At 37.6% G+C, this 72,089-nt stretch overlaps 1 protein-coding gene and 3 long non-coding RNA genes across 4 annotated transcripts; 3 read left to right on the top strand and 1 right to left on the bottom strand.

Annotated features, from left to right (window-relative positions):
- The first annotated feature begins 39,686 nt into the window (after positions 1 to 39,686).
- LOC139144511 (uncharacterized) lies at positions 39,687 to 42,800 on the top strand. The gene is made up of 3 exons (XM_070715209.1): positions 39,687 to 40,401; positions 42,315 to 42,464; positions 42,673 to 42,800. The coding sequence occupies exons 1-3, from the start codon at positions 39,783 to 39,785 to the stop codon at positions 42,798 to 42,800; spliced, it is 897 nt and encodes a 298-aa protein (XP_070571310.1). The 5' UTR covers positions 39,687 to 39,782.
- A 769-nt stretch (positions 42,801 to 43,569) lies between these two features.
- LOC139144156 (uncharacterized) lies at positions 43,570 to 44,858 on the top strand. The gene is made up of 3 exons (XR_011554768.1): positions 43,570 to 43,621; positions 43,987 to 44,250; positions 44,803 to 44,858. It is a non-coding gene; the product is annotated as an uncharacterized lncRNA (long non-coding RNA).
- Positions 44,859 to 44,867: 9 nt separating this feature from the next.
- LOC139144155 (uncharacterized) lies at positions 44,868 to 46,071 on the top strand. The gene is made up of 3 exons (XR_011554767.1): positions 44,868 to 45,073; positions 45,518 to 45,732; positions 45,939 to 46,071. It is a non-coding gene; the product is annotated as an uncharacterized lncRNA (long non-coding RNA).
- Positions 46,072 to 51,879: 5,808 nt separating this feature from the next.
- On the bottom strand, positions 51,880 to 52,744 carry LOC139143133 (uncharacterized). Its single transcript, XR_011554540.1, has 3 exons — positions 52,609 to 52,744; positions 52,245 to 52,364; positions 51,880 to 52,004 (listed from the first exon to the last, which is right to left on the bottom strand). It is a non-coding gene; the product is annotated as an uncharacterized lncRNA (long non-coding RNA).
- Between the last annotated feature and the right edge of the window lie 19,345 nt (positions 52,745 to 72,089).

The raw sequence follows: 72,089 nt of genomic DNA, 5'->3' as shown, positions 1-72,089 counted from the left end.
TTCTTTACCTTGCTGAAGAAATACAATGTTCTACTATGATAAAACGCCCAGCGTCAGCCCGGTTGATGTTGAGGACTTTCCTCGAGATGTAGATCCGACACTCGAAAAATATGCCAGTGAGTTTTATCTGAGTTGTATTTCCCAAATCAAAGTACACAAATAGCTGAAAGAAAAGTTTGATGATGTACTATAGCTATATAGTGCGGCGTCAAGCTTGTTGTGCATGAGTGGCATGCTGAAACGACTGTCATGATTGTAGACTAGACAGTGTATGGGAAACGTTTGCAGCGCGCTGTATAATCTAACATCAAAGACTCAATTTGTTGCCAATGTTTACTTTTCTAATGATAAACAACATGTAGACTTGTCGAGCTCTGCAAGGCAAAACGGACACTCGATCAAATTCCACTGTATGTATTTCTCCTGAACAACAAGTTGTTTTGACAATGCCAGCACTGTAATGTTGTCACTACTAGTTATTTCACCACAGTTGAACTTTCTAGTGATTTCAGCTCTTGGTTGAAAGTCATCTACTAGTCTTTGACTTCCATTTTCATTTTCATTACTGGTGTTGAACGCATCTTTGTAGTGCATTAATCTGGCACTGGCTGTGGTATATGTTTCATCTGAGGACCAACCCAATCATGGCTCTGGCAGAATGTGCATTCAGAACCAGTTTTAGTTAAGCAGCTCTCCATGTACAGCTCACCAATGTGGTAGTGTTGACTGATGAATTGGAAGATTTTCTCAATGTATGCTGAACCAGGTATTTTACCTCTAGCTACTCCCTTGACTTTCTTATATTGATGTACCGGTATGTCTTCTCTGTTGTCACTAAGAAAATCTCTTCTGGTGGATAGCTGACAAAGGACTTTATATTAGTCACTTAAAACAGGGGCATATCTTCAATTCTTTCAGTGATAATATTTGCAACGTGCCATGCATTTTTGGCCATTCTCTTCTCCTCATATTCTTCAAAGTCTCTCACTGTCATATTATCTATTTCATCTTGAGTAAGATCACTGAACTTCTTAAAGTGCTCCCATTTAATGGTTGAACCATCTACCACAGCATCACCAATTGCAGAATTTGTGCGCTCTGCTTCCCCCTGACCACTGTCCCCGCGGGATCTGTGACATCGAATGCGGTAGTCAGAATTGTACATTCGAGCCAACTCTGCAGCCCTGGCTTGTTCAGACACAGCCTTTCTTTCCAAGGAAAGAACTTTGTGAAGGAGAGATACACGCGCATCAAAATGGACATGTTTTAACATCCAGTTCATCAACATCATCTGTATTTTCCTGAGCACAGAATATCTTTAGATCAAGTTTCATTTGATCTGAAATCGCTCGTCCCATTGCCTTGAAACTAGGTATTTCATGTTGATAGGGTTGGCCTCTGTCAGATTTGTTAAAGTTATGGTAAAATTTTCATATTTGTATATCTTTGGGACAATTGTCCCATTTTTGTTTGCATTTTGTTTCATGAAGCTTACATGGAAATTGACAAATCCCAAGGAAGATAGAAAATTACAGGCATGATGGTACATGTTGACGTGATGTTCAGTACAATGACAAATAGTGTCTGCACAGCAAATTAAAGTGGCTCAAATGCAAGGACATCAATTATAGAGCCCATGCCCTCTTGATGAGAAATAACATATTAAGTATCTTCTTGAATAGAGTTGTACACTACCACTTCAGAAATGTAGTCATTAGACATATCTAAGGTTTTATTGGTGTTTTTTAGATTATGTCATTGTGATGATGACGCAATACATGGCCATCACATGAAGATGAAAGAGTCACTATTTAAATAATAACACATGAGAGCGAGGGCAATAGCACGATTTATTGCCTGCCCAAGTGATGGTGGTCATGATCGAAATATTGATGATGCCCGAGCCGTAGGCGAGGGCATCCATCAGTATTTCGATCATGACCACCAGCCCGAGGGCAGGCAAAAAATCGTGATATTGCCCAAGCTCTCGTGTGTTATTACCTCCCATTTGCCATACATATATGGCAATTGGGAGGTTATATGGTTGGAAAAAGTCTGTATGTGAGATGTCTGTCTGTATGTATGTATGTATGTATGTATGTATGGATGTCTGTCCGTCCAACGCAAAAACTCCGAAACTGCTGCACGTATTAAGCTGATTTTTGGTGTAGTGATGCCATATATGGTGTAGATGTGCCGTTGTTAAAATGAACTTTTTAGTCTCAAAGATATGCAAATGAGGTAGAAAAAATAGCGAAAATGGTCAAAAATCAATAACTCAGGAACTACTCATCTGATCATTGTCATATTTGGGTTTTAGGTACCTTAGGCCCAACTCATTTAAACATATAGATTTGATGTCAATATTTGATGCTTTCTATTTTTAATGAATATTTTTCTTTCTTTTTTTGCCATTTTAGTAAAAAATGTTTTTCTCTTAAACCAATGGTTGGATCGTTTTAAAATTTGGCGTGCAGGTGATTTGTGATAACTCAAAATAGAATGCATCAAAATAATGGCAAAATTTGCATATTTGTATTTTTGGCAATTTTTGCCATTTTTGGTTAAAAAAATCTTCTTTGAAACTGTGTATGCCATTACTTTCTAATTGGGTGTGCAGGTTCCTAGGAGTGACCTGAAGATGACTCTGTGAACTCAATCTGAAATTTGCAAATTTTGTGGTACTTTTTGTCATGCTTTCAAATTTGGTACACAGGTGAAATGTAGTAGGTCATTCATTCAAAGTCAAGTACTGCCTGTGTGAATGAGCAGATTATGATTGTGCTGTTCCAGGCTGAGGTGCTATTTATATGAATGATGCAATGTTAGATGGTAATTGATGTTTTAACTGAATTTGACTAATACATTGTATGTAACTCTTGTACTGTATAAACCCTATCAATTCACCCAGAAAAAATAAATAATATGATTTTAAATAATTAATTATTAGGAAATCAACAAAGCCAAAATAATTTTAGTGAATTATTATTAGAAAGTTCAACTATTTTGACAATTCATAGTGAAATGCTTACCATCTTGGAGGATTAAAACATGTAAAGGCAACTTTCCTGAATCCCAACTTTGACATATCCTGAACCGTCATATATTGTGTTCTGTATGTTATCTAAAAGAAATTGCTCATAATAGTTTGTCATGATAGGTTGGTCAAATAAATAGAGATAGAGAAAGTTCCAATTTCCATTTATGGTTGACTTGGTAAGGATAAAATAAAATTACTTTTTGAGGGAAAAATAGAGTGGTCAATTAAAAGAGTGGTAAAGTGATAGGGTTTTTATGGTAAAGCCGGGCTGTAAGATTCCTCATGTGCTATTTATAGCAGTTATGCAATCTATGTAAACAATGCAATGAAAGTGTTACATGATTCCTTATAATGCTTTTGATGACCTTGAACTTTTTAAGTTGCAAACATTTGTCTCTTCTGTGTGCTTTCTCTGAGTACCTACAGGCTCAACTTATTCAACAGAACTTACTTGCAATGTTAATTTGAAAGTTAAAATGTGCTTGGTTAATAGGATGAAAATACTGATAAAGATATCCAGCTGAAGATTCTTTATAACCTGACAGATATGCTGTTTTTTATGACATAAATCTTGATAAGCAAGTCTTGTTTTAGAATGTAATTAATCTTGTTTATATTGTTATAAGCAGCAGTATCAAGTTGAACAAGCTGATATTGACAAGTTGGTCGGCTGTTGGAGGTTGAAAGCTGTAAAAATAAATGTATGCATGTCTGTCTGTATGTCTGTATGTATGTATGTATGTATGTATGTATGTATGTATGTATGTATGTTAGTTAGCATGTGCGGATGTATGTCCATCCACATTAAAAACTCCTAAATCGCAGCAGCTACCATCTTAGTATTTTGTGGACAGGTTCACCCAGGGGTGGAAATGTGAATTTGTTGAAATAAACATGTCAAAGTCCAAAATATACAAATGAAGGGGAAAAAAGGAAAAATCCTGCAAATTGCTAAAACCCTGTAACCACTGGTCAGATTTGGTTGGAACTTGGTATGCAGGCTCTTTATAGTGACTTAAGTTACATTTCTTCAAATTGTGGTGAAATTTTCGAAAGTTGTATTTTTCGGGCAATTTTTCTGTTTTTTGTCAAAAAATCTTCTTTTCTGAAAGCGCTAATCCAATTGCCTCGAAAACTTGTATGTATGATCCTAGGGTTGGCCTTTGTCAGATTTGTTCAAATTGTGGTGAAATTTTCATATTTGTATTTTTGGGGTAATTTTTCCCATTTTTTGTCAAAAAATCATTTTCTCCCAAAGTATTTGTTGGATTGCTGTAAAACATGATAGTCTTGATCCTAGGGTTGTTTTCTGTCAGATGTGTAAAAGTCATTATGAGATGGAGCATTTCATATTGCCGGGGTATAAGATTAATTGGGACTTGCAATGGAATTTCTTAGTCAACCTGTAAGAATGCAATGTCATGTGTGTACTAGTACTTAGTATCTCTGTAAAATGGGAGGACAGTGTCATTGACACTATTTTTATTTTATTATACCGAACAAGCAACCATGCAAAAGAAACAAAAACACAAAGACTTCTTTGAGTACAGTTTGTCTTCTGAGTCCGGACCTCAGTGTAAAATGTTGTCAGTGCCGAGTCTAGGGTTCAAGCTGCAGCCGCTAAAGTTTGCCGATCTCCTTGGTGGCGTATCCAAATTTGTTGCTTGCATAGTCGCTGAACACAGAAATTGCATTCCTTGTTGCCATTTTCATTCGTTTGCTGTTTACTTGCATCAAAATATCGTCTTACTGTGCCGGTGACAGCTCTGCATGACGTTTCGCAGCCATAAGTTCCCAACTTCAAAGTACAACAAGCTAACGACAATTTGTTTTGCGCAGAAAGGATGCGCAGTAAGTAAAATGACGTCATCCATGTAATATCAAATGCAGAGGGCATCATCAAGTTCGCAGAGGGCATCATCACATTTGCAGAGGGCATCACGTTCTTTTACATGTCACGTGAGTCGTGTTTAACCAATGGCAGTGCACGCTGAATGAGTGAGGTGTAATAATGCTTTATATATGTATGGTTACGTTCACCTTCCTGTAATAAGATAATTACTGCACCACTGCAATTTACAATGTAATATCATACAAAGACATGAGAATTACATATAGGAAAAGTATTTGATACTGGGTTAACTGATTGACCACTTTTACCGCCCACGTACATATTCACCAAGACTAATATCATTTCATAAGATATTTAAACTTTAATGGGAAACCATCTAAAAGCAAATATACAATACCATATCATATCAAGAGATCTGCAAATCACATGAGAAGCTTTTAGATTGAGCCATTTCAGAATATTTGGCATGGTTACCTACAGTAAAAACTGTCCTTTTTATACACAAATTGGAACTAAAAAATAGGATAGTTGTTCTTTCAAAAAAGTCTGATTGGAATTAGCAATAATATTTTTTTAAATTTTCATATATTTGTGCATTTTCCCATGATTCACTCACTACTGATATTTTCCATTGTCCATGCTTTCAACCTGTACTTTACAAATTAAGTAGTCCTGTTTTACTTTTTGTTTATCATTCTTTGACAGAGTAGTTTGAGAGATGTCTCTGTCAAAAATGCACTACGGTATTTTTCCCTCTGTTTTTAGTTTCCCCATTAAAGTAAAAGAATAGGAACATTGTTAGATATACATGTACGGTAAGTTGGTCAATATATCTATGAGCAAGTAACACAAACTAATGGCCATGCCTTTGTCTGAAATTAGACGTAAATTGGCCATTAACGATAATGTTGCTACTTCTGGAAATGGATTACAGAAACTGAGAAATGATTGTAGGCATACTCTTATTAATTATTGTTAGTATTTTCTGATACAAAAGCTGAATTAGGTTTATGTTCCTACCATTTTGTTGACCTTTGAACATGTTTCCAAATTATTATTCCTGAAATGTGTAGGGCAGCTAAAATTCAATATAAATTAAAAAAAAAACAAAGTCTAATTTGGAATGAGGTGTTAAAGTTTAGATATGCACTTTCAACTTTTTGACATGATTAAGTTGACATGAAAAGAATAATTTTTTTTGCATCTTAAACTGATACTTTAGGGTACTTTTAATTAAAGTTTATTTGAAAAAACCCTTGCAATACCAGAAAAGCACTTGCAACATACACACCAAATACATTGATGATGATGCAACTTTTAAGCAGACCCTACACTAACCCTTCAATAATGATAATGCAAAAAAAACCCAATATATATAATATCTTTCCAGATTGCAACAAACTTAAATGGAAGTATGTGCCATGTTGAATGTTAACACTTCTTTGTTTGTTTCTGATAAAAAATTAAAAGTAATTTGCAGTGCTCAAAATACAATGGTACATGTCAGAAACACAGGCTTCTAGTTACCATGGTGATGTATTCCCATTGCTCTTCATGGGCAAAAAGCCAGGTCCATTGGTGCCATAGGCATTCTGTATGGGAATGCCAAGTCACAACTAATACACTGATTGGCTGATGGGTAGTCTTTATTAAATACTAATATATAATCCTGTGGTATTTTTCTCTTTTGACGTCATCGTATACGAGTCGTACAACTTCGAGCTAAAGGCGAATATATGAACCAGGCCAACAATTTTAGAGCAGATGAAGAAAATGACATTGAAATTGAGGAATAGATATGAAATCAGTGATGATTATGGAAGTCATTCTCAGCAAAAACCAATTAGATCATGCATTTCACAGGTGGATCTCTGTAAAGTTCATATTAATCTGATCAGCAGAATTTAAAGAGGCAAACTCTGCGTTTTGTAGTAATTTTTTGGTCAAAGATACCATCCAGTTTTCCCCAAATATTTTTGAAATCCCCCCATGTATACCGGTATAAAGATATTTTACCGGTAAATAGCATTGTACTATCTGGCAGAGCTTTCGTGGAGTAAAATTTTGTCCCTTATGCGTAATGATTCATATGACAGCTACATGTAAGTTCAAATGCCTGTAACATGTCAAACTGAACCCCAGAATGCGGTTTCACTCAGCGGGACAGCAGGACTTGATTTCATGTTACTGTGAAAGTATTAATCAAATTTAGATTAGGCTATTGAGAAAGTAAGAACCAGCCAGACACCAGCAGTTTAGAGATAGCCCATGTTTAAATTTCCTGATTATATAACAGCTAACGGCAGTAAATGCACTTTACGGAGGGTCAACCTACGGTGGCCCAAAAGTACGTGTTCTTCGTATGTAGTAATTTCTCCCCGACTTATGTGTCAGCATTCAATGTTAGCGTCGCCTTCAATTGTTTCTCTCCGACATATATGTTCGCAATCAATTGTTTCTCTCTGAGATATGTGTCCGCGTTCAATGTCGGCATCGCAGTCAATTGTTTCTCTCCGACATATGTGCTCATATTCAATTGTTTCTCTCCGACATATGTGTCTGCATTTAATTGTTTCTCTCCTCGATATATGTGTCTGAATTTAATTGTTAGCGTCACATTCACAACGTCCCTTATTTGGGAAAAGGTCTTTGTAAAAACAAGCAAATATATGACTAGTGGTAACATTGATCTATGTTCAAAATGGATTTTTGTAAAACTAGTGAAAACTTGCATGGTAGAAGATCTATGAACTTCATATGCACACATAGCCTCCATTTTCAGCGGGAGGGGGCATGCAAAATATTATTGCCAATAGTAAGGGGCTCTTAAATCCCCAATATCTGTACCTTTTGGCTATTATGTCAGCATTTGTCCCTTGTTCCAGCTGCAGATAATTGTTCTACTTCTTAAATCATTATGGATTTCAAAATATTTAGCTTTTGTAACACAGCTGATATATATAATCAGCACAGTTATTGTTGACAATTTAATCTAGCCCAGACTTGAATTTAGTTGTCAAATAACAACAGTCATTAATCATACACATAATTTGAGAATACCTACATTTGGCATTTCATCATTCTGTAGTGTAGGAGGTAGAAAGGGAATCTGAAGTTGATATACTGAAGAAAAATGCTGCAAAACTAGCTAAATGCCACAGTTAATAGGCCTTTAAATATTTGTATTGTGTTGATGGGGGCAGTATTAAAATACAAGTCTAAGTCTAATTTTTATATTTCTCATCATGACCAAGCTCCCCTAAAATGAATTCTGTTCTTGTTAACCTATCCAACATACCTCCCATTAATTGATTGTTAAGTACACTGTGGCACTATAGTGTAAGTGTATAAACTATATAACAGCAAATGAGAAGCATTTAGAAAGAATAGATATGGATATGTAAGACATAGGTCTATGTCCTTGTACCAACTTTGAATGAAATCAGTTGAGATATGTCTGAGTCATGAACATGGACATGAAAAAAATAATAACAAAATGGCTGCCAGGCAGCCGCATTGGATCTTTGTGAAACTAAATCAACATGCATATGAATGACACAGATCAGTGTCCTTGTACCAATTTTGAATGACATTGGTTTAGACACATCAGAGTTATGGCTCCAGACATGAAAAATCATAACTAAAATGGCCACCTGGTGGCCATATTGGATTGTATCGTGGATAAACCTCAATGTGCATATGTATGACAATAGGTCCTTGTCAGCTTGCCAACTTTGAAAGAAATCGAACCTTGCATGTTTGAGATATCTGTATGGACGGACAGCCAGCTGGCCTGAACACAATCCATTAGTCCCCCTGGAATTTGTCTATTAAGATTAAAAAGTATAGTCAGCTTTAATCACTGGCAGAAACACCTCTTAGTGGGAGAGGAGAAGTCGGTGACCTTGGTGAATACTCCTCTCCAAGATACTCCACACGGGTGCTTGGAAAGGCCCCACTACTGGCTGTTCTATTTCTGCAGGTGCCACTTAACCACCCTTTCGGTCTTCATGGTGTTCCCTGGAACTGCCATGGCAGGCCAGGGACTTCTATGATTTCTCCAACTGAAAGAGGCATATCACCTCCTGACTGGGAAAGGGGTGTTTGACCTTATATAAATACACCATTTCTGTAAAATGCAATAAACAATAAAAAAGATAAGCATACATTTAGGCAATTATGTAAAGAATAAATTGTGTAAACCTGTTCCAGGAATTACAGCCCCATGAGCTGCAACTATTGGGATATTTTCACCATTTGTTTTTTCACATAACATTATTTCATATAGATGTCCTCACTGGATTATGTACAGCTATTAATAACCACAAAATGTGACTGCATATGCCATTTGTAAGCACACACCGCTACACAGGATATGGTGTTAAAAGAATTTAATAAGCGACAGTGGACAAATACAAAGCAGTGATAACCTAACTACGGAAAAATACAAAGTCAAACAAAACTACGAAAGTAAAAATCTAGGCAAAACCATTTCAAAACTAAGCACAAAATAACTCAAAGATTGGGTGAGGGGTCTCCGCCAGTCTGCTTCCTGGGCAAAGGTTTGGGTTGCAAAGTTGTGTTTGCAGACCTTTGGAAAGCCGAAAGTAAAGTGGTTCCACCGGGCCGGTGGAGACCACCTTCTTGAGTGGGGGTACATGCAATGGACGGCCCAAGCGGAGGACAGTCAAACAGACGGACGGGAGAGACCCCCATGAAAGTGTATGTATGGGTGTATGTTTGTAGGAAGTATGGGTTGGTGACGCTCGAAACCAAGTTGACTCGCTTGGTTGGAGATGAAAGTATGGGACTCGCGGCCCAAGGGGCAACAGCACGGCTCGGGGGGAGTTGTGGGCTCACGGCCCGAGGGGCTGCAGCACGGCTCGGGGGGAGTTGTGATCTGGGGGGACAGGTGCCCCTGTGCGGCCCCAGCATGAGGGTGTAATGATGTTTGGTGCTTGTGCAATGGGGGGTGACGCTCGAGACCAAGTTGACTCGCTTGGTTCGAATTCCTTATTTTTAACAAAATGTATAATAAACTGGTGCTGGACTACAATATGGCCGCCACCTTGTGAATTACACAAAATATAATGAAAACGGTACGTTTTCCTCTTGAATCCTTATAAACAAAAATTGATCTCACCCACTAAAACACAGGGAACTGTATATACTTCACTGGGACATTGTATTTTCATTGCAACATTTCACATTTTTTAAATGGAGAGGAATTTGAAGTACACTGATTTTTCTTTATTTTTGTTACTGTCTTGTCATTAATAAGTTTTATCTTGATACAGTATCAGGCAAAATCATTTTTTTATATGTACAATAAAAAATATATCCGTGATTATTAGAGATATTTGAAGTTTTTCAATTTTTATTGAGTTTCAGCTCATGGGGCTTTAAAAGGATAAAAGCATGTAACACTTTTTATAATATCTTATATCTCAATCACGCTTTCTGTTTGCTTGTTTCATGCTAGTATTTATCCACTATACAAGCGCATTGTCATTTTTACAAGTGGATTGTAATTCAAACAGAAACTTCACTTATCAACCAACTATTGCTCTTTTCACCTGTACTGGCTATGTGAACAAGTTGAATACTGGGTACGTCAACACATTGTTTGCAGAATGATGTATAAGACCAGTAGATACATAGAAAAATAATTTTAAAAATTCATAAAGATAAACAGATTATGTATCATTGAGATATTAATTTGAGGTACCTGTCATATACTATTTAACCTGTCTAGGTAAACCTGACATCACTTCTTGTCTTCTGGCCAGAGGTCCATATATCTTTCTTTCATGAATATCACTTTTTTTGTGTGCTGTCTATTTACTGTCTGTTCTATGCTGTTTTGTGTCTATGTTTACAACTATTGTCTTACGAATTCTGACCTTATGTCATTGGATTATGGATTGGTATGATTGTGATTATTTTATTCTCATACTGGGTATACAAAGTCAAATCAATGATGAGCTAACTTTGTCATGCTGCAGTCCACAAACTGTGCATACATTAACATGTAGTGCACAATGCAAGGGGGAGTACTTGTGTTAAAAGAAAACAATATTTTAAACTGGTGTTCACGTTCCTTGATCAACAATTGGGAAGTGAAGCATTATTATTTTACTTGCTTAAAGTTAAGTTTGTATGACATCTCTCAAAGAAATTATAAATTGAGCACCTTCCAGTAACGTAAATGTCAATGGTTATGTTTTTTAGCTCACATTTGGTATACCAATGTGAGGTAATCGTATAAGCTGAGTCAGTTCATTTGCATGCCATTTGCATGTCTGTATGTATGTATGTATGTATGTATGTATGTCCGTCCACATCAAAAACAGCTGAACCACAGCACCTACTGTCTTAGTATTTGGTGTACAGGTGCACCAACGGGTGGAGATGTGAATTTGTTCAAATGAACATGTCAGTGCAAAAAATATGCAAAAATATGTTCTAAAACCCTGCAAATTGCTAAAAATCTGTAACCGTTTGTCAGATTTGGATGAAACTTAGTGTGCCAGTTCCTTTAGGCATTCTGAAGTAGGTCTTTAAATTTGGGATGAAATTTGCATGTTTCTATTTTTTGGGTGATTTTTTTCAGTTTTTTGGTCAAAAAATGTTTTCTGAAACCACTCATCTGATTGCTTTGAAAGTTGGTATACATGTTCCTCAGGCTGACCTCAGTCAAGTGTATACAAATTGAATCGAAATTTTAATATTTGTAATTTTGGGGCAATTTTTCAAATTTTTGGTCAAAACTTTTTTATTGAAAAATTACCAATCTGATAGCTTTGATATTTAGTATACAGGTTCCTAAGGTTGATCAAAATCAGTTTAATGAATATCGTGAAGATATCTTGATTTCTGTATTTTTTCTGAATTTTTGGTTACTTTTCTTCATTTTACAGCGCTTGTCTTTTTAGTGTGGAGTTTCAGGGTTTGGCACACACGGGTTTCTTGACTGTAACGTACAAGTTGTTGTACTCCGACACATAACATCAAAGCATGCGTCAATTGCCGCACGTTCTCTTATCATGCAGAATGTTACGGAGCTATAACACTGTAGCAGAACTTTTACCTAAAAGTGACAGTAATCTTTCCCGACACAGGCGTATGATTGGTTCAAACCTTCGCAGTCTCGGTCAAACACACCGGAAGACTATTCCATTTAACATCAAGGGATGTGATTTGCACTAAAGGGCGTGATTTTTACCGGGAATATTAAAATAAATGCAAAAATTGAAGCTATTGTTATGAAATTGACTAAACATTTATTTGTATTGTACCCTGAAGGGTAACAAACACTCACTCAGTGTAGCCAGGTTTGACTTCCATAACGGAAACCACCTGTGTATTTAGTGTTCATCAAAACTTGCACATGAAAACTTGTATCCGCCAACTTTGCTCTCTGAGAGCAGCGGTGCAGATAGGCAGGCACAGATTGAACTCATTGCAATACAGGGGAAACGCAGACAATTTTACACAACCCTTTTGGACTCGTACCGCGAGTCCTAATTAATAGACGTTTGCACGGATGTGGCTAAGAAGTTTGTGCACTAGCATCTCTGCTACACGAATAAAGTGCGCCGCGTACCGGAGTTCAAATCCAAACCGTGCGAGTAAATTTGACATATGTGTTTTGGTTATTTTTCATCCGGGGGGGGGGGGGGGGTCATCAAATTTTTCGTCAGACAAAGGGGGGGGGAGGTCATCTTTTTTCACGAAAAATGCAGGGGGTCTATATTTTTTTTGAACACCGGCGACAAGATTTTGCCGGCCCCCAAGGCCGTAAAAACGGAACGGTCCGGGCAGAGGGCTTCTCAGATTTGATGGCTTCTATGAACTCAACTTCAACATCCAGTAACACTCTTTGTCGACCACGGCGATAGTTTCTTGGGGATTTACTGAACCGGTCTTGCAAAAATGTACCCAAATCTTCTTTTAATACGGTTGTTGCTGCCAATCGCAATTTCTTCGCTGCACGAGGTACAAAACCAGTCGCCTGATCACCACCTATCTCCTCTATTTCATGAACTACTTATTGCCGGAGATCACTGCTGGTTGCCTTTCCACGGGTGTAGGTTCTTCCCCGTGTATTTTGCATTATTTCGATAGATTACTCCAAGGCGATAGCTATACGAAGATACGACGATCAAACGTGGGTCCTTTTCTGTTCAGACCGACAGTTGTGACCGTTAAAACAACTTGCTTAAATTTGCATGCAACAACAGTGCACTGTGCGGCATTCTCAGACGAAGACTGGTATTTCTTTGTGTCGAACTGTAAACCTTGGCTGTGCCAAACAAAAAATCCGTGAGTGCCAAACCCTGAAACTCCATACTAAAAAGACAAGCGCTGTAATTAAAATGCCTTCTTCTCTGAAACCGCTCGCCCAATTGCTCTCAAATTTGGATTCGATGTTTGCAAGGGTGTTACCCTTCTAATTGTTGAAAATATGACAAAATTTGAAATATTACTGTTTGGGGGCAATTTTGTCATTTTTTGGTCAAAAAATCTTAAAAGATATATTCTTTTTAAAGCCCTTGGACGGACAGCTTATATATTAGGTGTACAGATGTCCAGAGATGGCAATAGTTAGATATGTGGAAATTGTCCTGAAATATACAAATTTGCATTTTTAAGACAGTTTTGCCATTTTTGGTCAAGAAAACTTGTTCTCAAAATTACTTGTCTGATAGCTTTGTAATTTGGTACAAAAGTCCCGAGGGAGGTTATGAGATAAATTTCCTGCTCAAAGTGTTGGGAAACCCCCAAATTTTTATATTTTAGGTAATTTTCTTTTGTAACCTTAAATGACCTACACCAACCCAGGATATGTTGTTAGAGAGATTGAAGGCTGTGAACATAATTTTGTCATATTTAATATCAATTTGTAGTAAAATTTGATCCAGGAAACAAAGCAGAGGTAAATTTTTTTCATTGCGAACCAACTTTTGCATGTAATAGTCCATGAGCCAGACCCCCAAAATTGGTCGATTGGTACCATTTGGGTGGGCAAATTCCCCATACATTTTCTGAAAGCCCGAAATCTGAACTCTCTGAAAATCTTTGGTGGACATCTCTCAGAAGTAGCTTTCTGTCTCAAAAGTTGTTGTCATGGCAACCATACTAAAAATCTTAAAAGTTAAGAATACTATACAAAACTGACTATTTATTGAACAGCAAAAGATATTACATGATTTCACAACACATACTGGTGCCTCACATTATGGCCTTTCAGTTGACCCCATGACCTTGAACATTCTGGGTCAAGGTCAATAGGTCATGCCCATAACATCTCAGAATTTCTGTAAAATCAAGCATTTTTCACAAATACTTTTCTGCTACATTTACATAACATATAATAGAAACTCAAAAACTTGCTCAACAATAGCCACAGATGTGTGCTCTTTGAAATTAGTATGTTTGTATTAGGGATGATGTCGTTAGTGAGTAATTACCAAGGCAACCATATGTGTGTTTTCAGTTATGCATGTAGCCTATGAGCCAGACCCCAAATTTTGTCAATTTGCTTCCATTTGACTCGAGTGGGGAACAAAGCCGCCTTTTAAACCTGAAAATCTGAATTTTGAGAAAATCTTCATTGGACAGTTTGCTGAATACGCTTTCAGTGTAAATATTGTTGTCATGGAATCAGCATTCAAAAGTATTAAAATTAAGCATACTATGTAATATAGATTATCAAATACACGACAAAATATATTTGATTGATTTAAGGATGCATATCAATAGTTCGCATTGCTTCTTAATTGACCCCGTGATCTTTAGATTTGTAGGTCAAGGTCAATAGGCATTGCTTCAGCAACTTAGAAATTGTTTAAGGTGAGATTTTTTTGTAAATAGCTTTGCAACATTTTTACCAAACCAAAAAGTACAAACATGAAAACCTAGTCAGCTATAAGAGCTAATGCGATCTCTTTAAAATACTAGTGTTTTTTATCATATACCTTTTTGACAGGGCGGCAATCATCATAGCAACCATCAATGCATTTTCAGATAATGCATTTCAGAATGATTCAGAAATCGTTCAGCTGCCAGTGAATCTGATTCCGCTGGAGCTATTCACGTCATTTCCAAACCCGTCGAATATGTTCCGACGAAGATTCGCCCAAGAAGAAACTATTTCCTTCCTTCGCTATATATGTCGTTTTACGTTTCTGCCAAGTTGTTTTTTAAAAAGTACGCCAAAGTTTTCTTTTTTTGTTCTTTAAAATGTATGGACAGGCTTTATTTCTCATCTCAAAATAGTATATGTCCCAGGACAATAGTAAAAAAACAAACCCTAGCTGTCTTTATTTTTGGGCACATTACTAACGCTAGGATTTTTTTCCAGAATCTGAATAACAGAACTATTATTGTTCAGAGTTTTCCACTGACTTTTGACAGCAGGGCGTGACATCTGGCCACATTTTAGGTAACAGAAAAAATTGTGTAGCCTGTCCATTTACCACTCAGGCTTCCGTTAGGAGATGAAGTTGTTCTTAAAGTTTATTTTTAATTTACTAAACAACAGACATCAAAACAGGTCCAATAATCATTATCATTCAAGGTAACTAAGAAATTTACCGTATTGTAGCGTACCCTGCCAGCTAGTTGCCCCCATCAAAATTTACCCAAAGCGACAAATCTAATACAACGTTACCGGAAATTTGATAAATATCTGAAAAACATTACGTCGATGCGCAGTTAGTTTGTTCAAGCGTTTGGTTGACAGTTGATGTCTAGATATCGATGATATAATGCGTTGATATGCAGTCAGCAACAGGTTGCCCTGGTTACATTGTCCGCTGGTTCCGTAAAATAAGATATTAAATGTCTAAACCTTGCCAATTTCAAAAGTAAGACTTTCTTCAGCTGAGTAGCATATACACGCAGATCTAGATCGCTTAAATTTGATAATTTTCTCTTAATAAATTTCAGAAGCATTCCCTTGTCTACTTGTTCGGTGTCGATTTTCATGATGAGAGTCCATTTTTAGTAATCTGCGTTAAGTACCCAAGGAGCCCTATACATGTAATTATAGGAAATACGTCAATCCGAAAACCACTGGCGCAACTGGGGCAGCAACGGGTTGTCTGATGAATCTGATTAAAATCAGATGTAGGGTACGCCGACGTCTATACGGTATTCTGCTGCTGTTACCTCACAGCACCAGAATACCGTTTAGACGTCTGATGACCTCTTTAAGGTGGTGTGGCATGAAAAAATGTGATTTTGGGCAATTTTCACCTTTTTACATAAATCAGTACGTCATATACTACCACCTTGTGAGGATTGCCTTTACATGCATGCATGCTTGCGTGCAAACTATCAGACTGCTGTCTGGAAAGGAAGCCTTGCTTGTCATCCATATATACTAAATTTTCATGAAGGGCATGGTTGGGTTATTGAAGACCATTGTTTGTCAATCAAATCGATAAGGGGCATACCAGGGTTGTTGGAGTTTGAGGCATGTAAATGTTCAAAATAGTGCAAATTTCCGCCATGTCAATGTCTGGTAAACGGAATAAGGTATACTCCGGTATATATAATCTCCTGACATATGGAAATATTGTTGAGTTTGAAGAGCAGCTAGCTTACTGATGGTGATGATGATGATGATGATGATGGAGAAGAAATAATAATGAGGATTAATGTAAAGATTGTTACCTAGATATTACTACTTTCTTATGAAATGCTTTATAGTGTGTTAGTGGTGGTTGACTAATGTACGTAAGAATTACTGGTACTGTATTTTGATAAAACCCATGCCAGGGAAAACGTAGAGGATCATAGAAAGTCAACATAACATTGGTCGTTGGTCATTTGTAATTAGTAATTTAACGATGAACGTTAATATGTTTGTTTTATTTAGTGCTATTTACTTTTGATCAAGCGCGAAACAGTAGTTTTATTATTAGCTTTATCAGACACATTTCATTTTGTTATCTATCGTTGATATATTTACGGCTGATGTCCAGCAGCATTAAAAACTTATTTCTGACTGGTCTATTTCTTTGTTAGATCAGGTGCGGGCCACGCATATAAAGGTATAAGTACTGGGGCTCAGTACGTTGTTCAAATTGTCACGTTAAAGTTCAGATGTCATGTCACTTATGATTTTGCATTTACGTAAACGTTCGAAAAAACATTAAAATGACACGTTTGTTTACAGAAGTATGAACATTCTGAAGGTATACATTATTGGCCAATACGTATAGCTATAGCTAATAGCTGTTGGCTCTTAGCTAAATATAAGCTTTTGATATTGCTTATCATTGATAATTATGATGTTTAATACAAACTGGTACCATAAAATACTCTTTCCGTGTAAAAACATATACGTAACACCATAGAAATCACCATTTTATTCTACTTTTAACCTTGTTCTTTCATTGACCTTGACCTTGGTTTGAAAAGAGCATCAGACAATGTGGTCAAATTTAATACCGGTAGAAGCCACATGTATCGTTTATCAAAGACAAGAGTGCACCTTGCTTGAAAATGTCAAAAAGTGCACAACAAAAGAGACCTGAAATGTAAACTTTCCATGTTTTGAACTTTGACCTCATTTGGTCATGTACGCCTGACCTTGACTTTGTGGCCACAGCTTTAGTGAAAGTTAGAATGTGTAACATATCCTATTTATGTTATCAATTTTGGAATGAACATTTTCATAAAGCAGGATATTCACTTTTGTATACAATTGTACTTTCTAAATAATTCAGATGTTTGTTTCTATGGCAACGGTTTTCACCCATTACTAAGCTACCAAAACTTTTCAGAAAATTCAGAGTTTCAACTTTCAAAGATATATTAAGTGTGGTATTGCCCTCTGCTTGCCCCAAATAGTACAATTGACCATAATTGGGGCCTGGCTCATAGAGTACATGTATAACTGAAAACACACTGATGGTTGCCTTGGTAATTACTCACTACCAACAACATCCCTGATACATAACATACTAATTTTAAAAGAGCATATATCTGTGGCTATGTCTGAACAAGTTTTTGAGTTTCTATCATATTTTATGTTAATGTAGCAGAAAAGTATTTATGAAAAATGCTCTATTTTATCGAAATTCTGAGATGTTATGGGCATGACCTATTGACCTTGACCCAGAATGTTCAAGGTCATGGGGTCAATTGAAAGGCCATGATGTGAGGTACCAGTGTCTGTCTTGAAATCACGTAAATATCTTTTACCGTTCCCTAGAAAATCAGTTTTATCTAAAATTCTTAGCTTTTAAGATTGCAAGTTTTGTTGCCATGACAACGAATTTTGAGACAGAAAGCTACTTCTGCGACCTGTCCACCAAAATTTTCAGAAAGTTCAGATTTTGGGCTTTCAGAAAATGTATGGTGGAATTTGCCCACCCAAATGGTACCAATAACCTATCTGGCTCATGGACTATAATGGTGCTTGTATGATGTAAATTGTGACTTCATTATCCAGTGATACCATTCACCTTCTCAGTTTTTTGCTTCATCTCATTTTCATAAACATGGGAAAGATGATGTGGTAAATTTTCACCATAGCATTGGAGTGATGGAATGTGTGTTGTCCAAGTCTTAGCAACCAGGTAACTAAATTCTTCAGCAAGGATTTCATTTTCTGAGAGAGATGGTAGGAAATTAGTAAAGGGCACTTTTTTGACATCACTTTGAGGCTCTTCATTGTGTAAGTCATTCGTGACACCCTGTTCTTGTATGCCACTATATGGAACATGTGATGGTCTCTATTTTGATGTGTGATAGTCATCTGCCTCACTTTGTTTCTTATGTCAACATTGTCACCTGTGAACGAATATCCTGGATGCATGAGATCTGTATGATCAGTAAGTTCAGCGTCCAGTGCTTCCCTTTGAAGAACCTGGCTGGCACTGATGACTTCTGCCTGTGTCATTTCCTCATTGAGGGCTTTCAGATCTCTCCGGAGACTCTTTTCAACCAGAGAGTCTCTCTCCACATGGACTTTCCATTCATTCAGGTTGACTGCAAAGTCTTCCCCAAATTTCTCGAACATGTTGTTTGTACCGTACTGTACGTGATAACTCATAACATATGTGTTGACTGGCCAATCTATCCATCGCTGTTTTTTTACAACCACCTTTCTTCAATAGTACACTGTAGTGTCTTCTGACAGTATTCATGTCATCATTATAAATTGAAATGAGTTGAGATGTCGATGACATGAGCATTGGGATCAGCTTGTCTCCCTTCTTTACTTTGTTACGTTGCTGTGATGGATTATTTATTGAAGCTCCAACATCATTAATAAAGTTGGCGCCCTTTCTTGCATTTCTTGCAGCAGTTTATCCCAGGAAATATCGATGAGGTCATCTTTACCTTGTATCTCAGTATGGAGGGGTTAGAAAGACTGCAAAGACTGCCGACCTCTTTTGAGATTTTACTGCAAACCTGTCTGTATATGGAATGGCCTAGTTCCTTGGAACCTCCGGAAAGGCACTCCTGAGCAATGTTATCATATGATGTAAACATCAGTTTCTTGATCAAACTACTGAACTCCTCCTTTGGTTTGAAAACTCTAGTACCACAATTTGGGAAAGACAGAACTACATGCTGTATAGGAGGGACAAGAGAGAACCATTGCTTTATCGCAAATTATAAAGACTACAGTTGCCCATCACACACACACACATATATATATATTATATATATATATATATATATATATATATATATATATATATATATAGAACCATTGCTTTATCGCAAATTATAAAGACTACAGTTGCCCATCACACACACACACACACACACACACACACAGATATAATATATATATATATATATATATATATATATATATATATATTATATATAAGAAGCACATAACTATAGTGTTATACATCAGACTTTGGCGGCATGATAGTTCAAAAGTTATGGCATTATCAGTTATTTTTACCAGAAAGGCTACGTTAGGGAGTTAAAATCAATATCATCAGATTTCCCAGTTCTACAAAATTTATACAAATGTGTGTGTCAGGAATGACATGGTATATTTTCTATGCCATTCCTGACAATGAAACAAGTAAATATTTTTAACAACTATCTGACTATTGTCCTATCAATTCCGCTGTTCCTATCACAGAAAACATTTTAAATTGTGAAAAACACACTTAACTTACATACCTGGACACCATATTCTTCTACGCAGGTCTTGAATAAACTTGCAGAAGTTGTATTCTGCCTATACATGCTTTCCAAATCAGACGGCATGACTGTAGATATCTCTTCAGTGGTTTTATGAGGTACCTGTGTGGCCGACTGTTGAACTTGATGGAAAAGGGGGCGCTTGGATGACTTCACCGGAGTACTTGAATCACTTCTCATCCTTTTCGGTATTGTCTCTTTACTTCTGAGCAGCAGAGCGTTCTTTTTTTTTGCAAAGTTTCTCTCCATTGCAGTATTTTTTTCACCAGGTTGTCTGCTTTCTCTGCACATTGCTTGCAAGACGTGTTTGTGTTTAAATGTTCTGTTAGCTCCTCGCCAATGACAACTTCAATATTTTTACAGACGGATGTCTTACAGCTATTTCTGTATAATTTGCGCCGTAAATCAGCTTTCTGAACATCTTTCCCACAAACAACACATACTGCTTCCTTGGAATGCGGTGATATAACCAGTCTACTCACCAGTTTGGTGGGTGTGTTTGTTGGAGTAACATAGACCGAGGGATTACTGCCTGCAGTTGACATGGTGGATTTTTCTGGGAATGTGTCGATTTATGTACCGCTGCGGTGCTTTCCTCCCTGTTAATGACTAGAGTTTCTGTCTGTTGACTGTCGTCGTCGTATTGGTATTTTAACTTCCGGTCATAGGCCATTTAATAGCGTTACACATGGAGATAAGAGGAGATTTGCCCAATACAGTTTGGCAATGAGTTAAAAAAGTTAGAGCCGACAGGAAACGAAAACACTTGCTTAGAGCCGACAGGAAACGAAAACACTTGCTTAAGATTAAATTGGGGAAAGCCGGAAATTTTACAGCTCGTATGATCGCCGCGCCAGCTGCAGCGCTATTCCCAGACGACGACTGACAGCGATGTTGATCAACACAGTACAGCGCGGCTGGTGCACGGTAAGGGCCCAGCTAGTGGGGATCATGGAATCAAAAAGTAGTTTTACTGACATAGAAAGTTGTTGGGTTAGGTTTTCAGGCACAGTATCCCTGGATATATGACGGGCAAGAGCAATAAAACGCGACGGTCGCGACAAGACGTTACAAACAACGGCAGTCTCCCCGTCACAGCACTTCACTTTAACCGTGTGGCTGAGACAGTAGACGGCGCGGCCCGACGACACTCGAACAGAATACAGGGATGGCCGAAGCCCAATTGTTATCACAACTGGAAGTTGTGATATAGAGGTGGTTTCAACCGGTGTTTGATGTCGTCCATTTCCGTAAATGACAAAAAGTCAAAAACTGCTGAACAGACTGCGTTGATATTTGATACCGATACATAGACTGGTTCCAAGGTTCCAATTCCGAAAAATGGAGCCAAACGGAGTGCCGGTTAGATAGTTTTGGGAAATTTCTAACCCCCCTTTTTATCTAATTGATTTTAGGGGTCTTTCATATATGTAGTTTTGGAATGTACACCAATCCTGCATTGTGGACTGTTTTATGAGTTGTTGAACAGAATGAGGTTTTGATGAATGTTAGAAATATGCAGGATGGCTGATTCGAAGTATAAGAGATTTCTATGGTCTTTTGGGCATCAAAAGCATTAAAAAAAACATATTTCATAGTTTAGATCCTCACTTTTGAGATGACCCTAGGCATTTGTTAAGTAAACATCCTTGAGTCAATATACAGACTTGACATTCCAGAGATTAAGTATCCACAACCTCACATGTTACAGTCTTTCACTACAATGGTATGGCCCAAACCCATTGTTATCAATGGAGAGTGTGGACCTGTCTACAGGAAATTGGGGTGAACAGGTTAGACAATGACGTTACAAGTTGTAGGTTAGTTATCAAGGTAGCACCAGCATAGAGTCCTGAGCATCTGTCCATGTGTTCTCACAGCAAATTACAGGGAAAAAAATTATTTGAGAAGTTTCTCTCCTTTAAAAGAAGTATATTACAATTTAAACCTGTCATGGATGGATTGCTCTGAAATGATCTGAAACACAGTTATTGCCCATTAGCAACAATCTACAGCAAGATTTATGTAAAGTTCATGAACTTACATAAGGTATTAGACAAAAGACGACCATGACTTTGCTACTTTTCAACATTTATTTCATTCAGATTTCCTCAGCTTAGTGTATAATTTGTAATCTTAATTACTGTCAACTTAGCTTTACTAACTTACTCTAACCTCATTATTCTTACACTACTGTTATACCTTATAACCACAAAATTTCAAGAGATGCATATATGATTGTCATTTAACAAACAATTTACATATGTCTTCTGCTTTTTCTCCATATACATATACATGTCTCTTTTCTCATAAAAATGAGCTTCAAATCACAATGTGAAAATTAAAGCTGCAAGCAGCGTTGGCGGGGCCCAAGCGGATAACATGGTTGAAAGATCTTGCACTAATGATATTATGTGCAAAATTCGATCTTGGAAAGTATGATTTTGAACATCATCTCATAGTTACTGTACGTGTCAGTGGGAATTGCATATTCTACGTAAAATCCAATATGGCGGCGAAATATGAAGGATGTAGCACTTGTGGTTACTGAGTTATGGACATATACTCATATTTAAGGGCAAAGGTCATCGAGGTCACGTGACATTTTGTCAAAAAAATTGTAAAGCTTAGTTATCCCTATATACCAAAAATCAGACCTTTAGCTCTATTGGCTAGCTCAGAATTAGATATGCGCATAATTAATGAGGTACAGGATGTGGTGTCATAAGGTCTCCCATCATACCAAATATGAAGGGTGTAGCACTTGTGGTTACTGAGTTATGGACATATACGTATTTTCAAGGTCAAAGGTCATCGAGGTCATGTGACATTTTGTCAAAAAAATTGTATTGCTAAGTTATCCCTATATACCAAAAATCAGACCTTTAGCTCTATTGGCTGGCTCAGAATTACATATGCGCATAATTAATGAGGTACAGGATGTGGTGTCATAACGTCTTCCATCATACCAAATATGAAGGCTGTAGCACTTGTGGTTACTGAGTTTATTGATTTATACGTATATTCAAGGTCAAAGGTTATCGAGGTCACGTGACATTATGTCAAAAAAAATTGTCTTGCTAAGTTATCCCTATATACCAAAAATCAGACCTCTAGCTCTATTGGCTGGCTCAGAATTAGATATGCGCATAATTAATGAGGTACAGGATGTGGTGTCATAAGGTCTCCCATCATACCAAATATGAAGGGTGTACACTTGTGGTTACTGAGTTATGGACATATACGTATTTTCAAGGTCAAAGGTCATCGAGGTCATGTGACATTTTGTCAAAAAAAATTGTATTGCTAAGTTATCCCTATATACCAAAAATCAGACCTTTAGCTCTATTGGCTGGCTCAGAATTACATATGCGCATAATTAATGAGGTACAGGATGTGGTGTCATAAGGTCTCCCATCATACCAAATATGAAGGGTGTAGCACTTGTGTTACTGAGTTATGGACATATACGTATTTTCAAGGTCAAAGGTCATCGAGGTCATGTGACATTTTGTCAAACAAATTGTATTGCTAAGTTTTCCCTATATACCAAAAATCAGACCTTTAGCTCTATTGGCTGGCTCAGAATTACATATGCGCATAATTAATGAGGTACAGGATATGGTGTCATAAGGTCTCCCATCATACCAAATATGAAGGGTGTAGCACTTGTGGTTACTGAGTTATGGACATATACGTATTTTCAAGGTCAAAGGTTATCGAGGTCACGTGACATTTTGTCAAAAAAATTGTAATGCTAAGTTATGCCTATATACCAAAAATCAGACCTTTAGCTCTATTGGCTGGCTCAGAATTACATATGCGCATAATTAATGAGGTACAGGATATGGTGTCATAAGGTCTCCCATCATACCAATATGAAGGGTGTAGCACTTGTGGTTATTGAGTTATGGACATATACGTATATTCAAGGTCAAAGGTCATCGAGGTCACGTGACATTTTGTCAAAAAAATTGTATTGCTAAGTTATCCCTATATACCAAAAATCAGACCTTTAGCTCTATTGGCTGGCTCAGAATTAGATATGCGCATAAAATCCAAGATGGCGGCCAAATCATGTGACCAATCCAAATGTCTTTCGCAAACTTAAAAGAGATCACTCTGAGGATGAGATGAGTAAAATTTCAGTTAAATCGGGGTGTTTGTTCTGGAGAAGAAGATTTTTAATTATTAAATTGCGATTTTCATAAAATCCAAGATGGCGGCCAAATCACGTGACCGATCCAAACGTCTTTCGCAAACTTGAAAGAGATCACTCTAAGGATGACATGAGTAAAATTTCAGCTCAATCTGTATGTTGGTTCTGGAGAAGAAGATTTTTAAAATTAAGTCGGTATTTTTCGCAAATCCAATATGGCCACCAGGTCGCGCGACTATTCGAAATTTCTATACCCAGGTGCACGAGATCTCATAGGTACCTATTAGCCCTGCAAGTTTCAGAAGTTTGCGGTAAGCGGTGATTGAGTTCTAGGTCGACAAAAAAAGAGCGGAAGAAGAAGAAGAAGAGAAGAAGAAGAAGAATATTGAACTCCTATAAAACAATAGGGGCCCAGCCGGTAGGCTTGGGCCCCTAATTAAAGCTGCAAGCAGCATTGGCGGGGCCCAAGCGGATAACATGGTTGAAAGATCTTGCACTAATGATATTATGTGCAAAATTCGATCTTGAAAAAGTATGATTTTGAACATCATCTCATAGTTACTGTACATGTCAGTGGGAATGCATATTCTACGTAAAATCCAATATGACGGCGAAATATGAAGGATGTAGCACTTGTGGTTACTGAGTTATGGACATATACTCATATTTAACGGCAAAGGTCACTGAGGTCACGTGACATTTTGTCAAAAAAATTGTAAAGCTTAGTTATCCCTATATACCAAAAATCAGACCTCTAGCTCTATTGGCTAGCTCAGAATTTGATATGCGCATAATTAATGAGGTACAGGATGTGGTGTCATAAGGTCTCCCATCATACCAAATATGAAGGTGTAGCACTTGTGGTTACTGAGTTATGGACATATACGTATTTTCAAGGTCAAAGGTCATCGAGGTCATGTGACATTTTGTCAAAAAAATTGTATTGCTAAGTTATCCCTATATACCAAAAATCAGACCTTTAGCTCTATTGGCTGGCTCAGAATTACATATGCGCATAATTAATGAGGTACAGGATGTGGTGTCATAAGGTCTCCCATCATACCAAATATGAAGGGTGTAGCACTTGTGGTTACTGAGTTATGGACATATACGTATTTTCAAGGTCAAAGGTCATCGAGGTCATGTGACATTTTGTCAAACAAATTGTATTGCTAAGTTATCCCTATATACCAAAAATCAGACCTTTAGCTCTATTGGCTGGCTCAGAATTACATATGCGCATAATTAATGAGGTACAGGATATGGTGTCATAAGGTCTCCCATCATACCAAATATGAAGGGTGTAGCACTTGTGGTTACTGAGTTATGGACATATACGTATTTTCAAGGTCAAAGGTTATCGAGGTCACGTGACATTTTGTCAAAAAAATTGTAATGCTAAGTTATGCCTATATACCAAAAATCAGACCTTTAGCTCTATTGGCTGGCTCAGAATTACATATGCGCATAATTAATGAGGTACAGGATATGGTGTCATAAGGTCTCCCATCATACCAAATATGAAGGGTGTAGCACTTGTGGTTATTGAGTTATGGACATATACGTATATTCAAGGTCAAAGGTCATCGAGGTCACGTGACATTTTGTCAAAAAAATTGTATTGCTAAGTTATCCCTATATACCAAAAATCAGACCTTTAGCTCTATTGGCTGGCTCAGAATTAGATATGCGCATAAAATCCAAGATGGCGGCCAAATCATGTGACCAATCCAAATGTCTTTCGCAAACTTAAAAGAGATCACTCTGAGGATGAGATGAGTAAAATTTCAGTTAAATCGGTGTGTTTGTTCTGGAGAAGAAGATTTTTAATGATTAAATTGCGATTTTCATAAAATCCAAGATGGCGGCCAAATCACGTGACCGATCCAAACGTCTTTCGCAAACTTGAAAGAGATCACTCTAAGGATGACATGAGTAAAATTTCAGCTAAATCTGTATGTTGGTTCTGGAGAAGAAGATTTTTAAAATTAAGTCGGTATTTTTCGCAAATCCAATATGGCCACCAGGTCGCGCGACTATTCGAAATTTCTATACCCAGGTGCACGAGATCTCATAGGTACCTATTAGCCCTGCAAGTTTCAGAAGTTTGCGGTAAGCGGTGATTGAGTTCTAGGTCGACAAAAAAAGAGCGGAAGAAGAAGAAGAAGAAGAAGAAGAAGAAGAATATTGAACTCCTATAAAACCAATAGGGGCCCAGCCGGTAGGCTTGGGCCCCTAATTAAAGCTGCAAGCAGCGTTGGCGGGGCCCAAGCGGATAACATGGTTGAAAGATCTTGCACTAATGATATTATGTGCAAAATTCGATCTTGGAAAAGTATGATTTTGAACATCATCTCATAGTTACTGTACGTGTCAGTGGGAATTGCATATTCTACGTAAAATCCAATATGGCGGCGAAATATGAAGGATGTAGCACTTGTGGTTACTGAGTTATGGACATATACTCATATTTAACGGCAAAGGTCACTGAGGTCACGTGACATTTTGTCAAAAAAATTGTAAAGCTTAGTTATCCCTATATACCAAAAATCAGACCTCTAGCTCTATTGGCTAGCTCAGAATTTGATATGCGCATAATTAATGAGGTAGAGGATGTGGTGTCATAAGGTCTCCCATCATACCAAATATGAAGGGTGTAGCACTTGTGGTTACTGAGTTATGGACATATACGTATTTTCAAGGTCAAAGGTCATCGAGGTCATGTGACATTTTGTCAAAAAAATTGTATTGCTAAGTTATCCCTATATACCAAAAATCAGACCTTTAGCTCTATTGGCTGGCTCAGAATTACATATGCGCATAATTAATGAGGTACAGGATGTGGTGTTATAAGGTCTCCCATCATACCAAATATGAAGGGTGTAGCACTTGTGGTTACTGAGTTATGGACATATACGTATTTTCAAGGTCAAAGGTCATCGAGGTCACGTGACATTTTGTCAAAAAAAATGTAATGCTAAGTTATGCCTATATACCAAAAATCAGACCTCTAGCTCTATTGGCTGGCTCAGAATTAGATATGCACATAATTAATGAGGTACAGGATGTGGTGTCATAAGGTCTCCCATCATACCAAATATGAAGGCTGTAGCACTTGTGGTTACTGAGTTATTGATTTATACGTATATTCAAGGTCAAAGGTTATCGAGGTCACGTGACATTATGTCAAAAAAAATTGTCTTGCTAAGTTATCCTATATACCAAAAATCAGACCTTTAGCTCTATTGGCTGGCTCAGAATTAGATATGCGCATAATTAATGAGGTACAGGATGTGGTGTCATAAGGTCTCCCATCATACCAAATATGAAGGGTGTAGCACTTGTGGTTACTGAGTTATGGACATATACGTATTTTCAAGGTCAAAGGTCATCGAGGTCATGTGACACACTGTCAAAAAAATTGTATTGCTAAGTTATCCCTATATACCAAAAATCAGACCTTTAGCTCTATTGGCTGGCTCAGAATTACATATGCGCATAATTAATGAGGTACAGGATGTGGTGTCATAAGGTCTCCCATCATACCAAATATGAAGGGTGTAGCACTTGTGGTTACTGAGTTATGGACATATACGTATTTTCAAGGTCAAAGGTTATCGAGGTCACGTGACATTTTGTCAAAAAAATTGTAATGCTAAGTTATGCCTATATACCAAAAATCAGACCTCTCGCTCTATTGGCTGGCTCAGAATTAGATATGCGCATAATTAATGAGGTACAGGATGTGGTGTCATAAGGTCTCCCATCATACCAAATATGAAGGGTGTAGCACTTGTGGTTACTGAGTTATGGACATATACGTTATATTCAAGGTCAAAGGTCATCGAGGTCACCTCACATTTTGTCAAAAAAATTGTATTGCTTAGTTATCCCTATATACCAAAAATCAGACCTTTAGCTCTATTGGCTGGCTCAGAATTAGATATGCGCATAAAATCCAAGATGGCGGCCAAATCATGTGACCAATCCAAATGTCTTTCGCAAACTTAAAAGAGATCACTCTGAGGATGAGATGAGTAAAATTTCAGTTAAATCGGTGTGTTTGTTCTGGAGAAGAAGATTTTTAATGATTAAATTGCGATTTTCATAAAATCCAAGATGGCGGCCAAATCACGTGACCGATCCAAACGTCTTTCGCAAACTTGAAAGAGATCACTCTAAGGATGACATGAGTAAAATTTCAGCTAAATCTGTATGTTGGTTCTGGAGAAGAAGATTTTTAAAATTAAGTCGGTATTTTTCGCAAATCCAATATGGCCGCCAGGTCGCGCGACTATTCGAAATTTCTATACCCAGGTGCACGAGATCTCATAGGTACCTATTAGCCCTGCAAGTTTCAGAAGTTTGCGGTAAGCGGTGATTGAGTTCTAGGTCGACAAAAAAAGAGCGGAAGAAGAAGAAGAAGAAGAAGAAGAAGAATATTGAACTCCTATAAAACCAATAGGGGCCCAGCCGGTAGGCTTGGGCCCTAAATAGTCTTTCAGCTATATGTTGCTCATTGACTTCGTGGTCTGTCTAATTCACAGTGAGTGTGGTTGTTGATAAATGCCGATAATACTAGGCGGTCATTATGTCCAAGCGCCATTGGCGGTATTTTTTAACATAATGACCATAGGTCATTATCACATCTTGAAGTTGTGATATAGGGTTAGCTTCAACCAGTGGTGGACAGTGTCCATTTTCCGTAAACGACAAAAAGTCAAAATCCGCTGAACAGACTGCATTGATATTGGTAGAGATATTCAGACTAATTCCAAGGTTCCGATTCCGCAAAATGGAGCCAAACGGAGCAGTGGTTAGATAGTTTTGGGAAATTTCTAACCCCCTTTAACTAATTGATTTTAGGGGTCTTTCATATATGTAGTTTTGGAATGTACACAAATCCTGCATTGTGGACTATTTAATGAGTTGTGGAACAGAAATGAGGTTTTGGTGAATGTTACAAATATGCAGGATGGCTGATTCAAAGTATCAGAGATTTTCATGCGCTTTTGGTAATAAAATTGATAAAAAACAACATATTTAATGTTTTAGATTTCTCACATTTGTTATGACCCTTAACATTACAGACTTGATGACATAACTAGCTGCTGGACCTGTTTCTGGCGCATTGATTTAAAGACAAAGATCTTTTTATTTTGTAATAAGGACGTGTGATTTCGTAAAACATAGTCTATTAGCCTGGAAATGTGATTTTTGCGAATATTGCTTACCCCACTGACAAACAGTGTGGTTTGAAAATGGCTGGAATTCGGGACTTTGTTTTCTGTGTGCATTTACTGACAAACTCCAAACCCGCAGCACCTACCAATTCAGTATTTCATGTACAGGTGTACCCAGAGATAGAGTAGTTTCACAATGTGCCAGTTGTGATCAAGTGCCATTGGCGCTATTTTTTTTAATAAAATGCTCAAAATCAGTTTTAAAAGTTTGAAATTGGTTCATTTTATTCAGTAAGTTCTAAATCTTTTTACGATCACGGCAGAACCTGGAAGCCACAGCTTTTAGTTAACATGAATGTATGACCTGAAGGATGAACTTTCACTATCCAAATACCCATTACTATGACGCGTACCTCATGAATATGTGATAGCAAGGGGGATTGCGTGAGGCGTAACAGTCGCTTGTACCAGCTATAAATACCGGAAGCTACACGAGACCAAGCAGTACAAGCGACTGGCGAGAGTCCAGCTATTACCAAACCAGCAACACTGGGAGCTCTCTGTATACCTGGTTTGGTAATAGCAGATGAATAAATTTACACACGTCTACTGATCTGGTTGTGTATTTTCTGTTTATTCTGTTGGTAATTTTGATACAAAATATATGTTGGAAGACAGTTTCAAAGGCTGTGAACTTAATTTTGTCATATTTGGTATCAATTTATAGGAAAATTTGATCCCGAAAACAAAGCTGAGGAGAATTTTTCCGTTGCGGACCAATTTTTACAACTTTTCTATGTAACACACACAAGAACTTTTGAGAAATTTGGAAATTATTAGAATTTTTAAAAATCTGCTGAAATTTTCAGCTCAATGGAATTTTGTAACAATTTTTAAAAATTCAGCTAAGTTTTTGTCCAAAACTAAGATATGTAGCTGATTTTTCAGATAATATCGAAAAATCCAGCTGATAATTCTGTTAATAAAGAAATATTCTCCAGAATTTTTTTACCATGGAAAAATTTTTTAGCCATATCATAAAAATTTTACCCATTTTTATGAATTTTTCTGATTTTTTTTTTGCATTTTTTTGAACCAAATGGACATGACATTTCATTGGCAACACTTTTTTCTCAAAATTTTGACAAAATACTGGGAAAATTGACTGTTTGTTTTATGAAATGGACAAAATAGACTTTGGGGCTCAAAGGTTAAAAATGGTTGTCCATTCAGACTATCAAAGCAAAAAGTTAATTTTTAGCCCTGTAGAGGTAAGATATAATGTGAAACCTGAACCATAGCATGAATACATGGAGCTAAAATGACATTGGATTGAGATTAAAGAGCAAAATGGTTGATCACCCCATGAACATTATTGTGAGTTAACAGACCTTTATATTTGAAATACTGCCAAAGGATTCCTTGCTTCAAGCATCAGGTGAAGATATGTGTACAATAACCCATAGTGAATGAAGTCAAGATTGTTCAAATTGAATAGTAAGTCCTTCTGACCATCATAGTAGAGATGGCGTTGACATTCACCAGTGGTAGGTCGAAAGCAGACTGAAATAAAAAGAGATTGATCACACATAAGCCAGGGGAAAAAAGGAACTGGAGTACTGTAAAAAGAGTCGCATTAGCTAACATCCTTTTTTAATGGAAATTTAGCAAAGTCTGTCAATCAGCTAATTACACTGCGACATACATGGAAGTACTACTCATCACCCTCCCCTTTGCATTGGGTGTCTTGTTCTGCGAATGACCTTGTGCATTAATCTTTGCAACAATTTTGTGATAACATCATACTCTGTACTTTGAACAATTTATTTATGTAAAATGAATACCTTTAATTGTCTTTACTTACCACTATGGTACACTTCAGATATGGTACAGCTTTCTTTGTAAATGACTCCATCACCTACAAACCAACTCTTTTCCACTGGGTCTTCTGTACTCCAACTACTACCTTGCTGACAAGTATAATTGATGCTGTCACTGGTTGGTATAGTTGGTACAAGACACATGGGACATGGAAATGGTGACTCTCCAGTCTCTTGTTGGGCATGCACAGCTTTCAGTTCTTCTGACATTGGATATGGAATAGGTACATATGAGATATACTGGAAATGACTACGCCGTGGTTCTTGTCTCTCACTCTCTGGAACTGCATGCCTTCTCTGTTTGTTCACACCATGTACGGAAAACACTTACATAGTCACAATACAGGTTCCATATCTGCACGTCATGTACAAGCGCGCTTCTTTCCAACACTGCTACTCTCGAAATGAATTAAATGGACTGATTCCATACTGATAGCTGCCAAGAGTGGGTCTTCACTTAAAATATCAACACAAATGTTCTGGAAAACAATTTGAAAGTTTGCAAGAGATATTATTATCAAAAGGAAGTAGTAAAACTGTTAAGGGAATAGATATTAAGCTGTGAATACTGTAGTTTGATGTTTCAGTATGTATTCATTTTTAGCTACTATAGAATATACCCCGGTAGTCTATAGAAGCTATTGGGTATCCGTCCGGCGTCAGTCTGTATGTATATTATGTATGTCCGTTTGTGAGGCGTTCGTCCACTCAAGTATCTTGAGAACCGCAGTACTTACTGATTTGATATTTGTTGTGTAGATGAAAAATATGATTTTGAGAAACAGTTTTTATTAATTTTTCTATATTGTTGAAAATAGGCAAATTAATGCCAAAAAAGGCGTTTTTGTAAAAAATCTTCTTCTTCATAACCACTGGTCAGACAGCTTTGTTATTTGGTATGTAGGTCCCCAGTATAATCCAGGCGGTGTGGGTAATGACATACGCCCTCGCGCGATCGCTAAATTGACCAATCAGAGTGCAGTAAAATCCACCATGGCGGAATACACGGACTCGGAAATTCGGCAGCGGGAAAGGTAAGAGAAACGTCAGTTTTTGCTAGTTTTTTTATCGTTCAAGTGACAATGCTTGATATTCAAAACGATACCTTAAAAAGTTAGTTACGACACATTTCCCATCCCTTCGGAACGATTAAATTAACGTTATACACCGGGTTAAGGTGAAGTACTACGAATTACTTCAAAATTAAGTTGTGGTGTCATTTTCTTGAAACTTTGCACAAATATCCTTGGAAGTTGTGCAAGTGCAAAAATGAAATAAAAAATGGGGGTCACCTGCTCGTTTCCATGGAAATGGACATTAAAATGGCGGTTAGAAATAAATAAAAATGATACAATTCTCTTAAACTAAAGGAAGCAATTATAAAACGCTTAGCAAATGAGTTAATTTTAATAAATACCAAGACTTAAGATCCATATCTATCGAATGTATATTTTCATGATGTTTGTGAAGAAATTTTAACATAAGTATCGATTACAAAATGACGATATCAAAATTATATCACTACATAATTTTCGAACTTTCTTCCTGTCGCTTGAATGGTGTCATTTTGACCAAACTTGGCGAAAAAAACTCCTGACATAATACCATTTAGTTTACACTTTTAATAAAAGGGTGTCACCACGCTACTTTTTACAATATCTCCAGGTGAATGGGTAATTTGCGCCATATAAATGGAGAGAAATGTTAATTTTTCACTCATATTGAATAAAAACCAGCTTCCTAGGGGTCAAATATGACAAGGTTATAGGTCACATGTATTTCTAAGACACTGGGTCAAAAAATTAGGTAAAAGCGCAATTTCAACGATGACAGGTGATGTTAAATACATGCGCTACAAAATAACTCATTTGCGGCAGGCTGGAGTTAAATCTGCGCAGAAAACGTTCTAAAGCGTTGTGCGCGTCCGAATTCGTCGCCCTTCACCTTAACATCGACCTACTGACTTACAGTGATAATGATTTACATGACGACAGAGAAATTAATTAGCTGTGTTTATGCACCGCTAGCACTAAAACGGTGCGGGCGATACCTTTTCTGAACACAGTACAGTGCTTTTCATGTCTATAACAACTTAAAATTAATAAAGCGCCCCTAAGCGCCCCATCCGATGATCGTTAACGTTAGCGTTTAAAATGTTTGTGTTATAGTGAGTTTTGTTTATGTGGTCGACGGGCTGTCGACAGTGTCTTATGTAGTATGGCCTGTGCTTCGCCTATGTAACTCACAATCGAGTGCAACTGTGCGAAGATGCCGCGGTGAATTTTGTGCGAAATTTTGATCGTGGCATGGAGGTAGTAGAGCCGGCTATGGATTAGTGTCAGCAGATTGTGATTTGAACGTGAAATTTTCGAAATATCGTCGACAAAAGGGGTACATGCGGGCGGATTTGGAGTCTCGCCTATGGGATTTTCTCATAGCTGTGGTGCGGTTTAAAAAGTCGTGAAAGTCAAAATCACCCCCCCCCCCAAAAAAAAAAAAAGGTAAAACCCCGTCTGAAAACACCACAGCTATGGGCCAACAGCTGCATAGGGCAAACCATGGAGGTAAGTCTTTTCTTACCTCCATGGGCAAACACAGCACAAGGAAAGTCTGACTCACAAAATTTCCTGTTATGTCAATGTACGTACAAGAGCTCATGTACACTTCCATGGTCAATTTATATTCGTATTTCTAATGTCATGTTCATTAACTCACGGACTTTGTCTGTGAGTAAATATAAGTTTGATTGTCCTATTACGGTACATATTGACTTTAATGTACATTTTTTTCGTACATAGCAACATTCATCCACGAGACCAGGACCCAACACCGAGACATCTGAAGAAACAAAGAATTACTGAACATGAACGTCAATCCACCAGGCGTAGATCTCTCTTTCACCAAGATTTTGTAAGTATGATACTGTATGACACTGTACAAGTATGACATGTACAAGTACTGTAAATATTGAAGAGGATGGACTCAAGTCTTCAGTCACAGCTTGCTTTGTTGTTGTTTTGGAATGCCAGTTGCAATTAATCAATTAATTAATGGATGATTTTATTGCTTCTCTCTATAACTATGATTCTTTAGGCCCCTCCAATCCAGTTAGTGCAAAACGACGACCTTGGACTTTCCAGGAGGATGCTGCCCTTGTCGAGTATGTGGCACTGTATTACGTATAGTAGTGAACATGGTTCTTCACAATGGCCCAGTATGCATAACACAGAATTATGGAGGAGTTGTGCTGCTGCTGTCAGTGAAAAAACCGGGGAACACAGGCGTGAAGGTAAAATAGTGGATCTATTACAGTAAATACGGATTATATACATGTTGCTTGAAACTAGTGTGTTTTGTATTTGACTTCCAGGTACATTTTATGTGTACCTTACAAGTAGAAATGTGTTCTTGTGGGGGAATTGAAAAAAAAATGAGTGACATATTTTTTAACAGAATGAATGGCTAATTATCTTGCATGACATACATATAATTTTTTTCTGTAACATTTTTTTTATGTTTTAGGGAATGCATGTAGGACACGTGTGAGTAAAACCCTGCAAGGAAGATTCAAGACCATTGACGATGCTGAAAATCATTTCAACATTTCCTACATGGATGACTTCGGTGCCGTTATGAATACATGGCTGCAACCAACCTCAACACCAAAAAAGGCATCTGCGAGTCCCTTTCCATCATCACCAATGGCTGCCTTCAGTCCAGATAATTTACCAATCCTATGCAGAGTCGTGGGGAGTACTTCAATAATACACTTGTTGGCTTCACAAAATTATCAACGAAACAGAAAATTAGTCTCCTATCTCAATTATTCCAACAATATTTAATTGAAAATGTTTCTTCAGAGTTAGTTCCCCCATTTGTTCCATTGGACTCAATAGATCTATTATCGAAAGCACTGCAGACACTGAAGAGCCATGAACAAGAAAACACTGTTTATCACCTGACTAAAGCTCTAGGTGTCAAAAGACAAGATAGTGAGTGTCGGCGCCTACCCTTGAGTAGAATGCCTTCGCCAATGTTGGCATATATGTCAAGTTCTTTGCAGTAGACTCTATCAAGGATGTTAGGTGTCCAGAAAAGTATCAGCAATATCTTGAAACCATGTACAGCCACTTTGGTAATAGGTGGTTATCCCTTCACTGCGGGCCAATGTGGTCGTACAATGAGTTGCAAAGTAATGAAGAAGAGGACCTTGAACTTGAAGATCTGAAAAATCTACCACCTAAAGAATCCAACTCTGCTGTCAGTGTAAATGTGCCTGAAGATGATATCTTTGCCAAAGCAATGGAAGTGAATGCAATAGTAAGAGAAGAATTACAAAGAATGGAGGAGGCAGCATCCTGTGCTTCTAGCTTTCAAGATCAGACATGTGACAGGGAAAATACACAAGTAAGAGGGCAATTTCATAAATTCTTCTGCAGTAGCCTGTATGGAGTGGAATCAGAATACAATTGTAGATTTTTATATATTGTTAATTTTTATATAAATTATAGAAGTGATAGTGGCATCTTGCTAAAAATAGAAGGTTCCAGATACTAAGGCACAGACCAAGTTAAATATGCTGTTTGTATTTGGACCCCCTGAACTATAAATAAGTTCGAAATAAATTGAGCACATGAATGGCAGTAGGTGTATAAAAACATGCATAAAAACAGGGTTGTATCTGAGAGCAATATTGTAAAGTTTTACTGCATACGGCTGCTGTACCCTATGTATCAATAATAAATGTATTTATCACATGAACTGGCCCGAATTTCCACCTGTGTGACGTAGAACAGGACGGATAAGAAATCCGAATTACCCCTGTTGTACGTCATCAACCGGAACTTTTTTCTGCATGAGTATACCATTCGTCTCACCGCGGCCGGCTCCGAGGGCCTGCTCAGAGCTTGCGAAGTATTTACCTGACCAGCTTAGCGTGATTTCCGTAAACAATATTTAGAAAAAATAAAGTGATACTTGTTTGTGATAAGCTGTATCCAGAATGGCCTGAAAGTTTGACATTCTTGGTTAAATATTAAGGTGTTGAACTGTACTAAAAATACTATATCCTATAAACCTGACGGGCTGCAGACGGTAACTGCTGACGACTAAACGATGGGGCCGGAAAATAGCGGGAACATTAGGACAAATTTTTTGTCGTCTGCGCCTTTCTCAGTATTTTGCCAGTCGGTAAGGTGCGTCTAACGTTCGCTGCTACGAAAACTCAGCAGAAAACACGGCAAAATGACCCAAGAACGTCCAGAAGATCTCGACGAAGAAATTCGCGAGCTATTCCGTCTAGCGGAGGAATTGGGAGCTACTGGAACCGATGATTTTTTTGGGTATGGAGGAAAATACGCGGCCCGTTTCCTCTAACGTTCAGCCATCGCGATCGCGCTACGTCGAGTTCTCGGAGACCGACAAGCAAGAGCTGATCACCGAACAGAGGAAGAAAAATACGGTGCAGTCCACAAATTGTGCCGTAAACCAGTTCAACAAGTGGATGTGTACTATGCGACCTTCAGAAACAAGGCTGATATCCAAAATTCCACCAGATGTCCTTGACTGCTATCTCGGCAGCTTTTATGCTGGCGTAATGTCAAAAAGATGGTTCTGAGTACGAACCAGACTGGCTTACAATCTATCAGCGATAGATCGCTTTCTCGGTGAGAATGGTTACAAATTCTCGATCAGCCGCGATAAAGAATTTAGCAATTCGCAGGCAACTTTGAGAGCAAAACGTGCCCAATTGAAGACCCAGGGCAAAGGCAATAAACCAAATGCAGCCGAAGAATTAACGGAACGCGAGGAGGAGCTCCTTTTTGAAAAAGGTGTGATCGGCACACACAACCCCGAAGCGCTACTATTTCTCGTTTGGCTAAACAACCAGAAACACTTCGGGTTCAGAGGCTGTCAAGAGAGCAGACAGATGCTGTGGGGAGACATCGCCTTGAAGCATACTGCTGACAACACCGAATTCTTAGAATTCAACGAGAGGGAAAATAAGACAAGATCTTCCAGGAAAGTGAACGAACAACCTAGGGCCTATCCACCGAAGGCTTTCGCTATTCCTGACGACCCCTCTCGCTGTCCCGTGTACGCGTATAAACAGTATGCGCTCCGTCTACCGCCAAGTCATCAAGCGAATGACGCGCCCTTCTATCTGGCGATAAATTACAAACCAGAAACATCTATTTGGTTCAAACGTCAACCGATGGGAGCGAACAAGTTAGATACCATCTTGAGTACGATCTGTAAAAAAGCCGGTATCGATGGTAAAAAAACCAACCACAGCGTGAGACGAACAACCATCAGACGTCTGCATGGGAGCAGAGTTCCCCAAACAAAACTCATGCAGCTCTCCGGTCACCGAAACGTGCAAAGCGTGAACCATTACGCGGTGAATTCGCTCGACGATCAGCAGCGGATGTCGGAAATTCTCTTGCGATCATCACGTTTAAAACCAACCTGCACTGCGTCAGAAATAACACCAAATGATAGACCGGAAGACGCCAACAACCCAGAACCGCGACCGGTTATTTCTGGGGCAACGTTAACATCGAACGTCAGCAGCAACGTCGTCTCCTCCGCGACCGCGTTTCAACATCCTGCGGCAACAGCGGCAGTCGGTGGAATATTTGGTACTGCAACTTATAATAATTGCACGATCAACGTTGCAGTAAATATCGGAGGAGCAACATCACCTCAGTCTCCGAAACGCAAACGTCGTCGTGTAGCAGTGATATACGACAGCAGTGAGGACAGCCAAAGTCAGTAAGCCGGTCGGCCATCTATGATCTAACCCAAACCATAAACGGCCCTTTTGAGGGCCACCACATTTTCCAAAAAGAGAACTACCGTTACTTTGTCATGATGTTCAATAATCACAATTACCTTTTAAAAACGTAAAGTTTTTATTGTTCTAACAATAATTTCTAGCGATAAGGTGCCGAATAAAAAAAAATATTCACGCGACAATCGTACAGACCAAAACAAACAGAGACGGTCGAAGCTGTCATCAAATTGCAAATCGACCGGCCCATCCCGGCAGTAAAGTGATTGACAGACGTTTCCTTTGCTCTGTATCAAAATTTAAGCCCACGTGACTAACACCGGCTCCCTGATTGGTAGCCTTCAAACCTGACTCACATTTATGAATGAAAGTAATCTGCATATCACCAGGAGTAACCGACCGTTCACAGCTAGCTATGCGCAAACTGGAAAGAAAGTAATCCGGCCCACAAAAATTCAAATCGATGGAATATCTCTGCTATCCTACGAAATAATTTTGTCACATTTAATAACGTAGAGTTCGGAGACTGTTCATGTGATAAAATATAATCCCATGAAATTTTTCTTTATTTGAAACAAAGAAAAATTTCATGGGATTATATATAATTGTTTTTGTTTGAGAGTTCAAAATTTCCTTTAAAAAATTGCCAGTAGTGATATACAGTTTTCAGGTGACTGAGGTAAATAGGTATTCGTTTTCTGTTTAACACTCCAGCATTTCTCCAGTATCCAATGTTCATCCACTGATGGAGGTGATGATACCATATCTGGTGTATATATGGCATACTATTGAAGCGGGTGAGCAGATAGACATATGTGAGGAAAACCCTGAAGTTGTTCATAATGTTGCTCAACAGAGTAGTGGTAAAAAGGGCTTCCAAGGAAATACCCTGCAGGTAAATGAACAAGTGCTAAATTCATCCTTAAAAATAGTCATTCTGACACAAAGTAAGTTTAGTCCCCATTGGCAATATATACGACTGTCTGTCTGTACGTGTGAATGTATGTATGCATGTATGTGTGTATGTATGACATCTTGAGAATGTTTAATGAGCTTACCAAAACATGTTAACAATGCAAAATATTTGTGATACATGCATCATGGTCATGCAAATAAAATATTTCAGGGCAGGTTGAACATGCCTAGGAACAGGATGTTGCTGCATTAATAGTGAGATTGATGTCTGTTGACATTTTCATTTAGCTTAGTGCAATCATTATAATTCTATCCATATATAGGCCAAAGTGAACATTCTTGGAGTGTCAAAGAGAACCATCACAAGGAGGATTGAAAGAAGTGGCCACTCAAGAGAAACGGGGATCCAGGTCAGCATCTTTTTCACTTGCATGGTGTTTTCTTTACACAGTACAGTAAGCCAAATCATACAATAAAGAATGGTATATGAAACTTAACTATTGTGTAAGAAGTAGTCCTTTGATTACACTACAGTCTAGGCTTTTCACTTCTAAATAAACCTGTGAAGCTTATTTTTATCACTTAACACTACACCTAGATATCTGTTACTATACCTTCATCATGTTCAGTAACATAGAATCATTAATGAAATGAAAATTTTCTTATAACATACAGCGTTAAGTTTTAGAGGCTTTAAAAAAGAAGATACCTGATGGACGGTGATGGATTAAAGCAGATGGAACTGATTTACATGCTGGACTGCGCGAGTCAATGAAACATGAGTGGTCGGGTGATGTGGACCTGGGTGAAGGGAATTTGCAGGAAGAACACAAGTACTTACAGAATTTACAGTTTGTTGAGGGAATTGGTTTGAAGGAGAGAAGGGAATTAGCAAGGGTCAAACAGGATCTTGAAACAGTGACTCTTTTATTGGTTCAGGACAGCAATTTCCTTCAGAAAGGGCTTCTAAATGCCAGAGATGTCTACAGGAAAAAGCAGAAGCAGCACAGTGTGTCTGAAGAAAGCCTGTTTGCCCTTGCATGGAACATTGAAGAGTTTGAACAGCTAGAAAAAGAAAATAGAAGGTTGAAATGTGAGGCAACAGAAATCCGAGAACGAATCACAGACAGAATGCATGTTCTCAACATCAGTGGTTGTTTGTGCAGATTTCGGAAGAGCCTAAACAATTACGTCAAGGGCGTAATAATGAAGAAGAGGGAAGCTGCAACTCATTTAATGGTTTTCATGGTCTCTGATGAGAAAAGAAATATGAAACCATATGCAGTCCCTGTAATAATGATGCTGTACAAATCCCTAACAGACTCCAAGTTACAGAAACTGAAAGAAGAACTGGTACGGGAAATGAATAGTTTAGATATGGTTGCTGTAGGTAAGTGTGTTAGACTCTCTTATTTTTAGCTCACATTTGGTTATACCAATGTGAGTTTATCGTATAAGCTGAAGTCGATGGCGTCTGTATGTATGTGTGTATGTATGTATGTATGTATGTATGTATGTATGTACGTACAGTATGTCCGTCAACATCAAAAACACGCAAACCGCTGCACATTTCAGCTTGGTATTTTGTGTGTGGATGCATCCTGGGCTATAGATGGGATTTTGTTCAAATGAAGTGTGCATTGCCAAAATTATGCAAATGAGCTTACAAAATGTGAAAATGGTCAAGAATTAATATCTCAAGAACCGCTGTTTTGATTGCTTTGAAAATTTGTGTGCAAGTACCTTAGGTGAACCTTATACAGTTTTATGAATATTGTGAAGATATCCTTAATTTTGTATTTTTGCTGAATTTTTTGGTGATTTTTCTCATTTTCAGTAAAAATTCTTCTTCTCTGAAACCACCAGCCCAATTGCTCTCAAATTTGGGTTGGATCTTTGTGAGGGTGTTACGCTTCTAATTTGTTGAAATTATGACAAAATTGGGAAAATTACTATTTTGGAGCAATTTTGTCATTTTTGGTCAAAAAATCTTAAACAGTATTTTCTTTTTAAAACCCCCGGACAGACAGCTTTTGTATTTGGTACACAGACATACAAAGATGACAATAGTTAGATATGTGGAAATTGTCCTGAAATATACAAATTTGTATTTTTAAGACAATATTGTCATTTTTGGTCAAGAAAACTTGTTCTCAAAATTACTTGTTTGATAGCTTTGTAATTTGGTATAGAGTCCCGAGGGATGTTATATTAGATAGATTTTCTGCTCAAAGTGTTGGGAAACCCCCAAATTTGTATATTTTAGGTAATTTTCTCAGTTTGTGACCTTAAATGACCTACACCAACCCAGGATATGTTGTGATACAGTTTTGAAGGCTGTGAACATAATTTTGTCATATTTGGTATCAATTTGTTGGAAAATTTGATCCAGAAAACAAAGCTTAGGTGAATTTTTTCATTGCGGACCAATTTTTGCAACTTTTCTATGTGAGACATACAAGAACTGATGAGAAATTTGGATCCCGGATAATTCCAGATGTTGTAATCACCACCCACAGTGGAAGGCATTTCACCATCTGTAACTAACTTAAGTGCTGTTTACATTAGAATGATAACACCCATGGCATTAATTAAAAACTCCCCAAGGTTGTAAATATATTTCCTGTCATCTGATGTTATGTAATACCAAGGGATGGAACATTCGATATTCAGGAGGGGGTAGGGTCTTGAAGATTGATGAGGTAGCATTACTTTTGTTACCAGATCCCTTGTACATTTTTTACCCACTCCCACCTTTTCTTCTTATCAAACCTTCTCTGTCTATTTTTGTTGTTGACATTTGCTTATGTATTTAGGATCTGCTTGTCCCATTGCTATAGAAGCTGATATGCATGTTCCTAAAGACAAGTACCTAAGTTGGAGACCATATTTGCTTTTATCATTCTTGTTTTTAGCTGGTTTGAATATTTCTCGAATGGACCAATTCAAACCGAATGTGAGCACACTGTCCTTGACGGTATTTTTTTAATAGTTAAAACCTTGAAATTGAACCCACCACAATACAAACACCACCATGTGCGATGCGTGTATTCCTATATACTATATATATTTTGTTTGTACTGCAACCACTGACTTCTTTGCGCACTTCTTCTATAGAACACTGCAGTAGTCTGCGTGGAGTACTTATATTGGATGGGCGAATGTATTCCCTGCAAGTCCATGTACTTGTCACTCTTGTCACATTGTCATGTCAGTACTTCAATACTATGACCCTTTTGTGAGTTCATTGTCCATACTTGTCTCATAATACATGCTAACTTTACTTAAATTTACTGTTGACAGGATTTGTAACTGATGGGGAATTTAATTATCTAAGAACAAAGGGAGCTTCAAGACCCCTGTCTGTTATCCAGCTCATCATGGCCAGCAAGGCTGAGGCAAGAGGTATACACAGTAATGAAATTGCCCAGTTCCTAACAGCAAAACAGTATGGTAAGCATACTTTATCACACATACAGAACACAGCTAGTGCAATTTTTTCAAGAGGGTTGATCTTATCTCCCACTTTCCATGTACTTCTACAATTTGCTAATATTTGTCACATGGTGTACAATCAACCTGATACTAAGTAGTGCTGTACTGGTAACAATCATCAATTAAAGGCCATCTGCTGCAAATTGATTCTTTGCTTTAATTCAAGGTAATGATGTTCCCACTATCCCCCTCATCCATCACCCAGCAGTCCCACTATCAGATGTTAAATGGTTGGCATTATTTATGGAAAATGAGGAAGTGGGGTTCAATGAGGCCATCAGAGTATTAAGGTAAAGGGCGACGAATTCGGACGCACACACGCTTTAGAACGTTTCTGCGCAGATTTAACTCCAGCCTGCCGCAAATGGGTTATTTTGTAGCGCATGTATTTAACATCACCTGTCATTGTTGAAATTGCGCTTTTACCTAATTTTTTGACCCAGTGTCTTAGAAATACACGTAACCTATAACCTTGTCATATTTTGACCCCCTAGGAAGCTGGTTATTATTCAATATGAGCGAAAAATTAACATTTCTCTCCCATTTATATGGCGCAAATTACCCATTCACCTGGAGATATTGTAAAAAGTAGCGTGGTGACACCCTTTTATTAAAAGTGTAAACTAAATGGTATTATGTCAGGAGTTTATTCGCCAAGTTTGGTCAAAATGACACCATTCAAAGCGACAGGAAGAAAGTTCGAAAATTATGTAGTGATATAATTTCGATATCGTCATTTTATAATCGATACTTATGTTAAAATTTCTTCACAAACATCATGAAAACTATACATTCGATAGATATGGATCTTAATTCTTGGTATTTATTAAAATTAACTCATTTGCTTAGCGTTTTATAATTGCATTCTTTAGTTCAAGTGAATTATATCATTTTTATTTATTTCTAACGACGCCATTTTAAAGTCCGTTTCCATGGAAACGAGCGTGGTGACCCCCATTTTTTATTTTATTTTTGCACTTGCACAACTTCCAAGAATATTTGTGCAAAGTTTCAAGAAAATGACACCACAACTTAATTTTGACGTAATTCGTAGTACTTCACCTTAAAGAGAAAACTGTTTCCATTCAGTTATGATCCTCATACATGGATACCAGGTACTCAGGTACTTTAATTTCTCCAATTTTTTCTGTTACATCTTTCATATTTTGACCACTACACACAGTTAGATATATAATGTAATCGGTCACTTTCATGACCCTACATGACCCAACATCCCAATATTTTCAAATGTATATGAAGTCAAAATTGAACATTTTTTTTGCAACAGAAATACAAAGTAGTGTTTCAAAATGAGATAGTCAGTGGCAAGTCAATACAGTATTCAAACTGCAACTGTTAATATGTGCAGAATTTGTAACCTAGCAATAACACTCAGACATCAGAAAAACCAAACGGTCATGTCACAGACAGGCCATGAAAATGGCTAATTTCTTCATATCGTATGATTATGCTTATTAAGGTAAAAGTGAAACACAGAGTGAATGTTTGAAGAGCCTGATGACAGTGTACCTATTTCGCTATAAAGTGAAGGCTTTTAAAGAGGATGGCATAGACTTTTCCAAGTACTTGTACATACCTGAGGTCAGCAATATAACAGGAGTTGAAGAACATGCAAGGGAAGATCATGGCCATGTCTTCAAAAGAACTGGCCATTGTACACGTGCAGGAGCAGTCCCAGTAGATTTAAGAAGATTTGTTGAAGCTTTGCATGACCCTAATACAGGTAAATCTTAGTTTTTAAGTAAATTGACTAATTAAAATCCAAAAAGGTCCAATGTACAGTATCCAGTGTTATTTTCAGCTTTTAGCTGAACTTAAATTCAAACGTCTCAAAGATCTAGAACAATGCCTGTACATACATACATACACACATACAGACAGACAGACATGCATGCATGCACACATACAGACAGACTGACATACACACAGTATTCAAAATATGAATACTGGGCATGAAACCAAGAAAATAAAAAAGTCCTGTAACATATCTTTACTTATGCTCTTGACCATTCTCAAAACAGGTCATGTGGTCAACCACAGAAATGTAAACAATTATAAAAATGTAAAAAAAGATATTTATGATGTATTATACTAAAGTGTATTTCACTGTGTAAAAAAAGTGAAAATCTTGGTAAATTAATGCTTAGCATTGCAAATACAACTTCTCTCAAAACACCTTCTTGTGTATCAATCACTGTTCACAATAAATATGATTATATTGCAAATTTGAACAATACTCAGTAAATGAATGCACGAGGTTTTGTTAAATTTTTAGGACTTACTTATACAGCCCTTACTGGGAGAAGGAAGCAAAATGTGCACAATGTTGAAAGGCTGCTGTAGCTGCTTTCTTTGAGTCAAAAAAACTACCATGAGGAGGCTCGTTTTGTCAGAATTATGGCAAATTGGCACAAAGCCATAGATGGGCGAGGTCTCACCGAAGCTACAAGAAGTCAATACAATATTGATATGCTGGATTTCCTACTTGACGATTGGATGCCTTGGTACTGGTATGATAGGGATTACAGTACAATTGATCCACTTAGGTATGTGATAAGTTCTTTCAAAAGGACAATTCTTGTTCTTTTTACACATACCATACAAACACAGCCTACATGCATAAGAGAATTGCTATCATTTACAAGTAAATAAGAATCAAGACTGAAATTATCTTTTGACAATAACAATACACATTATGCAGACTGACTTCAACACCTGTTTCAGTTCAACACAAGCCAAGGATTGTCTGTTTAGCAATAATAAATCGGGGTCAAAAGACATCACTTGGAATCTAAAGTGAGCTGCAACACAGGACTAATGCATCCTGTTTTTTACAGCAATATTACTAATCAATAGATATTTAATATAAACAACCGACACTGATGATTGCAACCTTGCAACCAAACAAAAAATTGTGTATGCAGTACACATTATATTGCCCTGGCCTAGCCATAATTATGTGATAGTTTTGGTTATTCGTTTTTACATAGGCCACTGAAAGGGATCAAGGGATTCACAAGAGAGGTGGTAGTTGCTATAATAGCAAATGTTGAAAGTCTGGAACACCGAAGGAAATTGAATGACTTGTATGGACCAGAGCATCCTCAGGCATCAACCACAGATGACGTAGAAGGTTTTTTTTTTCAATCATCCACAATATGTTTGGCAGAATATTTGATCATAAAACATTCAAGGATAACACAAGGTTAGTATATTTGCTGTGGGCAGTTTATTCAGTGGAATTTACACTATCTGTAACTTTTTGCAATTTGTCATTATTTGTGTTCAGTGTGCTAAACAGTAGTTTCTTGCTCCGTGAAACCATAATGACCATAGAATTTTTATTACAGGAAAATTGTAACGAATTCAGAAAGCGACTAGATGCAGACCTTCCTTTTTATTATTGGACAGGAACAGAGGATCGCTACACAATTGGTGAATTGCCTTCATTCAACGAACCTTCAAGACAGGGCATTGAAAGACTTGATCGAATGCGCATAGAGAGACGGGCGATCCCGGTGTATTTCATGCCAACAGAGCCAGCCTTCCAAGACGTGGAGCTCGAGATCTGTCAGTTAGAGCAGAATTTCACAGCCTGCCTGAAGTGCTGCCACCTCCACCAAACTTGGCTGTTGATCAGTAAAACTACACAACAGTTACCTCACTGTTAGACTTTTATGAACAACTACTTGTTCCCATTGACCTTTGCGGGTGATATGTAATGTCGCATAAAATCCCATCTCTCTAATGTTGTTCTATACCTCACATGACTCAACTCTACATTTGTAATACAATTTCTTCTGAGTGGAGTATGAAGATACTGTGTTAGTTCAGAGGCTATGTATCCAATTTTTTTCCACACAGTGTCTAGATTAATATACACAGCTATGGCATCTTTGTCAAATGCGCTGGTTCTGGACTCAAACGAACTGAGATGTTTTCATTGTTATCCTCCATCCTAACAAAAAGATACTTCAAGGGTAGATTGGCGAGAGTTATCTTTGGTCACCCCTAAAACCTTAAACTGCAGACTATGTTCAACATTTTGTTCAGTATCAGTATCTTCAGATAACTGGCTAGAAATTTGTAGGGATCCTAATGAATCAGACACCGATGCAACCCTATCTCGGATAGAATTACCAGACTCAGATGTGGTGACTGATCCAGTTAATAGTAACATTGTTACAGGGTTTCCATTGCCATAAATTTAGTTAAAAACCATCTACTGTTAATTGACCAATCAGAGTGCTCAATTCAGGGTGTTTTATTACTCGTAAAGCCTTAGTCACCAAATTCCAGAAACGAATGACAGTGCCATAGTAAAGTACTGTCCAATCAAAAGTGAACATGTCATATTCTGTAGACATCTGGTACGTTTTAATATTCAAATTTGGTAACACAGCAGAAACCAGCTGCAACACAAAATCTGCTGTGCCCCAGGGCATTTATATAATGTGCCCTAGGGCATTTATAGGATGTTCCATTACATTGGAAGGCTATTTCACAAATAAAAGTTTACATTGACAAAGGGGACGGTTGACGTAAACACATTGAAAACGAAAATATATCAGTTAGGGGCGATAGTTTTTAAGTCGGATAAAACCCTCGTATTCGGGCTCTTCTGGTATATAAAGTCCAACCTAACGATAAAATGTCTCGGCCAGCGGCCTCGACATTTTATCGTTGGGTTGGACTTTATATACCAGAAGAGCCCTCGTACTCGGGCTTTATCCTATACATAATTGGTTGCATTTATTGTTACATTACAATGAGCACTACACAGGATCTTACATGGTACAGACATTAAATTAACTTGAGTGTCTGCTGCATTCATCACACCTGTTACAGTTTTGTAGGCATTACAATCAGTTTTGATGTTCACTGTCCTTAGATTAAGCGTTATCACAGGGCAGCATGATAGCGTCCATGTAATCATATTGTCTACTCTTTCCACTGTCACAAATATGGATTTTGGGTCCTACAATAAAGAAAATTTAATTGAATTAAAGGTAGTAAAAGTCCAACATGTCAGGATAAATTCACCATTATGTACCCTACTATAAAAGGTAACCATGAAGTGAATATCAAAGCACAGTAGCAATCAGATTTTTAAAAAATACCGTCAATGACGCTGTACCTTCTCTAATGTGTGGCCAGGTCAGGTAATTGGTGTTGGCATGAAGTTGTTGGTAAATAGTTGATGATGTAGGGGCATGAGGTGGGATATGGACCCAAAGAACCCAAAAGATGATTAAATACATCAATCAAAAAAATTCTAAGCTACAGTATAAACTGCCTAAAGATAGTTCAATGTGGAAAAAAATTAAATAATTCAGAAATAAGAATTAACAGTCCAAAATAGTAATGACGCACTTCCCTACTGACCTGAGTGCATGTGATATACACAACCTGGCATCTGTAAATTAAATGTATACCAAGTGATCATTTAAGTCACTTTTAACTGTTTTTAATGGATTTTCCAAAGAGTCCTGTGGAAATGATGAAAAACGCTTATCTGGTCTTGTGTTTGTAAAACCTCATGGCTGATAATTGTCATAGTATTGAAAAAAAATTGAAAGTGAAGAAATTACTGTTTTTTAATAGGCATACTTTCCTTGAAATACATGACCATGTAAAGAATATATGCTAAAAATGTTTAAGAGTAAATTTATTTTCAAATAAATAATTTAATCTGTGACCAAAAGATTTTTATTCTTTGAGTTTACAAATTCACACATTGCAATTTGTTCAATCATCTTGTGCAGTGCAAAATTTATAAAATGACTGAAAAAAAAAAAAAAAAATGGCAGAATTACTGTCTTTGTGATGTAAAATTATGGGTTGACATCATGATAATTGTTAATCTGTTCGAAGTACTACTATACTTTAATTAAAAAAGAAAAGTTCATGCAGAAACGATAACATATATTGTCAGCAATGTAGTGTTAATTTTGACTTTACATCAAAATATGCCTTTGCGGATACCAAAATATATAGGGCGAAATATTAAAATCAGCCATGTTCAGCAAAATCCACACAACAGCATTGATCCTTTTCTAATTTGATTTGATTTGCTTATGTTATCCTTGTATGACAGTCAGTACAATATGGAACTTGAACACAACACAGTGAATAAGTATGCTGTAAATGAAATGGTGTGGCTGCATCCACATGCAGCAATAGGAGTGCCTTTGTCTCTCACCCCTCATTTCTAACCTGTCCCATCCCTGAAAAAATAGTTTGGTCTTATATTTATAATGTTAATAATTTCTGTATTTGTTAAAATGTGCGCATCTCAAAAACTTTTGATCATAAACATTTTCATTGTTTTTTATAGCTGACCAGTCAGTTAACCTGTTTATTTGCATATTTGCGCATTTTTCCTCAGTATTTGACATTTTCAGAATACCTTCAATCTGTCATTTTCTAAATGTTTAAATGCTCCTTTGTGTGGTCAAGCTTTCCACAAGCATCAAATGTGGTACTTCACATAGGAGGTCTGCCTCTAGAGGGCGGGCATCATGAAGAGTGTTTGTTAATTATTTCCTCCACATAAACTTCTGATTGTACTGTAAACATTGAACATGACGACGTCCGATTTTCCTGTCTAAAACTTTCACTCATTTTCGTTCATATGACTCTGAAACTCCAGGAAACGATTGGGAAGAAAGAGTTATCTTGAATATTGAGGTACTCGCCGATATTTGCAAAATTAAATGAGAAAAAAATGCAAGGAAAATGCCGACAGGCTTACACAATGACCGTTTTCAGACTCAGAGGCATATGATCATCTGCAGTTTATGCAACAGGCCCATATCACGTGAGGCCATGAGGGGATATCCACGCAACTCAGAACTTAACACTAGCGCACACAGAGTGAGCAAACACAAAGTGAGTACCCCTAACGTCAGCTCAGTAGTCTGTAATAGATTGTAGTCAACTAAGAAACCTTGGAGAAAGGCTTAACACTGTGGCTATGCCGCTAAGTCCCTTTTGATTTTTGTCACAGCTCAAAATCGTTCTCCTACACCTCAACCTGAGCCATAAACACCCCCACCAGTTTATGATATGACCCATCACAATAGCATGACGTCAACGGATCTTGACAGACGGAAGTCTTGACAGACGGAAGAAGTTGACACCAGCATACTGGTTTTCAACTCTAATACCTTCTCTGTCTATAAATAGACACGAGAAGGTAAAAATGGACAATCTTCAATGCATATCCAGACCAATTCATTTAAGGAGATCTACAACTTATCTTGAACAACAAAAATTTTAAGGTGATACATGAAGCTGTTCTGAAGATGTGCAGAGGATCAACACATATATGTTACGTACATACACACAGACAACTGATGATGTGAACTAATAAGGGCCCTGCTATATAACATATACCAAGAGACCAGCACAGTAATACTCACCAACAAGGCAGATGGTGTGAATGAATTTACTGTCTTGAAGTTGCTCGTATCAATATTTCCAACTGCCACTTCAAGCACTTTGGACGGACTCAGTTTTCTGAATTTATTGTTAAAGGCATTTTAACATTGATTGGTCTTTTGTGTCTAGGAACATAACATTGTCACATGATAACCTGCAATGTGCATAGTCATCTCCTTCACAGCTTCAATCAACCAGTGTTTGATTCAAGGCAAATGTTAAAACTTGTAATCAGCTTGTGGATAGTCCCGGTGATCATTACCATTTGGATATGCTGTTACAGGTGCCAGGTACTTGTTGTTAATGTCGTATATCAGCTGGTGTTTGAATGTATATAATGCAACCCGAAACTGGTGGCCGTAGTTATGTGGTATCTGCAATGATTTCTTTAGTATGACTGATATGTATAGCAGTGTCTGACACCATAAGGTCATCATCAGCCACGCATCTGCTGTGTACAGTTCATTGTTATGTAAAACTGGTTAAGCTGTGTATGGTAGCTGTTCTCTCTGGAACTGTCAAAGGAACTTGTACATCTACTTTGCGTTTGAAGTTTTCCTTACCACTGAGTGAATACTGACACAGTGGGTATCCCTTCATGTATGTGCTGTCCATAATGAATAAAAAAGTACTTTTTGAACATACAACACTAGCATTGTCATAAGTTGAAATCTTATAAAATGAGTCATTACCTCAAAAATATCTTTGTCACCAGTTGACATGAGAAATTTGGTTGCTGCGACAAAACCAACATTAGTTATATTTTTCAAATAGTCACCCCAGTAGGATACACAACCAGACAAACTTTTCAAAAGTCCATGGAATTCAAAACAAAGATGTAGCTTCTCCTGTTCTATGAGAATTCCTCCGCCATCTTCTAAACGTGCCTTAAACAGTACCTAGGATAAAATGAGAGTACAGCATTTACTGGTAACTGTGAAGTAACCAGACAATACTGATAAGATAGAACATGTATCACACATTACTAAGGTGGTGTATATGTTCTGTCATGTATTGGATTCCATGCAGTCTAAACAAAGCTGATTCCTTACACTGTGTCATACTACGTACAGTGAATAACATCATAAACAGTAGAGTGAGAAAAGTCTAGGATAACACACTCCTGTAGGTACAGCAGTCAGTCCAATGAAGGGAGTACTAGCAATCAATAGTTCAAAGCCACTGTTTACAAGTTTTTAGTACATTTGCATGAACATATCAGTTGCTATATCCTCATAAACATCTGTACCTTAGGAGCCCCATATGCCAAAAGGTCTGAATCTTCGGTCATAACGAAATCAACAATACCTCTTCTAGCCATGTAAGCCATTTGAACATCAGCCTTGTACGGAGCAACAATGTAGTAGTATTCTGTTTGCTGCACTGCCTGCAATTTGAAACACTTGTGTTACTGGTAAGTAAATTCACATCAACAGATGTATATTAAAGGGACAGTAGCAGTAGGTTTGATGATTTTTTTTAGTGTTTTTGCTCTATGTATTTACTTCAGTTCCTGTTCAAATCCATACCGGTATACCGGTATAACATGTTGAAATGCCCAGTGTTCAACTTATCAACACCACCTGTATATATATTAAAGATTGTTACTGTTGATGAATGAATTTTAGTCATGAATAGAATTCAAATGTTAACACTGACAATGCACATAAGTCAAATACACCATTTGACTTTGCAGAGATTACTTCACAAGCAGAACTAATTTCTGCATACTAAATTTCTGCACAATACTTTGACCAACATGACTGAATGCTCTGGAAAGGCCAAACCTGTTTTTAACATCAGGTCACACATACACAAATGCAATCTTGCAGTGGATAATATAGTCAATTATAACAACCTGGAATGGTGGGAAATGAATTTTAAATACACTATACCCTAAGTTCTCGTACCTTTATGACTGCAGCCACCATTCGAAATGTCACTGTGACCCCTCTTTGAAACTGAATATTGGCTTCTTGAATTTTATTTTCTTGTAATAACGCTTTTCCTCTAGTAATGGCCGCTGCACGTTCTCTGTTTTAATATCAGTAAAAATGACCCATGAGCAAGGCAAATATAAAGACTGTAAATGGTCTTGATGTGAATGAAGGCACCACATGATAATACAGAATAATTGTAAAAAAAGATCATAAAAACTGTGCACTCAATGTAAGCTTTGAGATTTTGTGAATGTTGTATGTCTTCATGCGAAATTCTTCTATTCAAGGTAGTTCTGTGGAGCATCGAGATATGAAACAAGAAATGTACACAGACCTTTTACGTGTGTCATCTACATCTTTCTTAGCTGGTAATGGAATGCCATCAAATACCAATATTGGCTGAATACCATGGGCTTTCAGTGCATCTAACCACTTCATCACGTACTTTACAAAGCTGAAACAAAAAAAATTCCTAGAATTTAGTGAAAAACAAGTACCACTGCTTTAGTCAACTCAAGAAGTCTGTTAATCCCATTAAACAAACATAGATATAAACACAAAGCAGACTGTCTCTTCTGGGGTAACACAATTATGCAAGACTGAAAACCAAGTCAGGAAGGCTGACATTTTCTAAAGTAACTGCTTCATGTAAAATGTAGTACATCTAAGTTTTACACTCGATGGGGATTAAGTCTTACCTGTCTGTGACATTTCCACAACAAAGATCTGCAGCACAACCGTATGCCCCTCTGTGCAATAGCATTGAAGCATCAACAGCAATTACACTGCCCCTCATCTCCTCAAAAGTAACCCTCTTGCTGGCATTGGTTAGTTGGTAATAAATTTTTATACCCATTTCAACAAGGGACCTAATATACACGGCAAGAAAAAAATAGCATTGTTATCATAATGCTTCATTACAGGATAGCAAACGTTTTATTTACGGACGAACACATAGCTTGTAGCTTTTATACACTTCATTTGATGCATATCTCCACTAAATAAGTAACATAAAAAATAAAGATGACCACTGTTGTTACAACGTTTCACGTATTTCGGGACCACCATCTCCAATCGTCATTTAAAACACCTCGATAGAGGTGTTTTTAAATGACGATTGGGAAATCATCAAAGCTAAAATAATTTTAGTGTAGAATTATCAGAAAGTTCAACTTTTTTTGACAGTTCATATTGAAATGCTTACCATCTTGGAGGATTAAAACATGTAAAGGCAACTTTCCTGAATCCCAACTTTGACATATTCTGAACCGTCATTTATTGTGCCCTGTATGTTATCTAAAAGAAATTGCTCATAATAGTTTGTCATGATAGGGTGGTCAATTAAATAAAAAGAGATAGAGAAAGTTCTAATTTCCATTTATGGTTGACTTGGTAAGGATAAAATAAGATTACTTTTTGAGGAAAAACATTTAGTGGTCAATTAAAAGAGTGGTCAAAGTGATATTGATTTTATGGTAAAGCTGGGCTGTAAGATTCCTCATGTGCTATTTACAGCAATTATGCAATCTGTGTAAACAGTACAATTAAACTGTTACATGATTCCTTATAATGCTTTTGATGACCTTGAACTTCTTAAGTTTCAAACATTTGTCTCTTCAGTGTGCTTTGTCTGAGTACGTACAGTCTCAACTTATTCAACAGAACCTACTTACAATGTTAATTTGAAAGTCAAAATGTGCTTGGTTAATAGGATGAAAATACTGATAAAGATAACCAGCTTAACCTGACAGATATGCTGTTTTTTATGACGTAAATCTTGATTTAAGCAAGTCTTGTTTACTTTAATGAGAATGTAATTAACTCTCGTTTATTAGCTACTATAGACTAATATAGTCTATAGAAGCTATTGGGATGGGTATCCGTCCGGCGTCCACTGTCAGTCTGTATGTATGTATGTATGTATGTATGTATGTATGTATGTATGTATGTATGTATGTCTGTCCGTTTGTGAGGCGTCCGTCCACTCAAATATCTTGAGAACTGCAGTACTTACTGATTTGATATTTGTTGTGTGGATGAAATATATGATTTTGAGAAACTATTTTTATTAATTTTTTATATTGTTGAAAATATGCAAATTAGCACCAAAAAGGCGTTTTTGGTAGAAAATCTTCTTCATAACCACTGGTCAGACAGCTTTGTTATTTGGTATACAGGTCCCTAGGGATAACCCAACTTAGATTTGTTAAAATTGTGATGAAATATGCAAATCTGTATTTTGGTCAGGCCATCCTGAAATGAGCTATCAAAGATATCCACCTTCTTCATCAATACATGTGTCACAAAAGTTTATTCTCTACATAACACAGCAGAGCTCTGTCAACTGTTGAGTCGCTTGTTTTTTCAAAACCGCTGGTCAGACAGCTTTAATATTTGGTTTACAAGTCCCTAGGATGACCTTAGTGAGATAATTTCATACAGTTAGGAAATACTTAATTTTGTATCCATGTCTATAGTAGCTTCAGAGACTTAATTTGGCCCTATGTTTGTATAAAGGCATATGATTCTATCCATTCTTTATTAAAGATTTAATCAGTATAGAAAAATACTGAAATTGTGAAAAATCTTACATAGCACCTTGCAGGCATTGGACGTGTCTATATTGGTAGTCCAACATGTGCAGATGATTATCGCTTTATTGTCCTGTAATGATCACAATGTAAATGCCATGGTACAAATTGTTGAAGATAACACCAATGGTAAAAGACAACTGATTAACGCCTCCAAGAGTATCTGTATATACCTCCAAAAACGCCAGTCTACAGACTTCTCCATCTCCCAACCAAAGATTAATAATGATGTTATTCCCAATGGTGACATCATATCACATTTAGGCATTACAAGAAGAAAACATGGAATATTCGATATCTCAGAAAATATTCAAATTGCCAGAAGAACATTGTACCAATTGTTTGGCGCTGGGCTTCATGGACGTAACGGCCTTAACCCAATAATCTCTTTTCATATTTGGAAAGTTTACATTATCCCAAGACGGTACTCCTATTTGGTCTTGAAATCATCGACATAAAGAAGAAGGACTTATCTACTATTGAGAGTTTTCAAATGAAAACTCTAAAACTATTTCAACACCTCCCTAATAGATGTAACAATTCTCTTGTTCTGCTGCTACTTGGCGCACAGACCTTAGAAGCCCTCCAAGACAAAACTATCATTACCCATCTGTTTGTAAACATTTGCCGTCTTAGAAACTCTGCAGAATACAACCTTGCCCTTCGTCAATATAGTATGAGCACTTTCAAGAGTTAGTACTGGTTTAATACAGTCAAACGATATCCTGCAAAAATATGACCTTCCAAATTGTTATCAGCTGCTTCAAGAACCCCTGTCAAAGAACCAATGGAAAGCTATGTTAATTATAAGGACTCATATCAACACATACTGGCACTAAAAACTCAAGAACGATGTTGCGTCGAAGCAGTCAAGTAGATTCGTTAATCTTCAAGCCTGTTCTCTGAACAAACCACACCATGTTTGGTCTTCAACTAACACTAAAACAGCTTCCCCAAATTTCCTGCAGTTGCTTTTGATCAATACATGTCTGTTTTGCCACCTACGGTATAGAGCTATGAAAGAAAATGCATGATCTACCTGGCCAGATGGTATCTGTAATGGTCAAATGTGACATGCATACTATTAGTGCATCCAGCCAAATGACTAAAGTATATATTTTGGAAGTAATATCCAGTGGCTAATGTATCATGACATATATGCATGCATGGATTTTTTGGTCATGATACAATTCAAACAACCTGGCAGCCATTTTATTGTGTATTTTCCATATTTGAGCACTAACCCCAACATGCCTCAGCCAATTCGGTTCAAATTTGGTATAGGGCTATTTAATGTACAATTGAATTTCTCATAGGAATATGATTCAAACAGGCCACTTGGTAGCCATTTTATTTGTAAGTTTCACATTTGGAGCCCCAACCAGACATGCCTACAGCCAATTTGCTTCAAACTTGGCAAAGAGCTAATGATCATGACATGCATGTCCTCATGAAGTTTTGTCATGATACAGTAGAAAATGACCACCAGGTTGAAAGCCCTCAATATATGTCAAAAATAATATCAAAATTCCAAAGATCAGACCCTTACCGAAAATTATTTCTACTGCAAATTTTGCCGTAAGTTTGCTGCAAATATGCAGCAAGCATATAGCTTGCAGGAAGGAGTTGCAGAAGTTTGCAGGTAGATGTGACCCTCCTGCAAACCCTTAAGTCAGTTTGCAGCAAATTTGCGGTAAACGACCAAGTTGCTGCAAATTTGCGTCAAACCAGATTGCTGCAAATATGCAGCAACACATGATTGACATATTTCCAACTATTTCATTACCAGGGAGTACACACTACACACTGAGTACTGTTGCACTTCGTGACCAGTCATGTGTAAGCAACATAAAATTGATCTTTCATTTATATTTTATGTTCCTTTATTTCATAAAGACAATCCACTTTTTAAATTATAATAACTGGTAATGCTAGATAATGAACAGCTTCAGTTATGCTGGTGAAGCATTGCATGGATATAGAGTGCATCTATAGTATATACTGTAGTGACATGATGTAATAAAAGTGCCCTTTGACAATCTGGTTGGGTAAATTATGGTTGGATCGAAAACTCAATTTTTAGGGAAACAAATTTTTGAAACAGGGACTTGTCTGTCTTGCAAGTTACACCCTGTATTTTCTGCGAATGATACCAAAATGCAAACAGTTTCGAACGAAATGTGCGTTGATGATAGTCTGCAAGGACACGTCGTAGACTTTTGTTACTGCAAATCTGTACAGTAATGTTTCCGCTACTACCTCCAAGCAGAGTAGTGGCTGTGCTCCAAGCTATTCATCCCATCAATGTAGTACATGTATACGGTACGTACAATGCACTGCAGCTTACAGTCTGTCCCCATCGATGCCTCTGACAAAATCTCGCCTTCTGATAACATGGGTCGAGGTAAAAGGCTTTTGTCCATGTTTCAGCGTTGAGTTGTATTGCCGAGCACAAATTTGAGGTTTAGGATTACACTCCATCCCGAGTCGCTAAACGCAAATTCAATGCGCCACTTCACCAACGTACAACACGTCCTGTGTATCAGCTGCGAGCAGCCGGCATGTTTACACTCTCCGGTCACGGTTCATCAAGGTCAGTTCGCGCATTGATATTGATTCTTCGTGCTGAAAGAATTTTTACTCTTTTTTTAGTCTTTCTATGATAAAAATAACCATTTTCATTAAACTAATAAATTAAATGCTATATTAAGTATGAAATATAACGGATTGGTGCAGATGTAGAGTCAATTCCAGCATTTAAAAACGGGACTACATTATCAATCGCGTAATGATTTATAGATCGCACTTCCGTTATCGTCATGAGGCTTGATCGGCGCGAAGTTAGATTTTAGTACCATCGGCCAGAGTGTCGGCTGCGTACTTGTGAGCAGGGAGTTTTCTAGTTGACAATTTCGTGATCTTTCTATGGAATCGCCAGCCAAATGATATCACATAGTTGTATACAGTACCAGGGACAGGCGGAGTTCTAAATTTGTGAATGCGAGCGGCAGTAAAGATGCCGACTACATTTTCTGAGTACGGTATTTACACACAACAGTCAGCACGGTGTGAGACCTGCAACCGGACGGGAATCGTCCAGCGTCTGCGAGCCGTTCAGAAATGTAAGTCAATGTACCGTTTGTCTGTACATCGATCGCTATAATTATGTTCTGTAATCGTTGTATTGCAATCTTTACCGAAAGATAAATTTTCGTTGAGTATAGTCTGATTCATACTGAATTCACTTTCGTTTCACAACAGTTACTCAGGCTCGAAATAATACCTGTCTGCCTGTCCCGGACAAGTGAAATTTGGCCGGGACAAGTAGTTTTGAAAAGAACTTGTCCAAGTGGACAGGTAGGTTTTTCAGCCTGCAACCAGTATTTCAACCTATTGACTACAGCAAATATTCATGTTTAAATTTATATACCAGCGTTTCCGTTTCAATTCAAAACTTGCGTACGATTTTACGCAACTTGGTTTTATTTGCGTAAAATGTATCAACAACGCGTACGGTGTCGATGGGAATCGGTATCTGAAGTGAGTTGGGCAGTCTTCTCTGTCGAACTTGGGGGTTTCCTTTAATGCGCATGCTCTATTAACAAAAAAAATAACGTGGGGGGCTTCAAGGTTTAGTAGCTGAACGCTTGCAATGCCGTGATGCATGTGTCGTATATGACCTTGAGCAGCCTATGACTTCATGTTCAAAGAAAATACTTTCTGACAATGAAATTAGTGTTTTCAAAGGGCCAACAAAAAGCAGATACTGATCAAAGTCTACGGGACCTCTCAAGATGCAACCTACAGAGTTGTAAATCGTCACCCGTAAACACTTCCAAACAAGTCCTCGTTGATGACACAGTCCCCACTTGTTAATGGGTACTTTGATTACATGTCCTAGAGAGGATAGAGTCCTCTTCATTAATTAGGTCTGTGATAAAAATACTTTGATACAGATGGCGCTCAATGGCCAAGAATGAGTGGTCCATGGTGATGAAAACATAAAACCAATGTAGGCCACCATCCTAAAGTTCATAAAATGAGTCAACTAGGAATTAATCAACAGGATGTTGCAAAACATTTTTGCATACAATTCTAACACTTGACAGATTATCACTGGTACCATATTTCATAAAGTTTGATGCAGTATTTACAACACTATGAGATCAACATCTGTATCAAGTTTCATCACATTTGACGTTGTATTAATTTGTGGCTATATAACCCTAATTAGGAAAGTTCATTACTTATGCAATTACAAATTAATTAAAATGACACTGATAAATGTCTTTTTCAATGTTAAAGCAATGTGACCTTAACATCAGTTAACATCTGTATAAAGTTTCATGAATTTGATGCAGTACGTATTTCTTGACATATCAGCCTACTTACGAAACTTCAATAATTGACATGTTACTGCTACATGACGTGAAACAAATTGACGAGCATATGTATGAAATAGGTCAATGTCCTTGTACCAACTTTGAATGATACTGGTGGAAATATGTCTGAGTTATGGCTCTGTACATCTGAAAATTGTAACAAAATCACCGCCATGCAGCGATATTTGATCTTACTGTTTAAAAAATCAACATGTATATGTATGACGTAAGTCAATGTACATGTACCAACTTTGAATAAGATCAGTTGCGACTTGCCAGAGTTATGGCTCTCGACATGAAACAACCATAACAAAATTGCTACCATGTGGCCATATTGGACCATATCGTGAAACCAATCGACGTACATATGTATAACATAAGTCAATGTCTTGTACCAACTTTGAATAAATTTGCTTGATACATGTCTGAGTTATGGTTCCGGACATGAAAAAATCGGAAAAAATGGCCACACGGCGGCCATATTGGATTGTATCACAAAACAAATCAATGTGCATATGTATGACATAGGTCAATGTCCTTGTACTAAGTTTGAATAAAATCGGTGAATAAAATTAGTTGAGACATGCCCAAGTTATGGCTAAGGACACGAAAACATTGTGACAAAATGGCTGCCATGCAGCCATATTGGATCATATCAAGAAACAAATTGACATACATATGTATGTCATAGGTTAATGTCCTTGTACCAACTTTGAATACAATCGGTTAAGATATGCCTTAGAGTATTATGGCCCTCGACATGAAAAAATCGTAACAAAATGGCCGCCTGGCGGCCATATTGGATCGTATCACAAAACAAATTGACATGCATATCTATGACATTGGTCAATGTCCTTGTACCAACTTTGAATAAAATCGGTTGCAACATGTCTGAGTATATGGCTCTGTACATGAAAAAATCGTAATAAAATGGCCGCCTGGCGGCCATATTGGATCGTATCACAAAACAAAATGACGTGCATATCTATGACATTGGTCAATGTCCTTGTACCAACTTTGAATAAAATCAGTTGAAACATGTCTGAGTTATGGCTCTGTACATGAAAAAATCGTAATAAAATGGCCGCCTGGCAGCCATATTGGATCGTATCAGCAAAACGAATCGACGTGCATCTGTATGACATATGAAGTAATCCTTGTATCAAGTTTGAATGAAATCGCTTCTTGCATCTCTGAGATACTGCGTGAACGGACGGACGCCCACACGCACGGACGCACACACGCCGGACATGACCAAACCTATAAGTGCCCCCTAATGACCATGATTTACTGTATTGTGTTACCAACAACGTAGACTCGATGGATTCTCGAATTTTTTGCATCTGTAGTGTCATTGTCTGTTCAGAACTGATTGACATGATGCTTTGTGATGATGAAATACAATGTTTCATAAAGAGTTGCGGTCCGCTAAAGTCTAAAATGTTGCAATATCATGATAAATGTCACTTGCAAGCAGGTGCATATGTTCTATTTTTGTCCTGCATTGAACCACGTTGAGGCAATGTAGTGCGAGTCAAGTATGTCCGTGTCAAGGGCGGCATTTCTTGTATTAGTTTACGCAATCATGATTTTTTTTGCGTATTTCAGACTATTTTGCGTAAAATACGTAGGATTTTGTGTTAACAGAAACGCTGTCACAGTATATCCCTTTTACAATTTGAAAATCATTATTTGGATATTTACCTGTCAGAAAGAAGTAAAAGAATATTCGATAATATCTCATCACTGTTTACGGGTCACGTCTCAAATCTCTTAGTTTGGGAGATTCTCAGAGCTATCTCGACACCGCTGTAACGCCAGTTGCATACGATACAGGCATGAGTTTGTTGAATTGAATTGAAACTAGTATAGTTTCTTAGAATAAATTATGCCATTTTGGAACAGGTACTTTTCTCACTGGGACAGGTAATTTTTATTTTGACTTGTCCAGTGGACAGGTGGTTGAAAAAAAGTCTTTCGAGCCCTGTTACTTACAGTAAGTGCTGAGATTTTTGCAGATTGTCGCCGTCGTGTATGTAAACAACATACGGCGAGTTGTCCGCTGTCGGACATTTAATCATTAATATTTATATAGGCTCAGCCCTTGGTGTCGCGCCAGGGGTTAAGATTGGCAATGTTATTTGTATTGATTCATGATAAACTGTAATTGTTACTTCATAAACATTTATATGACAACTATGCCCAGTTTCCCTCTGATGAAAGCAGTTCACGTACGTACACGACGTCAAACCCTGCAGCAGGGCAGGTATAGATTTTCTGTAGCGTGTAAAAATTTTGGACAAAAATTGGCAATTTTTACAATGATAACAGCCTATTGCGTTAAACAAGGGACGTATTATGCAATCATTATCATTGCAATGGTAACCGCACTGCCCACCTTCCACTTGCAAGCTGAAAACTATAGCGTTCCGTCTAAAAACTGGCAATTTTGAATCTATTTATTGACACAGGGGGCGCTCTTCTATAATTCAATCCCAGCATTCTTTGCGTATGCCCCCGTTCATATGCACGACAGTTTTCTCCCTTTATCTATATTAACGATATTTGTTATCAGCGACAAGGTGCATAATAACATTACGGCTAAAAAAGAGATATATTTTATAAAAGGCATGTTATATAATAGTAATTTGTTTCGTTTTTGTTATCACAACTGGAAGTTGTGATATAGAGGTGGTTTCAACCGGTGTTTGATGTCGTCCATTTCCGTAAACGACAAAAAGTCAAAAACTGCTGAACGGACTGCGTTGATATTGATACCGATACATAGACTGGTTCCAAGGTTCCAATTCTGAAAAATGGAGCCAAACGCAGCGCCGGTTAGATAGTTTTGGGAAATTTCTAACCCCCTTTTTATCTAATTGATTTTAGGGGTCTTTCATATATGTAGTTTTGGAATGTACACCAATCCTGCATTGTGGACTGTTTTATGAGTTGTTGAACAGAAATGAGGTTTTGATGAATGTTAGAAATATGCAGGATGGCTGATTCGAAGTATAAGAGATTTCTATGGTCTTTTGGCATCAAAAGCATTAAAAAAAACATATTTCATAGTTTAGATTCTCACTTTTGAGATGACCCTAGGCGTTTGTTAAGTAAACATCCTTGAGTCAATATGCAGACTTTGACATTCCAGAGATTAAGTATCCACAACCTCACATGTTACAGTCTTTCACTACAATGGTATGGCCCAAACCCATTGTTATCAATGGAGAGTGTGGACCTGTCTACAGGAAATTGGGGTGAACAGGTTAGACAATGACGTTACAAGTTGTAGGTTAGTTATCAAGTAGCACCAGCATAGAGTCCTGAGTATCTGTCCATGTGTTCTCACAGCAAATTACAGGGAAAAAAATTATTTGAGAAGTTTCTCTCCTTTAAATAGAAGTATATTACAATTTAAACTTGTCATGGATAGATTGCTCTCAAATGATCTGAAACACAGTTATTGCCCATTAGCAACAAATCTATAGCAAGATTTATGTAAAGTTCATGAACTTACACAAGGTATTAGACAAAAGATGACCATGACTTTGCTACTTTTCAACATTTATTTCAATCAGATTTCCCCAGCTTAGTGTATAATTTTGTAATCTTAATTACTGTCAACTTAGCTTTACTAACTTATTCATACCTCATTATTCTTACACTACTGTTATACCTTATAACCACAAAATTTCAAGAGATGCATATATGATTGTCACTTAACAAACAATTTACAAATATGTCTTCTGCTTTTCTCCATATACATATAGATGTCTCTTTTCTCATGAAAATGAGCTTAAAATCGCAATGTAAAAAATAGTCTGTCAGCTATATGTTGCTGATTGACTTCGTGGTCTGTCTAATTCACAGTGAGTGTGGTTGTTGATAAATGCCGATAATACTAGGCGGGTCATTATCTCCAAGCGCCATTGGCGGTATTTTTTAACATAATGACCATAGGTCATTACTGCTGAACAGACTGCATTGATATTTGGTAGAGATATTCAGACTAATTCCAAGGTTCCGATTCCGAAAAATGGAGCCAAACAGAGCAGCGGTTAGATAGTTTTGGGAAATTTCTAACCCCCTTTAACTAATTGATTTTAGGGGTCTTTCATATATGTAGTTTTGGAATGTACACCAATCCTGCATTGTGGACTATTTAATGAGTTGTGGAACAGAAATGAGGTTTTGATGAATGTTACAAATATGCAGAATGGCTGATTCAAAGTATCAGAGATTTTCATGCGCTTTTGGTAATAAAATTGATAAAAAACAACATATTTAATGTTTTAGATTTCTCACATTTGTTATGACCCTTAACATTACAGACTTGATGACATAACTAGCTGCTTGACCTGCTTACTGGCGCATTGATTTAAAGACAAAGATCTTTTTATTTTGTAATAAGGACGTGTGATTTCGTTAAAACATAGTCTATTAGCCTGGAAATGTGATTTTTGCGAATATTGCTTACCCCACTGACAAACAGTGTGGTTTGAAAATGGCTGGAATTCGCTACTTCGGGACTTTGTTTTCTGTGTGCATTTACTGACAAACTCCAAACCCGCAGCACCTACCCATTCAGTATTTCATGTACAGGTGTACCCAGAGATAGAGTAGTTTCACAATGTGCCAGTTGTGATCAAGTGCCATTGGCGCTATTTTTAATTTACGAGTACTCAAAAAAAAACATGGCGGCGCCCATGAAAGAAGGGTACACTTCGGTTACTCGCATAGTATATTATGAATAAGCGCATGCGTAGTCAGTAAGCCGCCGGCGCGACTATTAATTTAATTTCGATCATGAATATTTATGCATTTCTGCTTCAATTTTTCAACTTGATTTTGTCTCATTTTCAAATAATTATGGATTTCTTTCATGAAATTTACAATGTTTGGTCAAACGGTAAAGACTTACACTCTTCCCTGAACGATTTATATTTTTCAGAATCCATTGCTGGTACACTAAAGGGACAAGAAATTCAGAGAACAGAAAGCCAAATCGCAGCCTTGACAGTAATGTAAATGTTACATGAAACTTCTCAAGTCAAAAGAAAATCTTGACATGATCATGACACTTATGTGGCATGAAATGAACATGGCATATAAATAAATTGTACCACAATTGAATTTAACCTTTTTTTCTCTGTCATCTTTTTGTTTATAATAACTTTATTTGCGCTGACCATTGTTTCTCGTGAAACTGGTATTTCAGAATTAAGTTGGATAAATAATATTTATATATTGGCCGACTGTGGACAGCACAAGATGTGTTTTATCCAACTAAACTCTGAAATACCAGTTTCACGAGAAACAATGGTCAGCGCAAATAAAAGAATTTGCTGTATGGAGTTTGCGGCAAATTTTCAGTAACATTCAAATTAATTTGCCGCAAGTTTGCTGCAAGGATTGTGCCGCAAACGTTGCGGCAGGGAGTTTGCTGCATATTGCAGCAAGTTCACAAGAAACTTAATTTGCATCTGAAAAATGAACCACCCGCATATTTGCGGCAAATAGTTTGCTGCAAATTTACTGCAAAGCTTGCGGTAAATTTGCAGTAACAGTTTGCGGGAGGCCTAAAATTTCGGGTAAGGGCGATCTAAACAACATTGAACCGGCAGGGACTGTGTCTTCGACTGATGACTTGTTTCATGCCGATTTAATCGTAAAGTTTAGCCTGTCTTGGAGTGTAATTCAGCTGCTTGCAAAAAATTGGGATAGATTTGCTTGGTGACCATTGCTTTTTTTTCCGTTCAGCTGCAGTATTTGCCGATTAATTTGCTTCTCAAGTTTCAGTGCTAAGTACAGCGACGTGCATTTATGTGTCTTGAGTACCCACCAAACGCAAATTGTTTTGACAGTTAAAAGCCTTTTCAAAATGGTGCACCTACTTTTAGTGTGGAGTCTTCCATATTTTGCATGAAAACTCCCGAGTTTGTCAACTAAACGTTTCTTTGTTTTGATCAAGATGGCATCCCCAGCGTAATGAAGTAAGCTGTTCTTGCGGTCATAATTCTTTGCAATATTACCGAGAGGATTCAGTCCTGTTGACAAAAATGCAGTCTTTTGGTCAAAAGTGGTTGTTTTCTGAGCTTCAATTGTTTCAAGAACTACTGATAATAAAAATTGTGATGTATTATCGTATAGCGTATGAGTTCACGATGACGCCATCTTGAAAATTACGTTGATTGACAAACTTTTTTAGAATGCATAATACGAACAACTTATGTTAAACCTAAAATAAATTAGCTTTTCCCGGATTTTACAAATCAGAAGATCATGATATTTTTTTGTTGGTGGGCTAAGATTTTTAGCTACTATAGACTGTAGTCTATAGAAGCTATTGGGATGGGTATCCGTCCGTCGTCAGTCTGTATGTATGTATGTATGTATGTATGTATGTCCGTTTGTGAGGCGTCCGTCCACTCAAATATCTTGAGAACCGCAGTACTTACTGATTTGATATTTGTTGTGTAGATGAAAAATATGATTTTGAGAAACTAGTTCTTTTCAATTTTTGATATTGTTGAAAATAGGCAAATTAATGCCAAAATAGGCGTTTTTGTTAAAAAATCTTCTTCTTCATAACCGCTGGTCAGACAGCTTTGTTATTTGGTATACAGGTCCCTAGGGATAACCATACTTAGATTTGTTCAAATTGTGATGAAATATGCAAATCTGTATTTTTAAGGAATTTTTTTTTGTCACTTTTGATCAAATTTGACTTACATTGTATGTAATTCTTATACTGTATAAACCCTATGAATTCACCCAGAAAAAAATAATTAATATGATTTTAAATAATTGAATTAATTAGGAAATCATCAAAACCAAAATAATTTTAGTGTAGAATTATCAGAAAGTTCAACTTTTTTTGACTGTTCATAGTGAAATGCTTACCATCTTGGAGGATTAAAACATGTAAAGGCAACTTTCCTGAATCCCAACTTTGACATATTTTGAACCGTCATTTATTGTGCCCTGTATGTTATCTTAAAGAAATTGCTCAAATGGTTTGTCATGATAGGGTGGTCAAATAAATAGAGATAGAGAAAGTTCTAATTTCCATTTATGGTTGACTTGGTAAGGATAAAATAAAATTACTTTTTGAGGAAAAAAATAGATTGGTCAATTAAAAGAGTGGTCAAAGTGATAGGGTTTTTATGGTAAAGCTGGGCTGTAAGAGTCCTCATGTGCTATTTATAGCAATTATGCAATCTGTGTAAACATGCAATGAAAGTGTTACATGATGCTTCACATCGCATTGTACCTGATTAAACCATTAGAAATATGCTTTGTTTAGTTGCGGGCAAATTCTTTGCTCCAATGAGTTCTGAGCATGCTCAGTTATATCTATGACATCATAATCCAATATGGCTGCCGCTATGTGGTAGTCTGGTTCCCTGACCCATTTCCCCGGTAGAGGGCGTGGGGAAATATAGGGTCAGGTACCGGCTAATGTAAACATGGACGCTATTGGGTTAAAATAAAACAAGCTGTGATTGGATGAAAGTAACAATTGTAAATTTTCTCATCTTTCTTGGGTTTCGCACTTTCAGGCTCACTTGACACCAACTTCTTGTTTGTACCACAAAGCCGTGGAGGTAGAAAGAAAGACTTTCTACCTTCATGATTTAGCCACTGTGATTTAGCACACCTCTTAATACTTTTAGAACGTCAACATGATGCATGGCATTTTTCACGAAATTCGGACACCATTCTATCCATCGAAATCAATCGTCGTTCGCAGTTCCAACAAAGTTTGCTTTCAATTAGCTGTGATATCGCAGCATTACTTGTGGCGTGTATCGAACGTGCTCGGGTCATTGGGGTCACGCCACAGTCGGCGATGACCTCAATGACCCTAGCGCGTTCGATGCACACAACAAGTACTGCTGCGATATCACAGCCAGCCTTCAATCACCTCTATTTCCCCGTACTTCTGGATTAATCCTTTAAGTTTATGTTTCCCATCTCGTGTGCTAATGTTTTTGGTTCGGATACCAGTGTTCGAACATAATTCTGATCCAGTCGAATTTTGACCGGCGTTTTCATGGTAGCAGCCATATTTGTTGTAGCACGTTCTGTCAGGTGACTACCCTCCGCCATCTTGAACAAAATTCTGTTCAAGATGGCTACCCGGTACCTGACCCTATATTTCCCCACGCCCTCTACCGGGGAAATGGGTCAGGGAACCAGACTAGCTTTGTGGAAGGTGTACTCCCTGTCGCTGTCAAACAGTAATACAGCTGGTCGAAGGCAGACAAAAAAACAAACCCTAAAAGAGGTCAAGGAGGGTTTATTTATACCCCCAGAAGGACATGCTGCAGCTGCAGTGAGTGACCGTTCATTTGTCTGCTTGGGTGGAGCCGAGAGCAAACACCAGTCAGCTTGGCACACAGCGAAGGATTTGTTTACGTTCAATGTTTCACCAGAGGGTCACCTGTCTCAAGTTCCCACAGTAACTGCAGGCGCATCGCTCACTGAAGTCACTGATGCTAGTTTAGTAAGACTGTCTGAGAAGGAATTTATTTTGCATGGTGGCAGGAACCTGAACTCCTGGAAGGTCACGGCGGATATATACCACCTTGAAATGATTAAACAAACAACTACTGGTTGGAAAATGAAAGCAACCCTGTATCGCCAATGTACTCAAACGGGAGTTGTGCCCGAAGCAAGAGGTGGTCATACTCTAGCATTTTTGTCGGATGACAAAGCAGTCCTTTTTGGTGGGTACGCAATGCCATATTGTGAACCGGCAGGTAGACCTACCACAGGTCCAGTAGGCATAGGCCTAATTTGTGATGATTTTTTCCTATTATTATCATAAAAAATAATTATGAATATAATAAATTATTAATATGAATGTTACAGAATATTTAAACTTTTTACACACAATGTCGTCTACTTTGTGTAAATGCTGTCTGGAAACTCCATTGTTGTGATAATTATGATTATTAATAAATTATGATTATGATTAATAAAGTCATATTTTACACATTGTAATGTGCTTATGTGAACAACCCTCTGGAAACCCTTATATAGTTCACAATCTATGCCAAAATATACAAGTGACACCATTGCCCAGGTTCAGTCTGCCGGCGAGAGTTACCATTGCCCAGGTTCAGTCTACGGCGAGAGTTACTACACAGTGTATATAATGAGAAGGTAGCCAGCTCCACTCGACAGTAAACTGACATACCCATGAATTACCTCCGTTTTCTTCACTTCTGCATGTTGATTCTCAAAATTTCTCCCGGTGTTGGCAAGTCTATAAATCAGCCATCAAATCTACCCATTTTGGCCACTTAGACGGAAAATTTGTGAAGTTGAGGCTGCGAGAAGGTATATATCGCCAATGAAATGATGCAGCCTTACCGGAATCGACAGCATCCGGGATCTTTTAGGGCCGTTGCGAAATTTGAATGTAGCCGCCAAGCGGGGCCGAGGGCGGAGCCATGATTTAACGTTATTAGATATGCTGACATAATTGATCGTACGGCCTATGAACGCTCGTGACCTTTGATTAGACCTCTCATCAGTTGACCCGAATGTACATGTGTCTGATCAACATCAGAACGTGGAATGAGTTTCATTTCTCTAGTTGGACGATGTATTTTTCGAACTTTATAGCAGTTGTAAGGTTGCTCCAAAGTAGCTTACTGGGTATACGATCAATGGAGGTGGTAGCTTCAGCGAAACGGGGACAGCATCAACTGAACAAACGTCAAATACCGCAGTAGGCAGCTCAATATAGATTGCTGCGATCGTGTTTGCCAGCATTATATACACCTTATTCATATTATTTGATGACACCGTCATCACGTATGTGCATTACAAACGTCCAGATGAAATTCCGACGACAGTGAGCACACCGTCATCAACTGTGACCGACTTCTCTGCCCCTCCTCCGCCAAACACATCAGCGACTAATCCGTATGTAGCAATTAAAATGTTTCCACTAGCTGTGATATTTGACCGTGGCGGTGACCTTTGATTTGAACGCGTTCGCCGCTGCGATATCACAGCTAGGTTTCCACGGTATCCACCTATTCCCAAGAACCTCCGCCATGTGCACATCGTACCCACAAATACCTTGAATAGCAAGGAACACGACTAACACTTCCAGGCTTACAAACGTGCTGACATTTTCTTGCCCGTTCTCGTTTCAAAATTTTAGTGTTTTTTCCATAGACCCTGCTGCATCCGTGTGTAGCGTCAATTGTTTTTCCCGAAGACAGAAAGTCCTCGCTTCAGTTTCTGAGTGTGATAAAACTGCAGAGCTTCGGTTAGGATTTCCAAATCTGCGTAAGGCTGTTCGCAATTGTTTTTCTATTTGCGTAAAATGTACAAAAAATGCGTACAACATGACTACATGTAAGTACCTATATATAACAGCTGTCTACGCGACATCGAAAACCGGTTCAAAAGTCAATGAATAAAGTGTTCAATAAACAACATCAGTGACAATGTTTTTTCTTTGATATTAGTTTCACAATTTGTTCTATTTTCTGTCGACGATTTTCATTTCTTACTAATTATTTAGACTACAACTTCCCACTATTGCCTTCGCTGCTTGACCTATCATCGCTACTCTGAAGTCAAATTCACTTAGTCTCGGGCCTTCCATGGTTATCACCATCAGATCATTTAGATCAGGCATAGTCACTTAGACAGCTACGTTTCGATTTTGTAATCCTGTTTTGGGTACTGAACCCACGCGCTCACACGGGACAGATGAGACTGGAATCACGGCTGCAATTATGGCCAATTTTGCAATATTCTGGAATAAGTTTGCAGACCGGCATAAAACTATTGTTATAGTCTGCGTAGCATTAACTTAAACTTGATATTCGATCAGGAGATCTTCATGGTTTACAAGTATGCATTGGGCGCAGCGGGAAAAAAAAACATTTTTTGCCGCAATAACGATGAACTCTATTGTACTTGTTACATTTTTATTGGTACAGACTTGAAGGAAAACGTGATTGACAGGATGTAGGACAAAATATTGCTAAATTATAAACATTTTTATCAGCAAACAATTTATTTTAAGTCCTGGATAAACTTCACATTGAAGGGATGCGTATCGGATTTCGCAGACGTCATTTTACTTTGCGTACTTCAAAGTAATAACATGCTTGAAATACGCAGGATTTTGCGTTAACGGAAGCTCTGTAATAAAACTATTGATAATATTATTAAAATTTCACTTTTTCTCAGTATTTTTTGCAAGACATGGATATATTTGTCTAACATATTCATAAAAAAGTAACAGGTCCTCGTAACGCCAGCACGCGTACGCCTTTTTATAAAAAGATATCGATTTCAAGGTACATTGTCTGTGCTTTGTCTGTAAAACACTTCCGTGACTGCGTTTTTAATATTTTGTTGGGCAGCAAAATAGACGACAGTCAACGCTGCCTGTATTTTCATTGTAAAGCTCTGAAAATCACAAGTTCAATTGGAAGGTGACTGCGTGTTTGTACGTACGTACGCTCTTTAAGGTCTCCTCGCCAAGTCGCTGAACTTGACATATTTTCACAATGTCAACCGGGTATCTATCATAAACAAACGCATCTGCAACCCGTCATCTGTTTGTAATCACACATACATAGCTTGGACCATTGACTTGAGGCACCTCCATCCTCAGACAGACCATGAAGTAATCGTACAGTGTAAGTCTGTAAGTGTAACTTTCATGTGTAAAAAAGGTCACAAGCGTTCATTGGCCGTACGTTCAATTATGTCAGCATATCTAATAACGTTAAATCATGGCTCCGCCCTCGGCCCCGCTTGGCGGCTACATTCAAATTTCGCAAACGGCCCTAAAAGATCCCGGATGCTGTCGATTCCGGTAAGGCTGCATCATTTCATTGGCGATATATACCTTCTCGCAGCCTCGAACTTCACAAATTTTCCGTCTAAGTGGCCAAAACTGGGTAGATTTGATGGCTGATTTATAGACTTGCCAACACCGGGAGAAATTTTGAGAATCAACATGCAGAAGTGAAGAAAACGGAGGTAATTCATGGGTATGTCAGTTTACTGTCGAGTGGAGCTGGCTACCTTCTCATTATATACACTGTGTAGTAACTCTCGCCGTAGACTGAACCTGGGCAATGGTAACTCTCGCCGCAGACTGAACCTGGGCAATGGTGTCACTTGTATATTTTGGCATAGATTGTGAAACTATATAAGGGTTTCCAGAGGGTTGTTCACATAAGCACATTACAATGTGTAAAATATGACTTTATTAATCATAATCATAATTTATTAATAATCATAATTATCACAACAATGGAGTTTCCAGACAGCATTTACACAAAGTAGACGACATTGTGTGTAAAAAAGTTTAAATATTCTGTAACATTCATATTAATAATTTATTAATATTCATAATTATTTTTTATGATAATAATAGGAAAAAATCATCACAAATTAGGCCTATGCCTACTGGACCTGTGGACCTACCGTAGGAAAAACCTTGAGCGCCTACACCATTGACAGTAAATTTTACCTGCTGAAACCATCTACTTTCGAGTGGTCTGTCATTTCAAATGTAACTCTTGATGCCCGTTGTTTTCACACATGTTCAAAAATTAATGAAACTAGTCTTGCTTTTGTTGGGGGGGTTGCATTTGAAGGAAGATGGTACAGTTTTCAGATATCCACTTTCAGACATTTTTATTTTGAAGTTTTCACATAGCAACTGTGTTTTACAAACTATTCAGGTTGATGTTAGACAAGTCCATATTTCAAGCCATGCTGCTATCTTTTGCAAGTCTGCTAATGATACTATTTTAATATATGAGGGGTTTGTTGACAGGGAAAGGGAATGTAGGGGTGACAAAACACATAGGCAAGAACCATCCAGTGTACTGTTTGAAATCAATTTAAACACAGGTGATGTTGTTCAAAGCGATATGGGAAAGCAAAATGCAATTGCTGGACATAAAATGGTTGAAATAGGAGAAAATATAATCATAACTGGAGGTTATCCTAAAAATCAACTTTTATTAAGAAAAGAAAATTGATTTCAGAAGAGAACACTTGGGGTAGGGGTCATTCAGCTAAAACTTATATATAATGATCATAATAATGGCGATTTAAAATGTACCTATCTCGACTGTAGCACATGACAAGGACACTTAGAATAACTATTCTCTAAAGTAATGTTTTGAGAGCATGGTGGAAGAA

Source organism: Ptychodera flava, chromosome 11 (genome assembly GCF_041260155.1).
Source record: "Ptychodera flava strain L36383 chromosome 11, AS_Pfla_20210202, whole genome shotgun sequence".
Taxonomy (NCBI): Eukaryota; Metazoa; Hemichordata; class Enteropneusta; family Ptychoderidae; genus Ptychodera; species Ptychodera flava.
Note: the sequence above shows the minus strand (reverse complement) of the source record. Positions and strands in the feature narration are given on the sequence as shown.

Excerpts from the sequence above, each read along its gene's own strand:
- LOC139144511 (XM_070715209.1), top strand. The coding sequence starts at position 39,783 with ATGAAACATGAGTGGTCGGGTGATGTGGACCTGGGTGAAGGGAATTTG. Across the intron at positions 40,402-42,314 it reads TTTAGATATGGTTGCTGTAG|GATTTGTAACTGATGGGGAA; the intron begins GTAAGTGTGTTA and ends TACTGTTGACAG. Across the intron at positions 42,465-42,672 it reads CCTAACAGCAAAACAGTATG|GTAATGATGTTCCCACTATC; the intron begins GTAAGCATACTT and ends CTTTAATTCAAG.